Raw genomic sequence first — 71,447 nt, 5'->3', positions numbered from 1 at the left:
AAAGTGTTGAAACTAGAAGCACTGAAGAAACCTTCTTCTGTACCACGTATAAAGGGTTGTATAAAGGACTACAGCCCTTTGCTTAGTTAATATGGGAGCTATGAATAACACTGAGCTCTTAGCCTTGACATGTCTCCTGTTTATGCTTTATTTGATAGATGAATTTTTAGCGATTATGGCTCCCCTGTCCCAAAGTGCTCCACTGTGGTCAGCCATTGGATGTCTAATGGAGTGTGAACCTCATTTTAAAAGTTAGTGGCAAGTAGATCACATCGCTCATCTTTATGTTAGTGGTAAAGGTGCATTTTGCTTACCTTATCTGGGGCCATTTCCACTCAAGTAAGCAGAGTAATCCTTAAAATGAAGCTAAATCACTTGGAGAGTTGCTGAAAGTGGAAGATGCTTCAGTAAACTACAGCACAGTCACTGACATTTAAGTTTTAGGCTGTAGGTTCCAGTGTTATTCTATATGCACTGCTTTGTATATCCTTCGTGGTTTTATCTCCACTTTCTAGGCATTAATCAGTTACAGCTTAAGTTTAAGGACAATGCATTTTTTCCTCCTGAACCTGAACAAATGAAAGCTAAAATAATCTGACAGGCAGTGAGTGAGAAAATATGTCTTTGTGTAATTTAAAATATGACAGGTTTGAAGCAAAATAATTTAGTTTCATTATGGATCATTCAAGAAACAAATATATCTAAGGCTAGTTTTTAATGTACAGCTTGTAGATTCATTAAAAAATGCAAACCTGGCTGAGTTGATCAAGAAATCTTAAGGTAGGAGAACTGAAATGTCTTTTAAACAAACTTTATTTGCAAAGTTGTGCCAATGTACATTTTCTTACTTTTAGAATGATACTCTTAAATACTTTATTTATGTTTTTTGTGATCTTGAAAGTGTTATGCATGACACACTAGAAGAAGGAAGTGGTCTTTGCACACCTGTAGACTAACCAGACAAGTGTGTAGGGGATAGCCCCAAAAAATGACTCCCGCACACAGTCAGTACTTATGCTAAACTTACTGAATGGCTATGCTTCAGCCAAGCGACCTTCATCAGGCATTTTGCACGTATAATTCAATATTTGTGATATCTGTGAAAAAAGAGCCAAAATCCTGACATGTCCTTGTAGCCTCTACAAATTGACAAAAGAAAATAAAAATGCATACTCAATACTGAAATAACATCCACATATAAATACCAAAACCACCACCAAAAACTTAATTATTTAAGGTAGACACACCATCCAGACACAGCATTTACCCGAAAACTTTGACACTTGCTACTACTTCTGCCACCACTGCTGCTGCTTTTAATATGGTATTTCCACATTACCCTGGTTCATTTCATCACTCCCCACTCTCTCCTGTACCAAGCCTGGTGTTCCTTTGTGGAGAGTGACAAACACAAAGCCTAGGTCCCACACATATATTATAAATTCATATTATATATATTGTTTTTCTAACAGAAATCAGTTCATGGACGCCTTTTTGGAAACAAAGCATGGTTGTAGGAAGGACTATAAAGGCTTTACTCTAAAAGCTTCTCAGCGAGCCTAAGGCTGAACAGACGTTACAGTCAAGAGTTGAAAGAAGAAAATGACAATTAAACTGCAACTACACTACAGCAACTGCTTCCCCTTATCTCACACAAACTACTCATACACACACACACACACACACACACACACACACACACACACACACACACATGCGCCGTCACTATGACAGTTGCATTAGAATGAATGAGAATCCCCTAACCAATCACTTTATAGCTTTATGGATCATCTGTCAGCCCAGCCATTACACTGCCAACTTCTTGACATTTACCAACAAATTCATATTTCTCACACACAACCCCACTTGTACACACACACTCGGGAAAAGACGCATACACTCAGTCACCCTGTTGGTCCTCACTGTGGTAGAAGTACACCCAAAGACTCCCACACAGACACACACTGAACGCTTGTTGACATTTGCCAGCTCTACACATTTTTCTGCTAGGCATTTTCAAACGAAGGACATGAGATAGATCCCTGTGACTTAAGACAGATTGATCCGTTCCCGCCATAAAACTTGTTTCACAGCCTCCAAAGATGTGCTTCTCTAGCAGTGTGCGCGCACTTGACACAGACAGATCCAATTCAAGCGTAAAATTTACTCGCCGTCTCTTGTTAGTCTCTTCTCTGCAGTGTGTGTGTGTCAGTGTGAGTGTAAATTAGATTATGTGAGACTGATATAAGGGATTGAAGCTGAACAGACCAGAACTAGTGACAGTTAGTTTGAAAGATTAACAAGACATCACAATTTAGTTATGACGCATCTATAATTAGTCTGAAGAAAAGGGGAAAAACTTTGACCCAATTGTCAAACTGTGAAATCAGTCAGTGAACATCAGCTGCCGTGAAACACTGTGAAACCCGTCGGAAAATAACTTTTTTATACAACAAACCCTCAAGTTGGAAAATACCCTGAAGAGTGACAGAGTGTTTCTTCCACACATTAGTGAATATCAGGACTATATTTCACTGGAGAATCTGTTATGATATATACTGTATATTCACCATATATTAACACACATCTTTTCAATTCCAATGAAGCAACTTGCCGCCAGTACAAGACAATATACAGCTTCTTGCAGTAAACATATAGTAGAATATTACCAGGCACTATTGTTGTATATATCTAGAGTATTGCTCCTGTTTTTCAGTAAAGTAAATCATATCTTATTTGATCATATCCTTTTTGGACTAAAGGTGAAGATTTATTCTCTCACAACAAGGTTGGACAATAAACCATCTGCCATGTCGACAAAGGTGACTTTGAAGGCTGGACGAGAAGCTGTTCATCATCATCATCTTCTCTCTCCCATTTACTATATCTGCCTGCTCTGGCTCCGCTCTATTCAAGGGTCCCAGTAAGCTGTGACAGTATGACAGTGAACCTGTATGCACAATACCAGAACCTGAAACTGGAGCAGCTAATTGGAATTCAGCCATCATTAGTTTGATAACTTACACGTGATCTTTTCCCACTCTGAACCTGCAGTCAGACTGAAATCTGGCTGGTGAAATTTGGCCAAGAGCAGGGTACTCAAACAAGTAAAGCACCGTCTCTACTTCTCTGTTAGTGGTAATTTTGCCTTCTCCCTCTCTCTTAGTCTGCTGGACGATGGAAAGTATCAAAATTTCCACAAGTCAAAGTTCAGTCTGATGGAACTCTGTGCAAAACGAAGAAGGCAGGTCAATTCGCAACCAGAAGAAACTCTGTCGTGCCCTGTTCAAAACAGACAGATGTGACCGGACCATAAAATGTCAAAATGTCTATGTAAAAAAGGCTGTTCTGCTGTGTCCAGTAACTTGATCATCACCTGCCTGCATATCTGGCCCTCATTCCCCTATTTAGCCACTCAGTATAATATAATAATACCAGTCGACCAACAGTTCACATTTCTTTCTTTGTGGAGTATTGTTTTGCCCCCCCACCTGCTTGCTCCTGTGTTGGACTTGTTAGCAAACTGCTCACCCTGTTTTTTAATCAAGACTGCCTTTTAGGTTTTCCTGCTCTTCCTCTGTTTTCTACCTTTGTGTTCACACATGACCAAATCTGTCACAAATGGATCCTAAAGGGAGTATTTGTTGGTGCTAAGGGGCATTAAACAGGCCACCAAAAATGATAATGATTGGAATACAAAAATTAGCAAAATGCTGAGACTTTCACATTTATCCACCTGGTCAATCACTGTAAAAAGGTGGGCACAACAGTCAGATCGTCAGTTTTAGAAAGTTATAAATATTTTGTGACACAGAGCCCCATTATCAGACTTACTGAAAGGATCTCTTCTCTGCTTCAAGACTGTTCGAACAACCTGTCAAACCCCGCAAACCCAACTATCTCAGCCTCTTCAGAGAGATGTGACACACTGGGGCACTTTCTTTTTCCTCTGGTGTCCATGGAAACAGAGACGAGGTCGAGAGAGGTTGGGACCAACGGGAACCAGAGACCGAGAGGACGAGAGGTCATGTGTGAAAGGCACCAGAGGTCAGTCCCAAGTGTCTATACAGATGAACAGACAGGCACATACAGAGTAATGAGTATTAGGTATTAATAGAGCTGTATGGACCAGGTTTGGTTTAGTTAATGAGGCCCCAGGGTTATCAGAGATTCACAGTTATATGACATTTCCATTGCTGTGTTAGAGGGTGAAAGCAATATGACATGTTCAAGTTTCAAAGTTTTACACCTGCTGTAAAATTGCTCTAGATGCTTCCAATACCTTTAACTTTGGTCATACTTGTTAACTTTATCCATCATTTTAGCTTTCATGGCTCCATGGATGCCAATGCAGATGCTTCTGTCCTCCACTTTCTTCTAGACTGAATGATCTTTTGATCTGGTGCCATCTTGAGGTTGACATTTTGGGCTTTTAGTGAAATGTTGCAATAAATATTGGATGAATTACCATGGAATTTGGTATAGACTGGTACTAAGAGAATTAATCCTAACAGCTCATTCATCCAGTGAAATAAAAATCTACCAGATAGATTGGTATAAAATGTTGTATATATGAGTGACATATGTGACATATTTTATAGACATTCAGTAGTATTTGTTATTTGGTAATCCTCTGACTTTGATTGATGACCAAGTACCTACAGAACAAATAATGTTGTCAGCTGTATTTTGTGTTTTCGCAATAATACACTAAGAAAATATTGGTGTGCTAATACTACTAAAGTGAGAAGGTGAACATGCAACACATCACACCCTCTTGACATCAGCATTTTAGCATTGTCATTGTGAGCTTGTTAGCATGCTGGCGTTAGCATTTAGCGCAAAGCACTTTTGTGCTAGTACAGATGTAGACTCTTAGTCTTGAATCTCATCCCTAGTAAAGGTTAATTGTTGAGGTCATGTGGTGATGACACTAAAAAGAAGCCTGTTGTGGTAAGAAATAATCAGATAATCATCCAGGTTTTAAACTTTTTTATTGTAAATGAAGGATTATGTTTGACATTTCAGGTGTGTATATGTTCAGTTTTAGATAATATAACTAATATGTTCTTTTTTCAACCTGATTGTCTGTCTTCTTGTTTCTTTCTTGATTCTAGCTATACTGTATTCCGAGCACTTTGATGAAGTACGACATTATCATAACCAATAGAAATGAGGGCCAAATGTACAAAAGTAAGACAAAAGTTGTAATCAACATGAATTATGATTTAAGACAACTAATTTTATAGAATAACATCACAACATACTTTCATCTCCGACTGCTTATGTTAAATGATTTATGTATCACTTAACTCTCCACCTCATTTTTTTTACAGACCAATGGGCCAGATGCAAGAACCACTCGTACGCACAGATTCGTTCTTAAACCATGCGTACGAGTGATTTACGAGGATTTGCCGCATTCACCAATTTTCTCGTATTTTGGATTTTCTCTTAGGTACAAACAAAATTTACGAGTGATGCAGACCTGTCGTACCTGTCACGCACAACCAACCTGCAGTCCTCCAAAGCAATAAAACCTGACTGTTATATACTGTCTAATGGCAGTGTGCCAACGATGTCATGTCGTTTGGGGGAACTCAAATTTTTCCGGAGGGTCGGGGGGGTGATGCTGACATTATACTAGATAAGAAAGATATGATAATCACTTAATGAACGCATAACACCTCCACACGGGTATCAAGACCAAACAACACTGTATGATAGAATACAGCCAAGCACGATACGGTACTACAGAGTGATGTAAGCTACTGTAGTTTATCAGCACAAAAGACAGAGAGGTCGAGCTGTTGAACTGTTACCCTGTGTTGTCATCCCGGGTGTTAGCAGGTCTGTGCTGACAGCAGTCCAGCAGCAGGTGTAACATCAGCAGTTGAGCTTCAGTGTCAACTGACTTGGATTTTCTTTTTAACATCACTGTATGCTGACTACCACTTAACAGAGAAATGAATACTGTCAATCTGCAGGCTGAGCGTATATTGTCAGTATTTTAGAGACCCCTGAGCAGGGGTGGGCTGGCCATAGGGAGGTTCAGGAGGTTTCCCGAACGGCCGGTCTGTCAGACCTTTTCCGTGGCGGAGGGGCTGAGGTCAACGTGGCCACAGTCAGTGATGACACGGGACCGAGCAGCAGCAGCATGGCAGGTAACAAGCACTGTCTATATGGCCCTATCATCCCAGTCAGTCATAGGAATGAGGAGGAGGAAGAGACAGATGAGGAGGGACAGGAGAAGGAGATGGAAGAGGATGAGCAGAAGGAGGAGATGGAGGAAAGTGGAGCAGGAACCACGAGAAAAACAGTGCCAGGTACAGGAGCAGGACAATGTGCAGGACTGGGTTGGCAATAGGTTTCTGCATAGAATTACTTTAAGATGTCATATGTTGATGCTCCAACTCCAGTCAGAAACAGTAAGCCTATCCACTCCTGCAGTTATGTCAGTGGCTTTCTGAATTAGATATCCGTTTTCTTTAGCAATTTGCTAATCTTCGTTATTACTGATGTCAGTAAGTCAGTTGATGCCAGTAGTCAGTTGAAGTCAGTAAAGTCAGTTGAAGTCTTGTTTCTAAATATTTGCTTTGATTTTGATAAGCTACTTGTTTTTTTATTGCTTATATTATTACACACACACTCACACACACTCATATGTTTAAATTGTTTTTATACTGCCAATAAAAGTATTTGTGTTAAAATTACGGTTCCACTTGCGTCCTTCGTGCGTTCAGATAAAAGGCCTCTCCAAGTCAAGCTCCCGGCTGAATTTTAACCCTAGCCCACCCCTGCCCCTGAGTAATGGGTGTGAACTACAGGGGGTGTAATGAGCAAGTGTATACTATGTCCCATTCATTAAATTGCACTTCTGAATCCATAATCATGATGAAATTACTCTGTATGTAAACTTATTAGGTTATAGTATAAAGAAGTAGGCTATTTAACAATTTAGGTAGATATAAAAGTCATTTAAATTGACAATTGAAACTATGATATAATGCAAGCTTACAAAATATTTGCGCCTGAAACTACAAAGTGACTTGTCCACAGCTACTTTTCCACAGTTACAGTTACAATATAAACGGACTATTTATTAATACCTTTTATTCATTTAATTGAAATATTGCTTATCAAAGTAATAGTTTAACTCCCGGGCTGATGACATCCCATGGCATAATTCATGTTCAGTCATTTTTGTTTTTATTTCTGTGACCGTGCACGCAACAGCTGAGACAGCGTTCACAGTACGAGTCATTTTTACTCATTCTTTGTCTTTCTCATGACCTTTAATTCCACCACTTACACACTAAATAATAATATGTGTTTCTGTTGATCTATTTCTGAGAGTGGGACCTCAGTCTGAGAGCTCGTAAAGTTCTTATTCTTAGTCTTTAGTGCCATTTTCATGAATGGAGCTTCTCCACTACCTGCCAGTCGTCTGACCTTATATGGTAATTTGGGGGCGTCATTCATGTTAATTTACTATTCTCGGGACACGCATTCATTTAGAACAGGTGGGATTCATCATGTTTACGAAGGTCATTTACGACTGTTTCCTGGTGATACGAGTGTTTGGTGAATCCAGCATGGCACACTCGTAAATACCACCTTACGAAAAAAGTACGACAGATTTAAGAAGAAAAATACAAACTATTCTTGCATCTGGCCCATTGACTCTCTAAATGTAAAAGCATGTTGACATACATCTTATTCTCATGGTTGTTCAAGGTAACATGAGAAGCTGCTCCATATGAAACAGTCACGCATACTGTCAGAGCATGTAGGGCCACACATCTACCTTCACACAGTCACTGCTGGATGTTCACACATATGTTCTGTATAGTCCACAAGGTTGAAGCTGTAAAGCCACATCAGCATGCAGGGACATGCTGCACGTGTGTTGCCTGTAAAGCACTTTGGGACATGTTCTCTGATCCATGACAGAGTGAAAGGCTGAGTGGGAGGGAGGGAAGGATAGAGCAGGAAAAAAAGGGGCTGCAGACAAAGAGAGTTTATGTGCGTTGTATGCATGTCTCACTGTGGCTCCACACAGGTAAACTCCGCTTCATAAACCTTTGTGATTGATGTAGCTTCATTTGAAATTAAATGTGATGTGGGCAAAATGTTTAAGTGTATCAGTATCCTAGCTGTTTTTGACTTGCTGAACAGAGATGCAACAGTCTCTCAAGGTAGAAGTGGGACATTCAACATTCAAAATTCATAAGATCATTGATTTGTTTTAATACTTAAAGCAGCAATATTTTTCATTAACAATGGATCACTTCTTGTGTATGAAAGTGGTTGATTGTTGTAAAGAACCCACAGAAAAGTATAGTATCACTTCAACTCTACGGAGCATTATAGCGTCTTTTCAGCATTCAGCCCATAACTTTACTGTTTTGTTTCACTTCGGACTTAAGTTGGGTTTTTTTACGTACACCATTTGTGGTGTCCGTGTACATTTGTAACTGTTTACAAAAAGCTCACCACATCAACCTTTAAAGGTAACTACATGCCAGGGTTGTGTTTACAGCTTGTTTCTGTTGCCTCCAAATGGCCAAAAAACAATTAATATGTGTTTAACAACTCATTGAAAAAATTACAGTTACACCATAACTGCTGTTGTGCTATGGCACTACATACATAAAATTGACTTGACATGTATTCTGCAAGGATTTTTTAATAAATAGAGTATGCTTGCAACAGTCTGGATTCAAGTTCATATGGGGACATTTCATGAATAAAATACTTTTTTATCTGTACTCTGTACCTACTCAAGTTTTACTTTAGTACTCAGTTTTTTACTGAGCTTTTGACTATATATCAGAGCTTTCTTCTAAGACCAATCATGGAACCATTCTGAGGTGGTTTTTCATCTCCAGGAAAAACTAGTAGGCCTACAAGAAACTTTGAGGAAAGAATTTTCTCAAGAATATCTCTCCACACTCAAGCTTCTTTTCTTGTCCGCATCAGTGAAGCAGAAGCAATATTAATGTGATAAATTTCACTTAATCAGGATCTAGCTGGGTGAATACTGTCATCGCCCCAAATGTCACTTTTCTTGAGATAATTACCATTGATTTTAATGCATTTTTGAAACATTACCATGTAGCCTATTAATTAACGGTTTGGCACACTTCCAGGGTTACCGCAGGGGGAAAAGATCAACTCGATCAATTCAAGAAACATAAACAAAACAGGCAGCATTAAGAGCTTATTTTATTTGTATAAGTAAATCCCATGAATGAATCAAAGTCATACTGTTGCAGCTCAGCAGTGAAAGTCGAACTGCTGCTGCTGCTCCTGTTATTGGTGGCACCGAGGCTGTGTGAGTTTGTCTGTGTGTCACAGGGGAAAAAAGAAAACATCAGACAGACCCCTGGAGCAGCTGTTGTCCCCAGCCTGCCCAGTGTTTCACACACATACACGCACACACACGCACACACATAAATGCCGAATTTTATTCTGCTTGCACACACTCACACATAGTACCTACTTTCCTCACCAACCTCCACTCTGTTCCTTTGTGTGCTTCAATTGCGTGCTCCAAGTTAAAGTACACACAGTTCATGAATAGAAACACACACACACACACACACACACACACACACACACACACACACACACACACACACACACACACACACACACTGTTTTTGGAGCTTATGCAACCTCACAGAAAGCCAGGATCAAAGGTTTTATTTTCCAACAGAGGATCAGATGTAAAAATCTTCACTGCTGTTTAGGGTGAGCGCCTGGAAGCAACCAGAGAAAAGTGTGTGTGTGTGTGTGAGAGCGTTTGTGTGTGGTTGAGGTCATCAGTTAGTGTTTAAATTAAGGCCATAACACCTCGAGACAACTCTGTGCATAAATTCAAACCACATCTGCTCTCAACTCCTGATCAAACTCTCACCTACACTACAGCTCATTTAAAATCCTCAAGTGAATGCGCTTAAATGCACGTTCTTGCGGACCTCCACTACCTCTCCACTGCCACAAACACATCCAACAGATTCCTCTTTCTACAGTGTAGATATATATATATATATATATATATATATATATATATATATATATATATATATATATATATATATATATATATATATATATATATATATATATATATATATATATATATATATATATATATATATATATATATATATATATATATATATATATATATATATATATATATATATATATATATATATATATATATATATATATATATATATATATATATATATATATATCTTTCCCTCTCCTTATCACTGATCTCATCCCTCATTCCTCTTTAACCCCCGCCTTTCTGCCTCACCTCATGTGTCTGATTTGCCCCTGCGCTCTTTAAAGTCTCATCTCCCCTGGGGTCAGACGGACAGATGCGCAGCCTTGTCCTCTCCACACACACAAAGAAAAAACACATTTCTGACCTAATTTCTCCAAGGAGGCTAGTTTAACAGAGCTTATGAAAAGACAACAGCTGTACAGTAGAAACACACACACAACACACACACACAAAGAGAGAGGGGACTATCCTTCTTGTTTTCTTCAGAACTGCACAGATGTAAACACAGCAGTTGGATTCTTCAAATCACAGTCCTCACAAGTATAGTAAGCTATGAAAAATCCTCTGAAGTGAAAACATCGGGTCAGTCCAAGCGGCTGTTTTCTGAGAAGTTATGTTGAAAATTGCCACAACAAAAAAAACAGGTGAGAAGAGGTATTTTCTTCACTGTTTATTCACCGCTTTACTTTATAGACAAAATCTGTACGTGAAACACATCACAGTACTACAAGTGCAAGGTGCAAAGAACCTGATATGTTTAAGGATACAGTTTGTGCCAAATGATGAATAACCACCACCATAAACATGCATTAAAATGCCCATATGACTCATATACTGTATATGCACACAACTAAAGGCTTGCATATGTAAAAAAGCATTTGGTGTGATCAAGTCTTTTGGGAAAGCGTTGGACCTGAGGGGATAACAGAGGTGTCACGCGAGACTCAATGCAACCTCACTGGGAGTTCAACTTCCAGCTCTTCATCACACCACACTGAATTCATAATTTGGCATGAAAATTAGATATTTTGGTTTACAGAAAAAGATTTATTTGAATTAGATTCAATCAACAGCTGTCAAATTAGCTGGTTTGCAGAATTCTGTTTTAACAGCTGTATCACTTGTTTCATATTCATCATAAATACTGATCACATTTAGTCAAATTGATGCAACATTTTGTGTTTTTTGTTTGTGTCTTTGGCAAATACATTTTACTGAATAATTAGGAGGTGGGGTGCAAAATAGCCTTAAATACTTTGCAGATGTGAGCTGATATCAAGTGAAATGAAAAAGGCTGATAACATGAGATTAAAAAGCATTGAAAGCAGTGTTTACAAATGATTCAACTGTGAAATAGTTAATTTTCAATAAAGCTAATCAATAAAAGTAAATAATTGCACTGTAGTCAAATGACATAAAGCATCTTCTATTTCTTCTAGAACAAGTTTACATGGTGATTTTCATGAATTTCATGCCCCTGAAAACTTGGGAGTCAAATTTAGACTTGGGATCAACATCTCATGGATCGCTCTTCTTTCTGATACATTATTTATTTTCCTTCATACCAAGTATGTATTAGGCTTCGATCATTTTTCAGCTGAGGCATCTGCCAAACCAAAACCAGTGCAGGTGTTGGTGTAGGTGTTTTACTGTGAATGTGAAAAAAAGAAGACAGGAAATGGTGTCTTATAGCATGCCAAGAGCCAGGGGCAGGAATTAAATCCTCATTATGATCTGGCACCACTAGCACCCTCCCTGTAAGGCTGTATGGAATGTGTGTATGTGTATGTGTGTGTGTGTGTGTGTGTGTGTGTGTGTGTGTGTGTATGTGTATGTGTATGTGTATGTGTATGTGTGTGTGTGTATTACATGGCACGGATACAACTACTCAGCATCTTGGCTAATGTTTGAAGATCAGGTCAGGAGTTTCTCTCTGCATATTAATGTCTTAAGCAGCCAATCGAGTGCAAGCAAACAAGATGACATGTTCTTTTTCATTGATAAAAATAAGCATCATAGATGCACAGTTACAGTACATACAGTCACTTCAAATTTACAGCCAGTGGTGACAAAATTAACTTCACTGCAGCATAAACTGTTTTGTGATAAGTGCAACCATGCACACCATGACAGAACATGTTCCCTTTTTCTCAATCTATTATTTTCATTTGAAATGTAGTGAATAAGCACATGAGCCAAACCTTTAATTGCTGACCTGATCCATAAAACCTGACCAGATACAGTATTTCAACTGACAGATAACTAGATTACCTTAAAAGATATGAACATATTGTGACTGCCAAACAGTATTCAGCTATTTTAAATACATAATAATTTTCAATTCAATTAAATGGTTACCCCCTTAAATAAATAGCCAATCAGATTGTTGCTCCCAAAATAAATTATAAGACTCTTGACGTTTAATAGCCAAGCACTGAGAGCACCGAAACAAAAAATAAATAAAAAAGATGCCCAGAAAGTTACAAAAACAAAAGAAAGAAACGGACCTGTGACTAAAACTAATATGTTCCATCTCATACACACCTAACTGTATACACACACAAACACACACACACAATTAATGCATTTTAAAAACAATGACAGATGCACATATTGTTTCATGTGATGTATGACTTGCTGAACTGAAAAGCTGAAGTCATTCAAACAACCAGCACAGGTTACTAAGTGACTGGATGTCTGAACCGCTCACATATTGAGCTGCTAACTGGTCTGCAGACCAGTCGACTACCTGAGTTACAATCCACTGATCGATTTACTGATGGCCTAAAATATTGACTGACTGATTAGCGCATTTTCTGAAGAAAGTCTAAATCTAATTAATCAACTGACAGATTAATTGACTGATTTGTTAACTACTCAGCAATCCTGACTGCCCTGAAGCTAGAAATGTGATTTTTCTGGAGCTCTGGGTTCGTACAACACATTTACAGCCAAATTACCCTTTAAAACATCTTTGTTTGTCATTTATGTACCGTCGTTTTCCTCTGGTGCTTACTGTTGATGAACTGTACTCTTGAGTACTATAAGCAGACAACAGACTACGTACCAGTTGAATTCATATGCTCCAAAGCAACTGAATTCAAAAGCGCACATGCGCTACTGTACATGCAGCTGTATGAACATGTGACATATTCTACATAAATCTGATGATAGAGGAAGTGGAGGGAGGAGAGTGTTGTGACTCCGGTGAAGTTGTGTTAACAGATGCAGCTGGGCTACATGCTAGTAAAAGGTGATAAATATTTCAGAATATAAATCAACACACACAGCATACCGTTGCTGTTTGGAGAAACCCCTACGTTCTTTACATATGTATGTACCTCAGTTGGAAACAGCTTGTATTATTAATATACCTTTTTCAGCTTATGAAACTCTGTGATTAAGTTTCTGGTCAAACAAACACTTTGGTCCAGCAATATCTATGTCAGGTACTGCCAGAGGAGATGCAGGTAGTTTTCTTCTTCAAATTATAATAGATAATTAAAAAACAAAACACAATTTAATTGTGAAATTTACATTAAAAATACTCAGCCCCGAATGTAGCAGTAAAATTATTTTGAAGCTGTAAATGCTGAAGAGGAACATGATGTTGAGGAGAATGGAGTACAAGTACTGCAGCTCTGCTGACGGCTGTTCAGGGTGGATGTTGGCGCAAACCTGGTAAATATTTTAAGAATGTAAAAGTACTGGTGTCTTCCCCATACTTATTCAGCAGTGGTGGGCCACAACATCTAGAAAACTGCTACAGAAAATATAAAAATAACGTATTAAAAAAATATGAGTTTCAATACCTCCTGCAAAATGTATCTGCAACAGGCCCGTTGCTTGCATGAGGGCTGCTTTTCTGCAGACTAACTGTGTGTAATGTTCACTTTTGGGGCAGCAGCAGCTCCTCTACTGTAATTGTAACTCACTGAAACCTGGAGTAAAACAATTAATACCAGTGGCTCACAGGTAAAATCTCCCTCCATACCTCCCTCCCTCTTTCTCACATTTTCTCTCCTGCTCTCCTTCTTCGCTCATAACTGGAAGCTTTCAGCAGAAAACACCGCTCTTTAATAATTTGTATTCATGTGTCGCTGTGCTGGCTAGGGGCACTTTTGGCTCTTAGATATGGCTGCTGATCCAACAGGCGCACTAAAAACACTATCAACAGAAATGCAGCGTAATGAGCATGACAGCTTAAAAACGAGTATTAGAAAAATAATCAGCAAACAGGAAACATACAGAGATGCGCATGTAAAACAAGTGGTTACATGTTCGCAACAGCCTGAAAAAGCAAGATGTGTTAGTGTCATACATGTGGTAGGAGGTCTGGCATGCACATCCAGGAACATACAACACACACTCACACACATCCTGAGGCTCTACGAGTCAACATATGTTCATCGTGGTTGAGTAGCAACAACCTGTTTGGCACCAAGATAACTGACCTCCTGCTTTTCCCCTCTCAACAAGAGGAACAAGTTTCAAGTCTTCAAAGTCTGTGATGGTGTATTTGTGTTTTTTTATATGTTGTTTATCCATCTGAAGAACAGATAATGTGTGCTGTCACCATGTGTCAAATGTGTGTATCTAACAGTCTAAATCCCCACCGCCACCATCAGAACAGTTGTAGTAACACTTCAGGTCCCCAGTCCATGGCCGTCTGGGCCACGGCGAACACGGCCGCCCCAAGAGTGGCGGACAGCCCCCACACTGCCATTTTCACCATCTTGTTCCCCTTCCCCCACAGCTGGCCTCTGTCCTGGGGCAAAGCAGCTTCCAGGCCAGAGTGTCGAGAGGCTGCGAGGACAGAACAAGGAGGAGGAGGGGGTCAGACTGTGAGGGCCAGAGATATTAAGGGTCAAGAGGCTGCACAGAGCTCAAATTTGAACCGTAGGAGGATCAAGCTGCATTTTGCTACTGGGACAAAAACTAAAAAAGGGTTCAAAGAATATCAAAACACTAGGAGCAAGGGGCAGAAGCATCGAAATACATTGAGAATTATCCTGCTCCATGATTTCTGCTAACATCAATACTCTCACTTATATTAACAAGAGGTCAAAATGGTAAAGGAAAACCTTTACCTCCTAATGTAATACCCTGCAATAAATTCTACCTTTACGATTGTTTTACTGTTAACTTTTTTGTTGAAACTGCTTTAGAGAGCTGTCCAACTTTCTGTGGTGCTTTTGATCTTCACTGTATTATTCTGAGAGGTATTTCAAATATTTGGCTCACTCTATTTATATCAATGAGGGTACACATTGATATAAATATAAATATTGGACACAACTCCACCCTGAAGTTGGATCAACATCTCTCAATAAAAACATAATTATGGCTTTCATGAAGGTTGGATTTCTTGCACTGGTTTAGTTTTAGCTACCTGTAAGTAAACCTAGTGGAAAATGCACTTTAATATTCATACAAATAATAATAATAATAATAATTATACTAAAAATAATAATAATAATAATAATAATAATGATAATACAGGATTCAAAGTTCCAGTTGAAATTACGGATGTATAGCCTATCAGGAGCAGCAAACACAACTGGCTACTCCGTTTGAGAAGGAACAGAAGAGCAGCAACTGTGAATATGTTTATGATACACCAAACAAACCGTGGGCTGAGAGGATTCATTGGGTTATAATGTTACACTGCCCTCTCTGGTTGAGAGTTTTAAGTCTGCTGCACCTCAGACTACATCCAGCGTTATTGACTGGTGTGGTTTGGGTGCTGTCAGAAGAGGAGAGGCTGTGATGTCCCAGTATACTGACACACTCTGAAGTATACTTCTACATCACAGCAAGGTAAGAATTTAGCAAAAACATTTTTAAGATTTATCTTAGAGCTTTTTTGCCTTTATTTATATAGTAACTGGCATAGAAGCCAACAGGAAAGAGGGAGAGAGAGAGGGATATGACCTGCAGCAAAGGTCCCTGGCCGTATTCGAACCAGGGACACTGCGATTACATGGGATGCCCTCTGACCACTCGGCCACCAGGGTGCGCCTAACTGTATCTCATATCTTTAGTATGCAACTGGAGAATGTATATAGATTGAATGACTATAGCTTTAAAAATTCCATCCATAAATAGTATCAGACAATTAATACAATAAAAGTCTTTAAAGTTCAGTAGTCAGCCAATATACATCATAGGTTTAACATTGTGATTCCAACTTGTTTGCCAGGCTTACTGACTCACATTCATTCTCTGCCACAGTAAAGTCAGGAGGTGCTAAGGATCAGCTCTTTGTCCGTTATGCACTCCATCTTGGATGCTGTTAATTTAATTTTGATGGAACTGCAGGGAATAGCTTGCATCAGTTTTAATATTACACTGTTCAGTCTGAGGGGAACGCTACAACATTTTTTTTGATTTGCTGTACATCACAGACAATATATCAGACATGGCTGATCAGATTCCCACAAAACCTGCGGGAATAATGCATCTCTTTGTTTTGTTCTGGCATATTTAAATGTGGACTTGATTGGTCTGATGGGGGTGCTACTACATTTGTTTACTTGTTATTGATTGGCCCAAAGGGGGGCCATGTTAGGGGGGGATGACATATTTATTGTTGCCTTGTTTTGAACAACAGTGTTCTTGTGTAAAGCACCAAAAAACACGCAATCAAAGGATTTTGATGGGTAGAAATAGCTGTTCCTATGGTCTCACAGTCAATATAAAATTTCACCCCCACTTCTAAGAGTTTCTAACAAGAATTCAATTGTTGTCTTTTTTACCGTGTCTGGAGGTGGTGGAGTCCTGGGCCTTGGTGAGGCGTTGAAGCACTGAGTCTGGCCTCTGGTGGAGGGTGGAGAGCTGAAACGCCTTAAAGGTACTGATGGACAGACTGGAGAAGAAACAGAGGAGGAGAATGGAGTGGAGGTGTTAGCCAGTGATGGAGCACAGAGTCAGGTCGTGGGTGAAACATGGACAGCTGGAATGACATGAAGAGATGGACTGAACGATAAGCTGATGGATGAAGGCAGGTGAAGGAAAATGTGTGAGAGATAATTTTGAAAAAAACTGCTAACTCAGTTGCTCATGTGTATAGGAAGCCAAGGGTGTAATGCATTATTGGACATCAGTATCTTTCAGTATCAGTCAGTCAAGGCCTTGTGTCAGTGATGTCACTTCCTCTCCTGAACAATGACTGTAACACTGAAGGACACTTGCTGAGAGAGAAAAAGAGATGGATACACAGAGTGAGAGAATAGTTGAGTCTAATGTTTCTCCTCAATAAAAAAATGTGGAAAAAGGATCACACACACACACACACACACACACACACACACACACACAGATCTGTGCATGTCAGCAGCATCACTCAGTCTAGATGTGTTTTACAGCATCCCCTCTTGGATACTGAGGAAATTACATCACATTATCCACAGTCAATACACACCACCTCCAAACGTTTTTAACATCATTAACCATTTTCGGTTGCAACTGCCTCACCTCTTGCGAGACTGCAGTGCTGCCCGTTTGGCCAGTAACGAGGGAGGATACTGGTCGAACAGCTCCTGGGACTGGCCAATGAGAAGTTCATATGGAAGGTCCTGGGGGATGCGGGAGAGGAGGTGGTGGACCATGGCCATGTCACATTCAGTCTTCTTCACCTCCTTCTCTCTGTGTAGCACAATCTGATGAGGAGAGGAGGAGTGAAAAGTGTTAACCCTGAAGCTGTTCACTGTGGTCAAACATGTTGTTTATTGGCTGGTTTCATTGCTGCTAGTGAGGCAGAACGAGAGCTGAGTGGTGAAATAGGCAGATGAAGAGTTAACCCCCCATGCTGTGCGCTGAACGCAGCCTTGGAGGAAACATGAACTACATTCTGCTTTGTTGTTTCACACACACTTCAAACAGAAGTCTCCTTTTGCCCAACCCCTACAAATACACACACACACACACACACACACACAGAAACTGATACTACAAACAAGAGAAATGTGCCCAATTGCACACACTAATCAACGTGCACAAAACCCTTCAAATCCCCCCACCCCCCACACACACAAACACACACAAGTAAACATCTAGACAACAAAAAGATACACACATACATGTTCCAGCAGTAAACATACATGCCAAGGTTGTCGGATAAAAGCAGCCAAAAGATATGAGGCTGTTCCAGAGTGAAGCAACTGAAAAAAAGTCTCAAATGTAAGGATGTTTTTCCTTTGTAAGCTGTCTCTCTTTCCTTTTCCCTAAAACATCAGTCAGGTCTCCTCGTCACCCTTTCCCCTCGCTTTCCCCTTTTTATCTCTTCCTCTGTCCCTCCTTTCCTGTGTTCCCCTCTTTCGTACTCTCTCTCTCTCTCATCTGTTCATTAGGAGGTAAAGGTATCTAATTAACTAGTCCAGTGACTCCACAGTGCTCCGCCTTACTGTGTGTATGAGTTTGTGTGCATGTGTGAGCGTCCTGGATTACTGACAAGAAAACAATCTCATTGGCTCTCACTCATTTTCCCTGGCTTTGCATCCCTCTTACCGCAGCAGCGAGGTAGATGGGCATCAGTGGGTGGGAGGCCAGGAAGAAGTCATAGAGTCTCAGGGTGTGTCTGGACTCTGGCAGGACGTGGCCGTACCATGTGATGAGCCAGGACAGCGCAAAGATGGTTCCCACCTCCGATCTGAGAGAAAATGCAAACACACAAAGAAAGGCCAATAATGTTAAAAGAAAGTCCGACATACCTATTTTTCCATTTTTCCTATATTCTTTAGTATTTTTAAAAAATATATCTATATGTATTTTTTTAATATTGCCTTGTGTTTTATATCTTGCCTTTGTCTTATGAAAAGCACATTGAATTGTCTTGTTGCTGAAAGGTGCTATACAAATAATATTGCATTGCCTTATTTATCTAAACTTCATTTAACTGAAAGATCAGTTAACTACATAATCCTAAAAAATCCATCATATGAAGAAAGACTCTGCAAGATGAAATTCTCACACTGTATGAAATTAATGAAAACTAATGGCACATGCAAGGTAGGATATCACACTACAAACTAATGGTATACTTTGAAAAGTGGTGTGCAGAAATATATATATGAATATACATCATTTATAGTAAGTTGGATGAAATGTGATACACAGCTATGATCAAATCTTAATTAAATACCAAAAAATGCACATGTATATTCTACCAAAGTTCCACACACAGGTCATTTGTCGACGACCTGAGCCAGTCCTGTTTGCTGATTGTGATTTGCAGTTCAAAGCTTAGAAAAGGCTCATATGAGAACCTCAGAGATGAGATTTCTTTGTTATACGTAATATACCAAGATCCAGAAGGAACTTTCCCGCTCATCCCCTTAAACAGGGTCATTAAACCCCAGTTTCTTAAGATTGGCCCCCACAGATGTCAAAGCAGAACACATTTCTGTACCTCCATAAACAGTTTATAACCCTCCCACGCTCTCCCTTGGTATCTTTGTCTGTTGTAGTTATTTTTGACAGAGTCTCAAGTAAATTGGAAACTCTGAGAGGTTGTTGATAAATATTGGATAGGAACATTTGGGGAGGGAGAAGGATGAGTACAAGGAGGAGGGAGTGACAAGTGAAAGGAAGCCAGCGATGATGGTGATGGAGAGGGGGAGGGGTGCAAAGAAGGAGCAAAGGGCAGGAAGCGTGTGTAATGGGATGGATGGAGAAAAAGAATGAAGTGAAAAAGGGAAAATAAAAGGAGCTAAAAAGAAGTGAGAGCATGAGATAGGGCAGAGATAAGAAGGCAGGAGAGGGGAAGAGGAAGCACACACTAGAAAGAGCTTTCCAAACTTTGAAGTGGGGTGTTGTTTATCCTGCCGTTTTTCTCCGCGTGCCATGTCTTGTTTTTTTGTGCTTTTTGTTATTGTGTGAGCGTGTATGTGAGTTGACAGTAGTCTGCAAATCTGGAGGTTGCCAGCACAGCATCAATTATGAACAGGCAACGAGACAGCAGAGGTACTGTAGACGCAGACACACGCACACACACACACACACACACACCGAAATACCTTAGAGGGCAAATCATTAACTGGCAAACACTAAATCCCAATCTTCACCACACACACCAACATTGATCAAGCTGATTGCAATCTTAACATGCATTCTTCTGTTGATGCTGTTTCAATAAACTAAAAATGGAATTTATACATATCATTGCTTGATTAATTGCACTATAAAATTACTCACAAAAGGTTAACATTGTGCAAATCTGGCTGGAGAGAAAAGACTCTGAAGCAGCTGGTGGACCATCTGACATCAGGATTCTCCACTGAGAATGAATTTTGAATTCAGGTCCAATTCAACAATACACTGGCCTCTTTGTTTCACTGTGAACCTCACAGGTGAAAGTCAACACTTTAATGCCCTCTAGTGGTTGTTGCTTACATTACATTACCTTCATTTGGCAGGTGGTTTTGTTCAAAGAAACTTACAGTAAATTAATTCAAATTGAATACAAACAAAAGCTACATGGAACCGAAAAGTGGAGCTGCATTACCTTAAAAAAACCCTTTCTGTGTGACCGTTTACATGCTTTGGGTTTTTTTGTTTGTTTGTTTAATAAAATGAGACACAAGTTAATGCAAGCATCAACAGAACATATTTCAAACTGTGTTTGTGTGTGTGAATATGTACCTGATCATGAAGTCGTGTAGTTCTGTATCTACTTGTTCCAATATTGGCATTAAATAGTTTAAAATGTGTTTAGTGCTGTCCATAGTAGGATCCATGAAATCCCTAGAGAGAGACACAAAATATAAAAGTATTAGTGAAGGACTAATCAGAACTTGGCTGCTTAATGGTATCTGTTAAAAAGTTTTGAGTTTAAGCTGCTTACAATTAACGTATTCAGTTGACATAAAATTGTTTGTTCAACAGGAAAACATAAAATACACTACCTGAGGTGATATTTGGACAGAGTGTGCAGCATGGCAATGGCCATCCGCTCCCCGACTACCAGCAACAGAGTGACAGCCACATCGTGGTAGCCCTGATAGTAGTGGAGCTGAGGGTTACATTTCAAAACCACCAGGATGATGTCAATGAGCTGCTCCTGAAGTACGGCTCTCTCTGCGGCTGGCATACCTGAGAGAAGCCGAGGAACTGATTCATTATCACATCTAAGAAGCAACCTGGGAGCTTGCCTGTGTCTGTCATTGATATGAAGAGTGCAACACATTATCATAATTCCTGGGTTTTATTACAGGCCAGACATATGAGTTCATAAGCACACAAAAAACTAAGCTGTTTCTAACGTTTTTTGTAAGACCTGTCAAATTCTACAACTTCATATTTATGGAGTAGCTTAACATTACAAACATAGATTATTGAAACTAAGGACCTAATGTTGTTAGTCCAGCTTTCCCTCATTCACTGCTGCTTTAAACGTTTAAAATAGATGACACCACAATTAATTGAGACTGAACCATGAACAGCCTCCCAGACAGAAAAGGTGGGATGGTTTTATCTGTTCCATCACCCAGCTTGTGATTTCGGCTGACAAAACAGGCGTCTCATGACAATAAAAAATTCCGGTGCAGCTTTTACTCAGTTAATTAATTATGGCCAGATATCTGCATGTTGCAAAAGATACAGGGGTAAAATTTGATAAAAGTCAGCCTCAGCTATACAGCTATCTTTAGAGATAGCACACGCACAGACCTTTAGGAAAACGCTTCATAGATCTCCTGACATCCAGGACTACTTGGTTGTAGTCCTTGTGGTTGTCCCTCACATCTCGACCTGCAACAGAAAAAAAATATGCAATCATTACTGTTAGTGTTATTAGTATTATGTAGTATTCATCAAACCAGTCAATATTAATAACAGTCAACCACTAACCAGGTTTGTGTGGTAGATCATACACATTGATGCTCAGCAGTTTGGGCCAGACTTTCCTCCTCAGTTCATCAGTGAGCAGTCCTCCCTTACTGGCTGCTGCGCTCCTCAGGGTCTCAATGTCCACTGGATCACTGTCCATTCAATAGGCAGAAGTGAGCATTATTCATTGTGATTAACTACTTTTTATGTCTTCTCATAAAGCAAAAAACTCCCACTGTGACTATTCTTTGGATGCACTTTTATCTTTTTTAAGTTTAACAAGGATTCATGAACATCCTTAGACTAAAGACAGTCAAATTCCATGACTAACATCCTGAAATCTGCCCCGTGCTGATGACAATAGGATGTGTATCCACATGTCTTGTTGGGTGAACTGAGACAACTATTGTTTTGTGCAATTCGTCTGGCTGCTGTTGGTGCAACACTTGGACAATTCAGCACAAGCATCCATGCACTATTTATCAACTAGTCTCACATGCCTTGCAACACTCAAGTCTTCATGACCCATGTGACACTATTCCTCTGTGAAAATGTGAGTAATCTTCATGTGTGAAATCAGCTAAGGAGGGAGTGATGAAGGTCACTGTCTGTGGACAAATGCTTGTCATCTAATTGTGGAACAGCGTGTTGGACGAGCAGAGGGAGACATTTCCACTGGGGAAAACACACTCTGTGGCCTTTTGCTCTAGTGCTAATGGAGGCATTTTGTAGAATGGAAATTGTCAAAGCTTTGAAGGACTCTACAAATATGAGCATTTCGAGAAAGTTTGCTAATTTTTAGCCAATTCAAATAAATGTTTCACTAATCCAGAAGTTGCTTTGACTAAATGTGTCAAATTCAGGGAAATAATATAAAATTAGCATTTCAGCAGCTCCACTTATACTGCGAATACTGGTCAGCTTAGAAGAAAGCCAACTTAACAGGCAAACTGTAATTGATTATATCAATATAAACCTGTTCAAAGCCTGATGGATCTCAGCCAACTTCTGTTTCCTGCCACAATCTGGTTCTGTAAAAGAGAAAGAGATGTGAGGATGAGAGATAAGTAATACAGAGTGAGAGAAGGAGGATGAGAGGAGAAAAGGAAGAAAAAAGAGATATTGGAGGAATGAAAGACAGACAGAGCCGTGACAAAGCAGATGTTAAAAAGAGACAAAGACTGGGAAGAACACACAGAGGGAAAAGAAAAAGACAACAAGCAAAGCATAAGGGTGGGGTAGAGGGACAGAAAGATGTGGGGAGATGAAAGATGAAGTAATCAAGGAAGGAATGTGATCATGTTGAGGTTATAAATAGAGGCTAGCAATCATCTTCAAGAAACACACACGATCAAAAATATAACGTTCTGGGATAAATAATCAATATATCATGATATATTAGTTAGTACATTAACTGACACAAGCTTTCCTGCTTATATTAAAAACTATAAATATGACTTTGTGATTTGGCACTATACAAATAAAGATTGATCTATTGTCTTTAATGCAAACAATTTAATTACAATATACCATTACACACACTAAATGTGTTTTGCATGTAACCACTTGGCGCATGTAACTTTGGGGTGCATTTCTTGTATGAAAGGTGATATACAAATAAAGTTATTATTATTATTACAAACTATAGGTTAAACAGAAATCAAGTGTTGAATGATGAAGTGGGTGGCACAGTGAGTAGAATATGTTATCTCCTGCTGTCCTCTACCTGTCTGGGAGTTTTCTAGCTGTCTAAGTTGGCCAACAAGCTGCCACGCAAGCAGCACTTGTAGCTATAAAGCTAAAGTTTATTATGATTAAAGGCTAAAAAGAGACACAGAGGGTGATTAAAGGTTGCAGGTCATGAAAACAGCGGACAACTTGTGCTCAGTGTCTTGTATTATAAGCCTTTTACACAGTCTATGATTATAAGTCAAGAGGCTGCTGTAATAGTATTAAAGTAAATTATGTTAAGCCAAGTAGGCTGGACTGTCGAACTTTGAGTCTGTGGCGTACACGTACTGTTTATCGATATGAGGTGATTTACCGGTGTGTTTTCATTAAATAAATAGCTTTGTGTGACTATTGTGTTGCCAATACCTTAATCGTTACCTAGCTAGCTAACAGTTGGTCGTCTCACCTCTTGTGACAGATCGTTCCCCATTCACCTCAACTCCGACGTTATGTTTCTTCCTCTTGAGTCTTTTCATCCCCCTTTAAAAACTGAGCACTAAATGACGAGGTTTCTGTTGTGCCATAGGCAAACGCCAAAATAAAAAGTTGGACCTTTAAATAGGTTTAAAATAATAATATATTGATTTTGTCTGCCATAACGACGTCTCTCTCAACAGCTGTGTGGCTGTCTGAAAAGCTCAACCTAACTGACGGCACTCTGCTGCGCTGTGATTGGTTAGAAATGCAACGTGACAAAATTCTCGAACGTGATTGGCTTTCCCACCGACGCACGCCGCAATCTCACCTGACTGTAGTTTTGTAGTTCTGACATTTGAGCGATAGTGGGCAATGTTTTTTATTTTAGTGTTAATAGTGGATTAGCTCTTTTGCAATGTGTAAAGTGACGTATCTACCCTTTCCACTAGGTGACAGAAAAGTGCTATATAACAAGTTGGGTGTTTTAAAAAAACTACTAAACAATTGTAAAATCACAGTAGGCTAATAACACAAAAGCGCAGAGAATATCCTAGACGTGAAATACAACCACCATAACAAATATCAGTATGTGCATCTAGTGTAGTTCGTTTATAAATTACTTTATTTATACTCTGTAAAGCCCTTTGAGTTGCCTTTGTGTACGAAATGTGCTATACAAATACGTTTCCTTAGATTTGCTTTGCCTATTTGTAGGCTACATTAATGCATATGTCTGTGTCTGTATGCACGTCCTTGTTTTGAATGCCATGATATGCTTCGTTTAATGACAGCCGGGTTACGGTTCATTTTAGGACACGCGAGTGTGTCGGTTTTCTTGCCCAGAGTTTTGCCTACAGGTACCTGCATACAGGAAAAAAAACCTAGCTCTGTTGCTCACAGTGTTAATACCTTGCATTGACTATCCCTGACATTAATAAATCTTTTTTTTCTCCAGGCATAGTGAGACTATGCATGAGTATCGACATGGTTTGAGGTTTGGCAGGGGTTTTCTGATTTGGCACAAGGTCCACAGTTGTCTCCCATTTCACATAATGCCCTCCACGGTCAATCCGTGTAGTACTATTAAAAACACAACCACAGATTTATTCATTGATTTTTGAAGCTTGTTGGAGGTGAAACATAGCTTAACAAAAAAATTGCTTACCTTACCTTAGGGCAATTTACAACAAAAAAGACTTAATGTTAAATCTGCTGTTTAAAAGCAGTACGCAGTAGGCCTACTGTATGTAATAATAAGAGGTGTTCAATGTTAAACAGATAAATAAAACACACTTAAAACTATATAAATTGCAAAGGATTTCTTTTTCTTGTTAGCCAACATCCACAAAAGCACTGTCAATAAAGTCTCAAGGGACCAGTTAGTGGGCCCACGGGCAAGGTCCTCCACTGTCCACAACTTTACTTGGTTATAGTTGATTAAAGCAAATTAATTTAGGAGTATTCTTCATAAAATCGTGATATCAACAGGAATACATAAAGTATAAAAACAGGATTTTTACAAAGGGCTCCCTTAAAAGTCAAGGTCTCAAAGATTTCCATTTCAGTTTATATTAACCATAAATGCACACATTGAACATGGGGCCTTTGGGGCTCCTGAGGGCCTGAACAGTTGCCCAGTTTGCCAGGTTGGTAATCCCCTTGCATGAACTATAGTTGTTGTAATAATCTGCCCCCTTATCCATTGTTATGACTTCACTTCACTTTCATATATGGCACTTTTTATTAGATAGTAAACTGAATATCTTTGAGTAGAGGACTGTTGTTAAGGACAAAACAAGACATTTGAGGCTCTGAGAAATGGTGATAGACATTTTTGATAATTAGTCGAGAAAATAATCCACAAATATTTATATATTTAATATATAGGCCTATATATAAAGTCTATGAGAGGAACAGATAGCAACCAGGATGTGGGTTGGGACTCCGGCTCGATAGGGGGATGTCAACTAAAAAAACAGACCTGGCAACCCGACTGACAATTGCACCTTGAGCTGAAGTGGTGATGAAACGGCGTCCACACACTATCAGCTGTGATACGGCGCGCCACTATTCACAAAGCTCTTGTCTCTAAAGCTGGTGGGACAAATAGGGAGCCGGTGACAGCAGTCTGACCAGTGATGTCAGGCAGGTAAAAGCTGCGTGACTGAACCCCGCAGAAATGAGCGACAGAGCCGAGATGAGAGGGCCCACAAGCCGCAAGAGGAGGACGACAATCTCAGGCGGCGGCGTGAAGCAAGCGAACGGGAGCAAGTGGCACGAAGCTGCGGAGAAACCTCCACAGTGTCCCGGTAAAGCGAAACCAGACGAGGTGTCCAAACATGCAAGCAACAACGGGAAGGTGAGCAGAGAGACGGGGATGTTAGGGCAGCAGCAACAGCAGCAGCAACAACAGCAGCTCCCACACAGTCCGAAGAAACAGAGGACTGCTGTGGAAGATCTTAAGGAGAGACTCAGGTAATTAACCGATTCACTTTAACATGTGCAATTCATTACAAGATTAACAGTTCAATAAAAAAATCTCTGTTTTCATTTGGCTTTTTTGTTTTAGCTAATTGCCTCTTTCATCAAGGGTTAGCCAATAAAAAAAAAATAAAATAAAAAAAACTGTCTTTAACCTTGATGAAATGAGCCCCCAAAAAAGGTAACCTACAGCTTTACAGAAAACCACGATTTGGGGCATGCTTTACTAAATATCGGTTGGAAATGATAGATTGAATGCCATATAACATTTGGAAAGGATGTCTGATCAATTTTGCATGGTTGTTTGGCTCAAGTTTTGGGGGGAAACCCAACAGAACTGTCACTGTTAATGGTAAACACTGTGTAATAATGTATAAATATCTGTGTTTCATTTGGATCTGTATAGCTGCAATGTAGTTTCCCATACCCCAGACCCAAAGGTCACATCTTTTAAATGTCTTATTTTGTCCAAATAACAGTACAAAACCCCCATAGTATTGAGTTTACTGCAATGTTTGACCAAGGAAAGTACTACCATCCTCATGTATCTGATTATCAGATCAGCAGATGATTTGTTTGTCTATCAATGGATTGCCTCAATGTAAGGATTTGCTGTTTGTCTTTGTTTTTATATCATTGTAAATGGAAATGTTTGTGATTTGGACCATTTCTTGAACAACACAAGCAATTTAAAGATGTCACCTTGAGCTCTAGGAGTGTGCTTGCCATTTTTTCAGTATTTTCTGACTTTTTGAAGTCCAAACAATAAATCAATTATTGAGAAAATTATCAGCAGATGTATCAATAATGAAAGTTGCATCCCTACCTAATCTAGACTCTAGAGGTGCTAATGGATACTGGGCATTTTGAAAGAAAGGGTGCAGCAGTGAGAATAGACATAGTGAGAGGGAGAGGACACAATAACATGACCCTCACCCTAAACACAACTATTTATGGTATGGAGATATGCTCACTACTTTAGATATGTCCACATCTTTGAAAACACGCCCTGAATATGTCATGTCATGGGTTTAGCTGAGTTTTCAAGGCGGTTGGACGTAAACTAAATGATGCTGAATGTAGTTACAGTATTATTCTTATTGGAGACTTGTCAAATAGATGAGTGTGTGAGAGATGTGTACGTGTGTGTAGAACAGATTTTCTTGTATGACAGTGATTGTGAAACGGATGTGGCATCTACTTTTGCAATACTTTGGCTGCTGTCTACATGTTCGGCTGCTTGTCCCTCTCCTGGTCTGGTCTTGCCATCTGTTTGTCCCCACACATGAACCCCTTACTCTTTACTCTACTTACATCATTCACTTCTTCTCCTCCTAACTTTTCACTTTACTTTACATTACTTATCCTCATTATTATTCACCCTTCTCTCTTTACTACAGTCTCTCCGTCCAATATCTTCTTCTCAACCTCCTTTTCATTTTCTCTTTATTCTCGCTTTACTGCTCCCCATCCTCCTCTGCTTTTTCTCTAATCTCCTCTCTGATTTATCTGATTGAGCAAAAAAACATTCCTCTCCGATGAAGACACCATTTTCACAACACTCATCGGACATTTAGGTCATTACCTTTAACCTAAAATTTCCCAACTTTCCTCAGTTGGCACAGCTGTAGGAACAAAGTTAACCACAGGACATGATTCATCCATTTAAAAGCCAAATATTCTTTTAAAAGTGAAAAATAATCTATCCCAAATTTGGGATTCAGATTTTCTCAAACATCATCAAAATGCAAAATAAGTCCTTCTTAATGACATTTCCTCTTGTCATTCAGTTGAAATAAACAGTTCAATGTGTCTTCCCCTGAAGTTTTACTGTGGTTAAGAGATGCCTAATAATTTTATTTCCTGAGTTCATGATTATACAAAATGCAGGAAGGATGGTCAACAGCTTCAACTAGACCAAATATTGATTTTATACTTTAATTATTGACTGTGTATTTTCTTGTAGCTGTCACGTCCTCCAGGAGTCTCTTCTGAGTTCAGCCAGTGGGTACAGTAACTACAGAGGAATCCTCAACTGGTGTGTTGTCATGCTGGTGAGTAAAGCTACACTAACACTGAGTGCAGAATATCTACTGGGCTGTTATATCCAAAACTATTGACTTCGATTACCACTGTAGGCTGTGAGAAAGCTAATTATCACTTCTCATGGCATTTGATTGTTTGGTAGCTCTATTGTCTGTGCCCTGCAAATTGTTTCACCCTGTTGCTCTCTCTCTCTCTCTCACTCACTCACTCACTCACTCACTCACTCACTCACTCACTCACTCACTCACTCACTCACTCACTCACTCTCACACTGTTGCTCTCTCTCTCTCACACACACACACACGCACAGTGGGTAGTTGCTTAAACAATTAAAGCAGAAGTGCAGGCCCACAACTGTATTATCCACATCCAGTTTTTGGTCCTGTTAACAGAGACTTTCTATCACGCAAAAAAACCTGTTGTGTGTGCCTGTGAGAAGTCAGATAAGTTGTTTTTTTACGTTATCTCTCTTTACACTAGTAGATCAACCACACATGCATGCACAGTTACTTGTGGTTTTGCAACAGCCGGGCTATTGCTTTGGCTCAGTCTGCCATTTGCTGTACTTTATGATTTCTAGAAATGTGTTTGAGTTGATAGGGGTCGATTTGTTACACCTGAACATCAGCAAGTTTGCCTTAGTTAGACTTCTTCTCTGTTTGTACTTGTATGGAGGGTTTCTGTACCTGCAGAAAACATCCAGAGGAGTGCAATTTAGAAGTGACAGACAATGATAATGAGTTAAAAATATGACTGGGGTGGATGAACTTTGCATTGTACATCAGTTGCAAGGCCTTTTTATTATAGAAGGCAGGGCATGAAGCCTCAGAGGATACAATGCAAACATAAAACATGTTGCATGTTTGTGTATGGTTTGTATGTTTTGACCCATGTCAGTCAGTATATATTTCTTTTTAAAGAAAGCACAAAATTAGTTGCAGCTCTGAAATTAAAGCTGTTGAATGCTCAGCACTTAATACTCACAAATTCCAACTATGCAAATAGGAGAGCAGCATTGGAAGCAGCTTGCCAAGACATTTCATCTTTCCATGTGACAGGAAAATCAACTGACAGGAAGCTCCTGTCAGGCCAGCCGAAAGGCAATGATACAGTGTATGCACATACTGTACAGTAGTAGATACTGTAATGGATTGTATGTTAAATGCAGTGGAAAATATGTTAGTTTCTGAATGTACTGTGGTTGTCGTGATGAGTGAGTTATGTGACATTCATATCGTGGTGTTCACTGTTGCCATGACAGTAAAGGTTGCATATCATTAAGGAATTTGAAAACTTGTCTCTAGTGATCATTTTAACCCAAACCATGATCAAGTAAATTAGACATTAACCACAGCGTCACACCTTAAAATTTCATTATTTTCACTCCCTAAAGATACTCATGTATGAGGGCAGCAGTGTAAAATACAAAACAAAAAAAACTGTGAAAATACATAATTGTTCATCAAGGGTGGAGATAATCGTTCATTAATCGTAATCGAGGTTAAAAGTTCAATTATTCGTGATTTAGATTTTTACCATAATCGCACAGCCCTAATCTTGATCATAACATATAAAATCCACAGCCTGCCCTGAAAATCATCTCTTAAAAGTAAATATTAAATGAATAAATGAGTAAATGTTTGATACAGGCAGAATCCTACAGATGCGTCACAGCTAAATATCCCCCTGGGCTTAGGTCACTTGAGGACAAGAGAAAGAGAGTGTGTGTGTGTGTGTGTGTGTGTGTGTGTGTGTGTGTGTGTGTGTGTGTGTGTGTGTGTGTGTGTGTGTGTGTGTGTGTGTGTGTGTGTGTGTGTGTGTGTGTGTGTGTGTGTGTGTGTGTGTGTGTGTTCAAGGGCACCCCACTGTGCCCCAGCACATCCAATCACACTGTATGCAGGCATGGAGTATACAAATATCCAGTTAGCCATAATCCTAATAAAATTGAAATGGTCCATGTCTATAAATAGGACACTATATGTGCAATTATTTATGTCTGGATTTGCAAACAAAAACACACTTTTCACTCATGGATGGTTTGTATACTAGCATAGTTGCATGAAGTAAGGATTACGCACTTGTCCCTGCATATGTATAAAAAATGTAATACCAGAGCTGTTTTGTGTGTGTGTGTGTGTGTGTGTGTGTGTGTGTGTTTCCAAATCAAGTCTAATTTTGCAGTTCTGTAACAGGATTAATCACATCTCTGAGAGTTTATATTGCCGTGACGACCACGTCCTCCACTTTTTGTGGTCACCAGGGACAGTCAACACTGCTCGGTTCAGACCATTTTGAGGAAGCCTTTAGGATTAAGCTGTAAGAGTGTGAAGTGGAACCACAAAGACGTGTGTATGTGTGTGTGTGTGTGTGTGTGTGTACGTGTACGTGTGTACGTGTGTGTGTGCATGTGCGTTTAAAAGCTTAGTTGTATCATTTGTCCTCGATAACCAGGAGCATCTTAAAATTCCTAAAATGTTAGCTGCTGGATGGAGCACATGTTTCTAGTGATCACAGATTAGATTACCTTCTGAATGCTGAAGCCAACTGTTAACGGATATTATACATTTTTATGATTAGGTTAGATGGTGAACAGAATAGCAGAAAATCCACCAACTGCCTATACAACGACTCTAGTTCTTCTAATTCTCTGTAAGAGGTTATGTATTGTGTATGTGATATTGTCTCTGGTTGTTTGGAGGATGAAGAAATTTGAGCCAGGCTGAAATGAACTATTATTTCCTTTTATTGATGAATCCTCCTGTTATTCTCTTCATTTAATCAAGAAATCATTTTGACTATGAAGCACGCAACTTCTTATAGCCCAAAGATGACACTATCATATGTCTGCTTTTGTCCGACCAACAGTCCAATACCCAAAATGATTGCATTTACATTAATGTAAAATTTTGAGATCCTGGAATGTAATTAATATCACGTAAACAATACAGGTGAGCAATTTAAACATTTTAAATTATCCACACATATATTTTAAGTGCGATGAATTAAACTATTAACTTCTTACTTACTGTAAATACAAACGTCAACATTTTAATTTGTACATACTGTAAATAGCCCTTTTTTATCAGCATAAACATAAATCACCATTTAACATATGAACTTAAATTGTTATCCAAATATTAACTCATATTACCATAAGGCTCATACAATAACTTTAACAATGATCAGATTATAGAAATAGTTTCATTTTTATTTTCTATGATTTGTCTAATTGATCATTGATTAACGGTCTAGCTCTAAAATTGGCATCTGCTCGCAAAGCTTCACTGATAGTTTCATCTGTTGGGTCCATGGATGGTGCTGATCCTTTTGGTGATGAAAGCACTCATGAAGCTCTGGCCTGAATTTTCTGGTTGCTACACAAGTAATTCTCATCCTACATTATGACTCCCAGTAGATGACTCCGGTCTTTTGAGTCCAGGTCCATTAGCTTGGTAAACAGCTGGCTGTAGACACGGCAGTTCAAGTTGTCCTGTACAGACGATGTGCAGGTGGCCTTAATTAGTGTGGTCTGTGGTCCTGGATGACAGAAGGACATCAACAGATATTGGAGATACTGACGAACAACACAATATTAAACCTCAATGAGCAAAAATCATCACAGGATGTTGTTTAAACAGTTGATGCTTCAGCTGGATCTCTTGTGATGATTTTTGACTGATATTGCAATTGCAATATGATTTGTGATATTAAAGGGAATGATAACTTTTACATCATTATTGTCATTTTCACTGCAAAACATATTAAATGATTATGGTTTTCTTAAGTCTGTTGAATATGATTTGTAGACCAGGACATCTCTGCAGTACAACAATATTTAATTAAAAATAGTATTTTGACACACATTTGGCGGTTGGATTTGGTTTGAAAATTGCAACAGGTCATATTGTGATTTTGATAGAAATACCAATTCATTTTTCAGCTGTAGTTCATGTTTCCTCTGATGTCAGTTTGTTTTGTCATTTAAGCTGTTCAAATGGGCTTCTTGGCTGCACAAGACCAGTGCAAAGCAGAAGTGTATAGTGCCAGTTGCAATTATCAGACATACTGTCAATTTGTTATGAGGCTTTTCAAGAGACCATTGTGTTAACAGTAAAAAATGATATGCAGGATTCTTTAGTCTGTCACAAATACTATTTATTTCCTCTTATGCAGGTGCAGAGCATATATTCACGTTGCCTTCTCTGCATTCAAGTGTATCTTTGAACTTAAATATATCTTTCAGCCCTGGTTGGCACTGTTTCTTTGAAGTTGGCTCAGCCTGGTGTGTCAGGATCCTGAGAGTCAGCCAACCGCAGTAGCTTGTCCTATTTTTAAAACCCTGCTGTCCACCTAATCTGAGCCATCTTTCCTGTCCACAGCAAGGGCAAAAGGTTACAATTCAATTAAACATCTTAATTACTGAAACTTTATAAAACCAGGCAGATGGTGCTTAAAACTGTTACATAGTATTACTAGACCCCTGGAATAAATTAATCAGTTGTTTGCACTTATCATCATTCTTGTTTAATTGCTGACAAAACTGTAAACTGTACTGATAATTATTCCTAATATAGATAGATAAGAAAATGTGCTCAATCAAATTAAAGTATAAATGTTCCAATGAATGGGTGCCAGTAAATGTGACTCAACAAAAGAAAAACCTGCATTCTCGGAACAAATCTAAAATTTCTTTCTTTCTTTTTTTTTTTTTTAATTTTTGCTTTTGCGCAAGACATTGAATCTTGCTCAAAAGCTCTATATCCTACTTTCATGCTTGACTTCTTAGAGGACAAGAGAGAAAACGGCCCCCTTTATTGTGTCATTCGTGATGGTCCTCTGGTCCATGCTGAAGGTTACTAAAGCAAAGGTTACTGGTTTGGACAAAAGACATAGTTGAATCAGAACCACATTGCTGCAGGTTCTTGGCAGGCCAGCTTGCTGAGGTGCAACATGCCAAATAATCACAGCAGCACGACCTTATCATGTGTCATACCCTCACTGTCCTCATTTTCTTAACTCATGAACGGAAAATGACTGCCATAAAAATGAGTAAAAAAATGTTTATATTCTCTACATTGCCCTCTGTATTAAGTGGGTGGTGAAATTATCTCAGGGAAGCTTAGATAACTGATGACGGTTATGAAGCTGGACTCGAACCTTGAGCTTTAATACATAATATAACAATTAACTTACTTTTATTTGACACTTCTCAAGAGGGTTAGCAGGACATCAGGGTGTGTGTGTGTGTGTGTGTGTGTGTGTGTGTGTGTGTGATAGGTGAAAGCAGGAACAGGTTGCCAGATCTAGGTATGAAACTGATCTGATCTTTGCAAGAGGTATGACTCAGAGCATATGTGTTACTTTGTCATGTTGTAATCTCTCTAGAAGTTTCTCTCAGGACAGGTTTGTATGCCTTTGTGTGTATGTATTTTTTAGGCAGTGACACAGTTGAAAGGAAGAGGTGTGTTCCTGTTCTTGTTTTTAGAGTAACTCACTCCACATGGCAAACACAATACATTTAAATCTGCCAATTGATCATGAGCAGAGCTGTGCGCAATGAAAATGAGTTTGTGCTTGTAGGAAAAACATGCATCAGAGTTCAATTATTTTTTACTGTTAAACAAAGGCCAAATCTAAAGAGCTATTAAATATTTCTTTTCTGTGATTTTTGGTGGTGACACCATGCTCACTGTCTCCTGTTTCTGTCCTTTCTTTCAGGTGCTTAGTAATGCACGCCTCTTCTTAGAGAACATTATAAAGTAAGTATGCACCTACACACAGAAAGTTACACTTGCAATGCAATGTATGTATGCAATGTATGTAAGCAAGCAATTTATTTATGTTACATTACATTCATTTAGCTGACAAGTTGTGATGCGTGCATTCAAACTAGATAGAATCAAGAGCTTCTTCCTGTTCGCTTGGTTTTTTTTTAAAGAAATTTGGTGCTAAAACTGATGTTAGATATTAAACAGTATGCACATCATTTCAATGTGAGTTGCCAATCCTAGAGATCTGCAGTACACCTTTTAAAAAATGAACCCATTTTTTATGGCTCATACTGTAGTTATGAGCAAGTGAAGTCATGCCAACATCCTTACATCAACCTTAACCCAAATAAACTTAACATTTTTAAAATCAGGTGAGATCAATGGCTTATCTTCTCTTTTCTCTAGGTATGGCATCCTGGTAGATCCTATCCAAGTAGTGTCTCTCTTCTTGAAGGACCCCTATAGCTGGCCAGCTGCATGCCTCATCATCGGTATGAAACCTTTATTTTACTGCCTCAGTGTCTTCTAAACAGATGTTGAATGTCCTTCTTTGACCTAAGGCTTAATGTTTGAGTTGAATTGAGCAAACAAGTTGTTGTACATTCAGCGCTTGAATTTGGCGACATTTGTTTCTATCACAAGCCTCACTGTGTTGACAGGTTTACAGCTTACTCTTGTACAATATGACTAATGTGCATAATTTGCATTTAATGGGCCAGATGCTCAAACATACAATATCTCATAGAAACAGAGTGTCATTATATGTGTACACAATACTTTAGCACAGCTGTTACTGGTTATTCACCTTTTATTTACCCAAAGAAGATCGACTCCAGACAGCCGGCTTTATCCATGCACTCACATTTTGATATGTGCATAAAAACAAATCAATACTAAGGTGAAAGAGCAGTCAAAATGGTGTTTCACAAGGTAATAAACTGAAGTAAGCCTGCCAAGGTTCACAAGTATGATGTGTTGCTGTACTTGATGAATCTGTTGTTTGTCTTTTCTGCTTTTTCAGTGTCTAATATGTTCATCTTAGCAGCCTTATACATAGAGAGACGTCTGGCTGTGGTGAGTCTTTACAGTGTTACATACGTTTTCTTTAGCAAAACACATTTTTATTTACTGTCTATTTACCAAAATCAAACTATTGTGGACAATTGTGCACATTTTACCAAATTCTTCAATTAACTTAGTTACTGACTCTGTGATACAGTTTTCTAACATTGCAAGCATTGCTAATAAATTACCAATACTTTGACCATATCTTTGTTTGAATCCCAAAGATCTACATTTTTACAAAGATTTTCTCATATATCCTACTAAAATGTTTGAGCTATAAAGAAAGAAAATGTAAGTTTGTTTTCAATGTAACACCTACAGGATCTCCATTCAAGGATATTGCTTGAAACATTCCATAACACTTCCTGGAGTTTACACAAAAGATTCAGTGTCACAGCACCACCCTTGTTTATACCTACTGTTAACACTGATAAGAACTGCACTTCTGATCCGGATTAGATTATATGTAATCCCAACACTCATGATGAATGCAAAGTTTTAAATGTGAAATGCACAATGTGAAACAGAATAATAATGATTCTATTTCTATATAATGACAAGAAACACTTTGTCCCTTTTTTTCATTATTTCTAGGGTACCATCTCAGAAACTGTAGGACTGATGCTTCACATTTTTAACCTGACAGCCTTGTTGATTTTTCCCTCATTCGTTGTACTCACTGTGACCTCGATGACCCCAGGTAGTTAAATATTTACACAATACATTTATGTCAAAAATGAGCATGCTGCATCAGAAATGGCATTAAAATGACCACCGATGTCAAGAATTATAATATGAAAGTGATTAAACCGGTTTGCTCCCGGCACGGCTCATTTCATCTGTCATTTATTGCTCTTACTCAATGGCTTTTTGTGTGTGTATGTGTGTCAGTGGGTGGTGTCCTCTCCTTAGGAGTCTACACAGTGCTGTTACTCAAGCTGTACTCATACCAAGACACCAACAGGTGGTGTAGAGAAATCAGACAAGCCAAAGCCAAGAGACTTACACGATCATACTCATGTAAGTATATCCATGCTAACTGTTGAATAAAGGTCATTGAGTTTGGGGTATATAAGACTGTACCAGGCAGCTTTGTGGTGTGAGTGTGAAGCAGCTATTTCTGGAAAAGACCAATCCTGCCTGTTACATCTATCCTGGGGAAATAAAGTCTAATAAAAACAGTCACAAATGTCTATGGAAACTGTAACAAGATTGTGTTGGTTTTATCTGTCACTGTGATACTACTACCATCTAGTGGTGATTAGGCAAACTGATTTTTTTTTTTTTCAACTAACAGACATAAGTTGTGTATCTACCAACTGTATCTTCATATTACACAGATTATACGCAAGAAACTCACTGAATAATGCTTGAAATTGAAAATGTTGAATATCTCTATGTTTGCGTGTGTTTATGTGTTTTTCAGGTCCATCTGTGGCGCAGTCCAATGGTTCAGCCGTTCATGCTCATGTCTCCTACCCAGGCAACCTCACCCACAGAGGTAAAAACAATGCCTGATTTATTTATTTATATTTTAAGCAATGTGGATGGAGGTAGTTATTAGGGAAAATGTATTGTATTATAAACCATACTGTTTGCAAAATCCTTAAATAACAGGCTTGCTTTTATTCCTTTGTTTGTCTATAGACATATACTACTTTGTCTTTGCCCCAACTCTCTGCTACCAGCTCAACTTCCCACGGTCATCTCGAATACGCAAAAGTTTCCTGATTAGAAGACTTTTTGAAATGGTGAGAGCAAGCATTCACACACAGATGCATGCATAATGGGCCACAATTTGAGCCTGACACATAGAGACATGCATTGTTGTCATGAATCGTAACTGTCTCTTTCTTGCAGCTTTTCTTCATGCAGCTGTTGGTGGGATTAATACAGCAGGTATGTTGAACATTTACACACACTGTACAATTACAAAGACAACACAGACAACAAACTAAAGTAATTCTTATTTCTTTCTTTCAGTGGATGGTTCCCACCATACAAAACTCAATGAAACCATTTCAGGTGTGTGCATATTTCTTACATATTTATACATGCAATGCTTAGTGTAAATAAACATTAATGGCACTCAGTGGAGCTACATGCACAAGTATATAGACTGTAACTTGTGTTATCTTTTATCTGGATAAAAGATTGATCGTAAAAAAAAATGATAATTTGTGTCGACTTTGTGTTCACAGGAAATGGACTTTTCTAGGATGGTGGAGCGTCTGCTGAAGCTAGCTGTAAGTATCATAATTGTCCTAACCTGAAAAACGGTTTCACCACTTCACCTTGCGTCGTACCTTCCTTTTTTCTTCATGTCCTCTCCTCTCCTCTCCCAGGTACCCAACCATCTGATATGGTTAATATTCTTCTATTGGTTTTTTCACTCTTCTATGAACTTTATGGCAGAGCTAATGCAGTTTGGAGACAGAGAGTTCTACAAAGACTGGTGGTGAGTAGAGACAACATTTACATTTACACACACACACACACACACACACACACACACACACACACACACACACACACACACACACACACACACACACAGTTTGGCCCAGTTAATCTGCAGCGTAATTTGGTACATTGTTCGTCTTGCTAAGATGGTTTATTGGCAGACTGCTGTCTTGCAGATTTGAGGTTAGTGGGCTAAGTCCACATTGTACAGCTGTGATCCACTTGTTCAGTAATACCAATAATTGAGGTATTGTCTAAACAAAAACAAAACATTTAAGTAACCTGAATTCCTGAATGGGAATATTTGTTCATTAAAGCCTGTTGGAATTTTCCAAATGCATCCAATCCTGTTTAATAAAAGATGTCACCATTATTTAGAAACCCAAATGGTTTCAAGATCAAACTCCCAACTTTATCATTGTTTTTTTCATTTCAGGAACTCTGAGAGTGTCACTTATTTTTGGGCCAACTGGAACATCCCAGTTCACAAGTGGTGCCTCAGGTGAGAACCGAACTTTTACTGTAATGAAGTATTGTCAAACATGAAATAAAATAGAAACTGAAATTCAACAAGTGCCATTGATTTATATTGTGAACTAGATTAAGTGAAGAGTGTGTAATTTGACTGTCTATGTGCTTTATCATGTATCTGTTTATGTAACAGACACTTCTATAAGCCAATGTTGAAGAAGGGTGTGAACAAGTTATTTGCTCAAACTGCCGTCTTCATTGTGTCTGCCTTCTTCCATGAGGTAAACTAACAACATTGAGTCTTCTTGAGTGTGTTTTACATTAAATGGCCTGTTTATTTACTCATGACTACAACAAATTGTTATTTTTTGTCTGAAAAATTGTTATAACATAAGGGAATGCATACCTATAACTGTAGTGAGATGCTGGCATGCAGGTAGACATCAAAGTTAATGAAAATGTTGACTTTGTTGTTTGATTTCATTAATGTTTCTCTTTCTCAGTACTTAGTGAGTGTTCCCCTGAAGATGTTCAGACTCTGGGCCTTTATGGGTATGATGGCTCAGGTGAGACAAATAAAACCTTCCATCTTTCACTCTTTTTCTCCTCTGCTGCTCCACTCCATCTCCCTCTCTCTCAGTTTCACTCAACACAAACCTGTAGAAAAACACACTTTGACCTCTGAACGTTAATCTCCCCAGGTCCCTCTGGCTTGGTTTGTGGGTCGCTTTCTGACTGGAAACTATGGCAACGCCGCTGTGTGGATCTCAATCATCATTGGCCAGCCTATCGCTGTGTTGATGTATGTCCATGACTACTATGTCATTCATTATGGGAGCACCACATAATGCTGGACAAACACACATGCCAAACATAAACATGCCATGTCATGTTGTACACACACATAGACGAACACACACCAGCCTGCAGGACAACTCAATGAGTGAATGTAGAGCAAGTTAAGGTGACGATGATGGAAAGTGCTGCTAACTTGTCAGAAAACCACAACAACAGCAGGAAAATTGTTTGCAACGTCTCGATGTTTGCACTTAAGAGAACTGGACCACAATATGTCAGGAAATGATCTTGGATATTTGAACACCAGGAGAAGTGTTTGTTTTAAAGTTGTATTCCACTGGATCTGACTCTCAAGCAATATTTGCTCACCTCCAGTCACTTCTAGTTCTCATTATCCAGTATTCAACTTAAAACATGCAATCCTGGACCCTAAGTGAAATACTACTTGGACCTCTGTTATAATTAGTGATGTCTCACTGATAGATTTGTTAGAAATATGACTTTATTTCATACTGAGCCTGTTATGCACTTAAATGCATTTAAGAGTGACAACACAGCTGAAAACCAAGCACTCCTCCTGAGTTATGAATTTTTGAAAAGGCACACGCTATCATGTGCAACAAATGTGAAACACTGCCTAGTGAGCACTAGCCGGAACAGGTCTGTGTCTCCACAGAGCCAATGTCAAAATGATGTTTCTATATCAGAAGTCACTCTTTGCTTGTATTGAGCCAGATAAAAAGTTAAAGTTTTGGCTTAAAATTTACTCTTGCACATTTCAGATGTCTGCAGGTCTTCAAAATTACTATAATGACACATTTTTGCGTGTCATTTGTCAAATATTACAGAGATTTATATAAAAATAATTTGTAAAAAACGGAAGGAATAAAGGTGGGAGAAATATAAAAACTAAAGGATTATGGGTAAAAATACGTTTTTGGGACTGCATTTGTACAGATATGGGACCTACAGGCAGCCTGTCCTCCTCCTCTCCTGTTTCTACTACAAACATCAATGCAAGCAAATAGTGTAACAATACATGCTACGGGTGTGTTATTTGCCTTGGCTTTAATGTCTTTACTGTGTTGCATTTGAGCTGGTTTATTTTATACTTTATATACTTTTTATTTTTCAGTATGACGGTCTGCAGTTATATTGTGCCAGCTTGAAATGAATATTTAGGTTGTATTTTATTCTAAATCAATGATTTAATGCACTAGGTGATTTATTGATTTGAACCAGTGCAATCTTTTTGCACTTTAAGGAGATGCATGCTGTTGACTGAAGCAATAGATTTCTATGAATGTATTCTTTATGTTCTATCAATTGTGATAGGAAAATGTGCTGTATTGAAATAATTTGTATGTTCTATAATTTGCTTGTTAATGTTTCGTTATTGTATGCAGTCGACTTAATTTCAGTTTATTTAGAAGTAAAACAGCAGCTGCAGTAGTAAAAATAAGAACAGCCTTTTTTACAAAAGGATTCACAGCATTCAAATCTGAGTTTTTCTGGGTTGGTCTGAAATTTGTTTGAACCTGACACTGTTGCCAATATGAAAATTGCCTATAAAGTACTTAATATAGGAAGATGTTTTGTTGTTTGACTTTTTAATTTGTTTTTCAAATATGCATTGACAGCTAAGTGAACATGTTAAATTGGAGCCTTTTCTTTTTTTTCTTCTTTCCTCATTGATCAAATTTCAGGGAAAACTGTTGTTAAAGGTGTAACACCAGTTGTGAGAAAGACCATGAAAATAACACCACCACCTTGAAAATAACAAGTGCCTGCTGTAAAAAAAATATGCTTAAAGAAAAGACTGACGCCAAATATTTCTAACAGGAAATACCTTAACCTTATTTTTTTGTAGCCAAATAACTCAGCGTTAACATGGTGATGAGATATTTGAAAACACACAGCAAGACCTACTGCCCTGATTCAAACCCATGTCCAAATACAGTTTAACCCACAAGTGTAAAACGGTTTTCAAATGTTAATTTTAAAACCATAAGCAAAATGCTATTTTGAGCCTTATGTAAGAGTCATGAATATACAGCATCTCATTACTTTATTGGTGGCTTTAATATCTGAATTAATTTGATCCACTTTTATCTAGAAACATGGGCCAATGTAGGGTTTTATAAACAAGACATTTGTTCTTTTCTTCTTTTTTTTTTTTTGTTTAAGCCCTGTGACAGGAACCACAGAGTGAACATATGGGGATGACTCTGAGGTAGCAGATGTAGCAAAGATTTCCTCAGTACTGTAATGACAGCTGGTGTATCTGTGCCAGGAACTGCTGTGGTTCATTACGTTCTTTTTAGTTGGATAGTACGACTAAAACACTAAGCAACTGGTGTGAGTGTGTGTGTGTGTGTGGTCAGGAAAGCTTGTACATGAGAGCTTCATGTAACTTGGAAATGCAATCAGTTTCAATAAGGTGATATTCACTGGTAAAAAGTGTGAAAAGAAATGTGGCTAGCTGTTGTCTAGGAAAAATGTATTTAAATTGAGTTGTTTACTTTTAATACAGCCTTGTTTTTTGTTTTGTTTTTGTGGTGAGATTTCTGAATATGAAGTGACAGCTATGCTTGAGTGTCAACGTATCTTCACCTGAAGCCAAACACTTCCTGTCTCTATCTCATTACTGTGTTGAATCTGTGAACATGAGTTTAAGCTGAAGCTTTAAGTTGAACCATCTTTTAAGAGTTGATTTTTTTTTAGATTGAATGATTATGTAATGCAACACGTTAAATGAATGTATGACATTTGTTCACAATGAATAAAGAAATTGTGAAGGGAAACAAAGACTATATGTTTTGGGAATGCAAATAATTTTCATAGCCTTTCACTTGAAATTATTTGTGTTGTTTGATAAAGATTGTTTATATTCTACGAACTGATTTGTCTGTCTTTCTTTGTATTTTTAAAAACAGTCTATTCAAAGTATTGTTTCTTTTTGCTTTAGTCTTGCATGAGCCAATACATAAATTTAGTCTCTGTAGAAGAAAAAGGCTTTCATCAATGCAGACCCCTCAGCTACTAACAAGACCATCATCTCACTGCATCTTTTAACTTTTTTGTTTTAAGATGAACAAAATTTGGAAGCCTTTGAGATATTAAACTGAAAATAAATCCTAATAAGAAAATAAATCCTACAGAAAGATCAGTACATAAAAAACTTTATTGTGCAGAAAGCAATGCAAGACGGCACTCAAAAACTCATAGTTCCAAAATGACAATATTACAAAGTTTTATAGTTCACCATATGTCTACACAGAGGAAATCTTACAGCTAAATGTCACATCTGGTCTGGGGGAACAGTGCAGGTTTGGAAGCTCTATTGCTGCAAGACACAAGCACACACACAGGCAAGTGTTAAACTTTGGAATTTCCATCCAAATTTCATCACAAAGATAAAATATTACAATTTCTAACATTACTGTGACAATTACTGAGGTTATATAAGTTGCAAGTGTGTGCCTCACCTTGGCCTTCTGGTTCTGGACAGGCAGGTAGAGTTTAAATTCTGCTGGGAGCTCATCCTCTGAGTAAAGTCTGTCTGAGAAATACACCCTCCTTATACGACAGTTCGCATGAATCTGAGGGGAAAACAGATGGGACATGAGAAAGACAAACAGGACACAATCTTACAGTCATATTAGTAAAAGTAGCTTCTGAACAGCAGTTTCCACAACTGTCGCTGCGCACCGACCTGTACACGCAGCGTCTCGATATAATTGGTTCCGTAAGCCCTCCTGGTGAAGTCTGACAGGTTGAACTGAATCTGGTTCCAGCCGTCGTCGAGCCTCATAGGCATGGTGCAGATGAACGGCTTCACTCGCGTCGTGCTTTGATAGTTGCTCGCCCGAAACCGCCGGCGGACATTTTTATCGTCTAACACCTGAGAGTTGTGAAAACAGGAGGAGAGGGAGAGAACAGTGAGTCATCATGACTCAAAGCATTCATGTCCCCTAGGACTTGGAAAATGTCTTCATCTGTACCTGGACTTCAAAGGTGAAATATTTCTTGAGGTTTTTGATGATCATGACGAGGAAAGGAAGCCTGATGCCCAGTGTCTTCTTGGGGTCTGCAGGACATGTTATATAGGTGGTACTGCAGGGATGACAGAGCAGAAGTTGACAGAAGGGAAAGATGAGGGTGACTAATCCTTAAATGAGTTAACCTGAGCAGAAGGATCAGTTAAACAGACATAAACTCACCTGACGTTTGACCCCTCGACCTCCAATACCAGTGAGTGTATGTCATTGTCTGTTACTCTTTTGATATGACCGTTCCTCACCTGTAAACCCACAAAAATAAAATAAATGTATAAGTTTCATGTGAAAAATAAAATCAAGATGTTTCTCACATAAACTCCATCACTATCCATGTTAGCTCTGCAACAAATGATGATATTCATTATAGATTAACCTGACAGTTATTCTTTAAACTATCGATAACTTGTTTAGTCCACAAAATGTCAGAAAATGGGAAAAAAAGCAACATAAATAATAACATAAAAAAGAAAAACATTATTCACACGTTCGAGAATATGGCATCAAAGAAGTTATTCATTTTTTCTTACAAAAAAAAGACAAGATTAACTGATAGACATAACAGACTTTTCAGATGATCGAATAATCGTTGCAGCTCAAATCCATGTTGCAGGTGCTTCTGGGCAACTGTGGCTATTTACGCAGGTCAGATCATCCAGAAAAGAGCAACATTGATAAAATGGCTGGGCTGATATATGGGCCTGTTTTAGCTCATTGCAGATTGATCAGTGGTGCATGTTACCTGATCAGTACCAGGGCGCTGCACAATGGCTGCCCACTGCTCCTTGTACTTAAGATGGGTGAAATGCATAGACTGAATTTCACTGTACAACTGTATTTGTGACAAATAAAGTACCCTTCCCTTATATTGCAGTACAAAAATGTCATTGCATTGGCTGTCTTTAACATAGTGTAAGCAACTGCATCTTTCTGTAAGACTCAGACTCAAAACTCTAAGGCTGATGTGTGAACCGTCAGTCCAGATGATTAAGTTATTACTTTTGAATATTACTTTTTCACATCTGTAACCAATGTAGCTTTGTTGATTTAAGCTGAAGACTAAAGTGACCAACTTAAATCCTCCACTGTTATTGTTCCTAACTGTTGCTTAGCAACAGCGCCTTCAGGATCATGTATATATATATTAACTAGTTGAACATTAACTAAAAGCATTAAATTAGGACAAATCTTGACTCAATTATAAACTGCCTGCATTTTTAAAAATATGGTTTTAAAAAAAAGAAATTAGGAGCTCTATTGCGTATTAACGTAATAGCCCAATTCTCTTTATCTTTATTTGAGCTTAGTTACCTTAGTTACCTATAAGGTATACCACAAATTCCCAAACTATAACACTATCAGAGTTAGTTAGCTTTAGCACGACGGAAGCTAATGTCAGGTTAGGTTCATAGCTTTCATTCTGAATGCAGCTTACCTTTTTATCCCATATCTGTAGAGGCTTGCTGCCGATGCTATATAGGATAGACAAGAATCCACTTTGGAACGTGTTTTTAAACATAGTCTCAGCGTTTAGCCCACCGTCTTTCTGCACATGTGTTAAGATGTAACTGGTTAAAATTGTTGCGACGTTTGTTTACAGATTCGGTTTCCGTTCCCAACGCTACCGCTTCCGTGTGGCACTAAATACTCCGTTCCGCCGTCGAAAATGAAAACCTCCCAGCGAAGTAAATAACAAAACATATAGTTAAAATCAATTAGATTTGTCGTGTGTTGTGATACATGTCTGTCCTGGGAGGCGTGAAATCTAGGAAGAGCAGCGGTCACCTCATCATTATTTTGCTGTTGCTAGGGAACTGAGTCTGCTGGCGTTGTTTTCCCCGGTTCTTAAATGCTGACGTAACTTGGTCGGCATGGCAACAACAAGCTGGAGGTGCCCACACAATGTCATGTTTAGTTTAACTGAATATGACGGCAATAGTGGTGTCCAGGGGCATCTCTAGAAATGTATGGATAGGGGGGCTACGCCTTTACTAGAACCGTCTTTTTTAATGGCCCAAAAATGTCTGTTTGTCATGAATTATCAGAGTAGTAATAGGTGTAAAATCAATCCAAAGATATGGCTACTTGGTCAAGTTGGCACACAGCAGATCTTTCTCTTCAGAGTTTGTATTAGATAAGGGTCTAATATAAAATTCAAATGATCCAAAGAGGATATCCAGGATTGATACAGGTGCTTTCTAGATCTAAAGTATATGTGTGTATATATTTGTATCTGCCTGAGTACTTTTCCGTCTTCTTTCTCCTCTTTAGGGGAAACGTCCCATCCAAATTTGAGATTCCAGTCAAAAGTACCTTGGTCCAGGAAGGTGAGGACCTGTCCTCACACAGCCTGCACCCCCAACAGTCTGGCTTTGATTAAGCCTTTAACTCCCAGCACATATCCCCATTGTTGGCAGTTTAAATGGACACTTAAAGAGGCTCTTCATGTCCTCACAGCAATGCACTTTATGAATGCACTTTATAGGTAATGGGCACTCTTGCACTTTATGAACATGAATATCCTTTTAATTACGACTATTTCAAATCATGGCTTTTATCCAGGCCCATTCATTTTAGATAGCTATATTTTGCACTATTTTTTTATTGTCTTTTAAGGGAGACAGTATTTTTTTTCTTGTATATGGAAGTGCATAATGAAAATGAAAATAAAGGAAATCTTGATCCAAGCCAGTCTTCAAGTGAGCTAGTAAATTATGGGAGGGAGAACTCCCATAGAGAGTTAGTTATTATAGCTTTAGCATAAAAGCTGTTATCATGCCTATAAATTATTCTGCATCAATTAGGCATGGTACTAAAGATTAGATCATTTACCCTTGAAAGGCATCCACTGAGTAAAAATGTCAGTGTTTTTATTATATTGTTAGCACTGGAAATAGTGTGTTTTATTGTACTTAAATACACATTTAAAATACTTGTATTTACTTAAGTATAGGCAGGATTCATGCCTATACATATTCATTTCAATCAAGTAATTCCTTACATGCCACTTTATACTTATACTGCTCCACTATAATTTAGAGGGACATAATGTTTGCTTTTAGTATATTGTGCTTTATACTCCACTGCATATACAGTATCTGACAGCTATCGTCATAAGTTACTTTTATAAATTAAAATTACACACATTACAGTGTTAGAGATTCAACAGCCTAACAGTCTATAAAATAGATAAGGCTAGCTATAGCTCAACCAACTACAATAAAAATGCATAAAATATATATATAATTAATTATACTTGTCACAGAGCATGATTGGATGTTAATTGTATATTTGTACCATGCATTGCACTTGTGAAGAATCTGCATTTATTATGTATTTCCACTCATTTATTCAGATGGTAATCCTTCAGTTTGTGACCTGTCTCTATCTGATAGTGATTTCAAATATTTGAACAAGCCAAAAACCATTCAATCAAATATTAGCAAGGCACATCACCAGCAACGCAACATAAATTAAATGTCCATCCACTAAGTGAATAGATTTAGGAGAGGCCTCCGCTACCTCAATGTGTTTGACATGTTGACATGTAGTACATATAATGAAACATACACACACTCTCCAGTTATTTATGTCAGCATGGTTTATGAGGTGCTGCTTCACTTCAAACAGTATATCTGTGTTTAAATAAATGTAAAAGACTTGGCATTTCCCTTTACTCCACTTCTGTCTTTCTATTTCTACAAGCACTGTTCCTGTCTTTCTTTTCCTAGAAGTGTGCATGTAAATCTTCATGTAACATGTTCACAGACTGGCAGCTTTGTCAAAACATCTACAGAAAATGTTTATATTTCTTTGTCTGTTTCTCACTTTATTTCTACTCTGTCTCCCCTTCCTCTCTCTCCTTTAATTGAGTCAGGTATTTACACAGAGACAAACAAGAGGTGTAACATAATATATGTTTTGTTTTTCCTGCTCAGACTCTTTCAGTGTTAGACCACCCCAGAGAGAGCTTTAAATAAACTTTATTGAAAACCCTCTTGAATGAAAAAGTCTGTTCCGCTCTCGCTTTTCTCTTTTTTTTTCAGAAAGGCCCCTTACTTAAGTGTATATTTCCTATTTTAGTATCTATATCAGCTACTTTTTTCTATCCAAATTTAGCTATTAGAACAGTCAGCCCTTTGTTCAAGCTCAAAGTTCACATCAAAAACATACCATGAATTACAGCAGTGAAATGCTTTCTGTAGTGGCCCACAATATTGTCTAATAATATGAAAAGGACAGAATTAATAAAAGCAGAAATAGAAAAAAGGACACACAAATAAGAAAAAAGTGAAAATTTAAGTGTCAATTTGAGGTAATAAGGCATGTTTTAAAGTGTTTAAAGTAGATACTGTACAGATCAAGGTGCATGAATTTGTGCACCTTGATCACAAATCATTACAAAGAGTTTATGCAGTTGTTCAGATGTCTATTCATCCTGTTTTGATTCTGTTTATCCTTTATGTTATCTCACTTTGGAGTTGCTTGTTTGCTCATTTCTTTTCCTTAAGTGAGTCATCCTTTGAGGTCCAAACCTTTTTTCACTGAGTTTTCCATTTCCTTACTCCCATCGTTTTCAAATCAAAAATTCAAATATTCACAGAGATCGAAAACGAGGAAGAGGGAGAGAAGGAATAGGAGGTCAAAATACGAGGATGAGAGTGAGGTGGAAGATGGTAAAAATAGAAGGGGAAAAAAAGAAGACGCATTCAGTCAATTTTACTCTAATTTGTGTTCATTCCTACATTGCACCTAAAGGCGGGTAACGTAAGAAAGAGATGATGAGGAGGAGGAGGACCAGCTTGTTGAGTACTCGTTCCGCCCATATGGATTCACATCCCAACTCGCTTTTACCCTCTTCTGTCCTCTGACCAACTACAGAAACATAGAAGGAGATATTTACATCAACTCTGTAACTTCAGATAACATTAAATACCTCCAAGAAGTTGTGTGTGAATCTACTGTGGGAGGACACTCTTTCTCTCTTCACCAGGTAAGTTTCAGGAACGTGCTGAACTTTTTTGGTGATTATTGTTTGATCTTAATTTTTTCAAGCCAGAGCAGATCACAAAATTATACCTTTTAGCTCATTTTCCACTATAAACTGAAAAAAAACTATTGTATTATTTATTTTATTTGATATGATGCTGATCTAGTGCTCAAAAGTCTCAGTATTTATTCCACGATTCCTGTCACAGTCAAAGGAAGCTAGAGGTTTTTGTTGCCTTTTTTTCATCCTAGCCCTCTGATGGAAATCCAGGCGCCTAGCTATGTTTTATCCAACTGTCTGTATGATGATGAAGAGTGGAAAGACCTTCCTCGGCAGGACATGTTAACAGATAGGAGCTCATCCGTCTCTGGTATTTATAAGGAAAGAAAGACATTTCTTTGGCCAAAACAAGTGGATCTGTCTATCTAGTAATATTTTTAACAATAAGCTGCAGGAAATCCAGTCGGTGTTCTGCCTTAGTTTTCTGTGAGAAAAGGGTTTGCCCAAATATGCTTAGAAATGAAAAAAAAGTTTCACTGAGATGTCAATGTCATGAATATTCAAATCCACCAAGTGTTGTTTCTCATTTCTACAAAATAGCTTTACATAATGAAAAATAGTAATCTCATTATGGTTAGAAAACTTTTGAGATTTCTCTTTTCATAATAGAAACAAAAGTCAAACATTTTCATTAACGTAAAGGTTAACTCAGCATCAAAGTTGAACTTCTTCAGATAAATTTAAGTTAAGCTCTAGAAAAAGCTATTAAGTAGACCTTGAGTTGGCATTGCTTTGTCCAACTATCAGTGGTGTACATAAGGGAGAGGGCAGGGCAGTCCCCCTTCGTGGCCCAATTGTTGAAAAACGTGCACCAAAAACGTGTGCTAAAGTGCCCTCTTGGGAGCCAAAATGCGTGCTAAAATGCCCTCTTGGGCACTAAAATGCATGCTAAGGTGCCCTCTTGGTTGGCAAAACACACTAAACTGCCTTCTTGGGTGGCAAAAACGTGTGCTAAGGTGCCCTCTTGGTTGGCAAAACACACTAACCTGCCGCGTGCTAAGGTGCCCTCTTGGTTGGCAAAACACACTAAACTGCCCTCTTGGGTGGCAAAAACACGTGCTTAAGTGCCCTCCTGGTTGGCAAAACATACAAAACTGCCCTCTTGGGTGGCAAAAATGCGCGCTAAAGTGCCCTCCTCAGTGGCGAGAACGCACTGTATGTGCCCTTTTTTTCCTTTCGCCCCTGCCCTTCAGAAAGTCTGTGCACGCCACAGCCAACTATTGTATAACTTCTTAGGACATTACATCTGGAAAGTTACTGCTCTCATCAGAACATTTAACCCAAATCAGAGTGTTTTAAAAATAGAAAGAAAAAAAGGTCTTTTTTATTGTTACATTTACCTGAAACCTTGTGTAAGTGAACATCTCTGCATGTTGAGGGTTTTAAGGCCTCAGCTCCTTTAAACAGGATGTGTCACATTCATCAAATTTATGTGGCTCCTTCGAGGCACTGTATGTCCCGTGTTCAACACAACATGTGCCAACAGCGTGTTTAATAGCAGCGCACTGTGACATTCATATTAATACACTGTGTTTAAAGTAACGTGCAAGGTCACGTACTTAACTTTGTTGAAAGTGTCACATCCTTCTAGAGCGCATATGAAGATGGATTCAGCAAGCTTCACTGTACAAGTATTTTGTTTATAAGACAAGGATTTCTAAAGTCTCTCTATGCCTGGGCTAACTCCTGCTGATGGTGACCACTTTTCATCCTAAGGGCTCCCTATAGGGTCATTACTTTTTCTTTTAGTTGGAGTTAGTTGAAGCATACACCATCACTTTAGATTTTTGCTGTTTGTGTCTATTTATCTGAAGACGACTCCAGGGTAAAAAGGTTTAGACATCTGTCTCCAACACACTTTATGGGTGTTATTGTTATTCTGCCCTGCTGGAGTGTGTTTAACAGAAACCTGAATATTACAGCATAAACCATTTAATACACCTTTTAAGCATAAATCCCCCTCCACTTAAAAACATTATTCCAGTTGAATGGATGAACTGCTGACTAAAATCTTCTTTTGGTTTTGTCACTTCTTCACTTCTCCTACCACTTAGAGGCAGACCTGACCGTCATTCATCTTTCTCAACCAATGGAGAGCCTCCACACCAACATCACCATCACCTCTGCTGCCACTGAGCCTGAGACCCCTGACCCCACAAACTGCAGCACTTGGGACCAGCAGTGGGGGGCGCCATATCTGCACAGGTTAGCCCACCTGGATGTGCAGCTGTACCAAGACTTCTACGCTGTCTGGGTCTCTCTCATGGTGAGATAAAATACAAAATCATTTTTTCCACCTTTCAAAATAATATAAGATTATTTCTTGTTAAGGTTGTTGAACTACATTGTAAATCAAAACTAATTTCTCTGTATGTCCAATAAACCAAAGAAAAACGGTGATTCCTCCCCTTCTGCAGGTGTGTAACTGTCTGATGCTGGTGGTCGGTGTTGTCCTCAATAGTCTGGCTCTCTACGTCTTCTGTGGGGCCTCCACCCACTCATCAGCCTCTGTGGTTTACACCATAAACCTGGCTGTAGCCGACCTGCTGGTGGCGCTGTCGCTGCCTGCCCGCATCGCCTTATACCACAGTGGAGGCAGCTGTGTGGCCTGCTCCTATGTTCACACCTTCAGCTACTTTGTCAATATGTATTGTAGCATTCTGTTTCTGACTAGGTGGGTGGGTCACTCCTGCTTCTTTTAACATTGTAGAAGATTATGACATGATCAGCATTTATTTTCCATCTCTACTTTCATCCCACCCAACACATCCTCCCCTTCTCTCAGTATCTGTATAGATCGGTACATGGCTGTCGTCCACGCAGCCAGTACCCTCCACAGATGGAGGACTGCGGAGGCAGCCAGATATATCAGCGCAATGGTGTGGCTAATTGCAGTTGTGGTCACCTACTCTTTCCAGGTAAAGACACATGTACTACAAACACAACACATACAAATACATCATTAAAGCTTGGTAGAAAACATTAGAAATGTTCTGAAACCAACTGTATGCTCCAGATCTCGTCTCTTTGTCATTTTGCATGTTTGAGCCCACAAGGATTCCCACGATTACATACATATATATGTTACTCAGAATAATGTTTATTTTCGTGACATTTGTCTTTAATTTCTTGACTTTATTTCTTTTGAAAAAGAGGCTAACTTTCAGGCCACTAAAGATCCCTCCCTGAATGTCAGAACTAGACATTGCTTAATTTTAAAGGATCACAAAAGGGAAAAGTAGGGATGTAAGATGTGAAATAGACTTGATGCTGACTATGATGCTTTAGTACATTTGGACTTTATTTTCTGGACTCTCTCTCCAGACCACAGCGTTGGAGTTCAGCTCTAGCTGTGTCCTCCTCCCTGCCCTCTTTTACCTCACCATCCTGGAGTTCCTGCTCCCTCTGCTTGCCGTGGTGGGTTTCACCCTGCGTGTCGCCTGCTTTCTCTCCTCCAGTCATGGCCTGATGCCCCAGCAGAGCAGGGCGAGGAGGGCTCGTGCCATCAGACTGCTGGCCACCGTCTTGGTGGTCTTCACTATCTGTTTCACACCATTCCACATCCGGCAGGTGCTGGTTTACTTCCGGGTCAAATTTGGAGAGGAGGGGGTAGGGCAGGGTGCAGGGCATGTGCTAGCCTATCACATCACAGTGACCTTGAGTAGCTTGAATAGCTGCCTGGATCCAGTGGTTTACTGCTTCGTGACAGACAGCTTCAAGAGGGTGTGGAGGACGAGGAGGAGGGGAGTGAGGGAGGGGGACGGGGAGGTGGGGCAAACAAGTGGCATGGAGGTGGAGAAGAATTCAATGAACAAATGTTCAGGTACATCACTGGCGATAGCTCACAGCTTGGCTACACTTACCCTCACCAGCACGTTCACCTCTGCAGCCAACATGGAGCAGTCTGCTTAGACAGGTGACCCCACCCTGGGACAAGTGGATGAAACAGAGCAGAAAGAAGGACAGAAAGACTCACCCAGAGTGATGGACAGGCAGAGACTGGCCAAAAACATGATTAAATATCAAATGAAAAAACAGAAACGCATCACATCACACTGCAGTTTTCGCTTCAAAATTAACACAACAAACTACTTAAAAGGATTGAAAATTAAGTGGCTGCCTCCCTCCACCCAACCTTCATCTCTCAGCATCCTTGACTTAGTTTGGATGTTGTCCAGATACTAGTGAGAACAAACACTGGATCACCAAAGGGATGGTTTTGCTGTGAAACTGATGAAGCTGTACTGTTTGGGATATGATGTGTTTTATGATGAAAAAAGTCTTGAAGACATGCAGCACTCAAAATTGTTGAAAGATCTTTGAATTACATAGAGTGGTTAAGTCAGTCAGTTCCCCTTTGAATTGATATTATTATTGATATATTTGAATGTTAAATATACCATTTGCAGCATTGATATTTAATGTAATTTAGTGTAGTGGAAAGAGTGAGGAGTGATGATAATAACTTAGCCACCATCATGAAAAGGATGCATTGGCTATACAATACATTGTGGTGAGAAGAGTATGAAGACAGTGACGGACTACTATTGACTGTCTGAACCAGCCTGTAGGCTTTTTTTTCTCTATTTGATATATTTTAAAACATATGTTTAGTAAAAGAATTTCACTTAATTTTCAGTGAAAATCTTTGAGATTTAACAATATATGGTGGTCAAATTATGACATGGTCAATCTATGTTTGTCCATTACTGCTGTGCAAGTGGAAGTTAGAAAATTCAGAGATTATTTTCAGCAGAATGACGAAACGAGAGGTTTGGAGTCTTAAGTCAACACACTAAATGAGCTAGGAGCAAACCTCTTTTCACAAGTATAAACACTCGTAACAGTTAGTCTTATAAGTATATAGTGCAGCTCTATTTTAATGGCTTTGTTTATCATTTTACAAGTGTCTAAATGGAAAGGGTGTCGTGCAGGGTCATACAGAAACATTACGTCTCCAAAACACCAACTTAAAAGGAAATAAAGAAAAGAGTAAAATCACGTCTTTATTTCCAGCACATGCTTATTTTGATTTGATTGATTTTACATAATCAGTGGTGTAAGTCAGGAGAGATTTATGCTCCGTATACAAAACTTAGCTGCTTAATTTAGACTTCCGTGTGTGTGTGTGTGTGTGTGTTTGTGTGTGTGTGTGTGTGTGTGTGTTACTTTTTTCTAAAGTTAACGGTAACTGTGCTCTTTTTGTTATTTTTCCATTTTCTTAACTTTGGACAGGAGAAGAGGTGCTTGGTTTAAGAAAAATCTGACTACACACACACTGGTTCATGTGCAGTATATGAGGTTTTACACTCATTTGATCTCTTTCACATATGGGTTTGTCTGTTTGTCTGTCAACTACTGCATAGCCTCAACCATGCTTGTTCTTAGCTTGACATTTCCTCTTGTTTTCTCTTGAATTTATTATGTTAACATTTTCTATGATATGTGATGTTTTTATTGAGTACAGACATCTCTATGAGGATGATCCTGAAACTTAGTGTGATGTTATCTCTGTAGCAGCTGATGTAGAGCTTTAACAGAGCTCTTACCTCACTTTTATATATTAGTAGTTTCTTGTCATCATGGGATTTATAGACGCAAACCTTTGCTGCTTTTGAATTGAATAGTTAAGTCCCTGTCCACTCAAAGGTTTAGCTGTGCAGAATGTTTAAAGAACCGTGCAGATATTTAAGGAGCAGACTTATTAAATCACAACTAGTTAGGAAGCTAATTGTGGTCCTTAATGCAACTTACACAAGTGTGACGTGGGGACGTGTAGGAAGTATCCCTCAACTTTTGAAAGGAACAATATTTTAAGTTAAGTTAATTAATAAGTTTTCAATAAGGGAGTAGGAGGAGATGCAATTTGAAGGATTTTAATTCGATAATTAAACTTTTTTTTTTGATGAGATAATTTAACTATGCATGACAGTGTATGAACGGCTAAATAAAAATCAGATCTACAGAGTCAATCTGAATCTGAGGACAGTGTCTGACCACAGTGACAGTGTTTTTTGGAACAGATTGGATCGTACAACAATAAATGTATAAAAAAAACAGGCTGTGTTAACAAACCATATATATACCTACAGTAATAATAGTATGATCATTTGCCTGTCCATGCACTTAGCTGTGGCTATTATCCAGTTATAATCTCTTTGGGTGTGTGTGTGTCATTATCTGTGTCAATCTACAGCAGCATGTAAACAAGTCTCAGTCTGGGAACTGTGAATACACCAGCAATGGTTTCTAAATGGTCCCACTATAAACAGTTAACTAATACGTACTGGACCATGTTTGAATATAAGAAAACCTCCTTCCACTTTTCAGAGAATAAATCATATTTCTACTTTATGTGGCAACATTTATTGAGGATTACTGTCTTTTTTCATGTTTTTAATGGCGAACTCCAAATAATATAAAAAATGTATCTCAGAAAGGAATAGCAATTGTTTTCTGTCCCTTAAAACCTCAACAGGGGACATTTCCAACTGAAACATTTCCTTAAAAATTTCCATCTAATGTATTACAGTGGTAAGATGTGAAAAGGGCCGCCTCTTAAAATGTTTTCTTTTTTATGAATTACTAACTACAAAATAAAGAAAAGCAGTTCAGATTTGACAATATTAAGTGTGAAGTCATGGCAGGATTGTGAGTTATTATATTGAGTGGTATTTCCCTTTAATCCCTCCACAGCAGGACACTATAGTTCACTTAACGACCTCTGCATAAGTACATCACACGCGTACACACTTGCCATCAGCTGGTCCTGCAGTCACATGATGACTCTAGGTTATAAACACACACACACACATACACACAGACACAGGGTCATTGCCCCCTTCTATTTTTCCATAAAGAGAAACCAGAGAGGGAACTTGAAACTCTGTGTGTGTTAGTGTGTGTGCGTGTATGTGTGTGTGTGTGAAATATCTGATTCTGCAGGATACAGCAGACAGTTTCCTGATCGTCCTCTCCTCTCTCTGCCGTCTGACCACATGGCATCATGACTAAAGACGTTTTGTCTAGAAAAAAATGCTGAAATGGTCCCAAAAGCTGCAGACCAGCAAGTTACTTCACCAGAAGTCATAAGCATGACCACAGTCAGCACAAATTGTCCTTACATATGAACTTTTAAAAAACTAAAAAGAAACTTAAACCCTGCAGTATAGAACAACAGGAGCCTACTATTTAAATATCATATCTTCTTTTATATGTTATTAAAATCTGCAACTGGGGATATTACTGATTCACAGGAAGATGCAAAAAATGTTCCCCAAACAAAAGTACTGTAAAGCCTTCTAAACTTCTCAATCTTCTCCTACTGTATGTAAATTAAATTAAATGTCTATTCTATTCAAATAAATCTTGTACAGTAACAATCAGCCAGAGATATATTTTAAATGTTTTATACTTTTCTAAACTAGACACAATATCCACAGTTGCTCTGGTGACACCTTTCAATGAGCAATCCAATGTTTTTTAAGCAATTTTTGTACTTAGGATTACACATAGACAGACATGTATCAGATCTATTTTTGAAGTTTCTGGATAGCATGATGATTTATTACAGTTTTCAATTAACCAGAAAACCAGAATGTGTATTAAAGGTCCAGAGTAGTATTTAACTTCCACATCATGACGTTTTTCTGAGCAAAATGAAATAAGACCAGCAGAACACAATGTTAGGATGAATTTGATTTGAACGTTGAAATAATGAATTTTAGTTCTGTGCCACTAAAAGCTAAGGATTGACTGATGGATAATGATTGGTTCAAGCCAACATGAGCACACGCCATATTTTGTACAGGAAGAAAACATAATTGGATTTTTATATAGCATTTTTGGCATATATTATTAAATAATGTGATCTGAAAGGATTAGAAAGAGGGAGAGAAAAGAGAGTTTTTCATGTCATCTGGACTTTAAAGTTTTTTTCATGACACAATAAGCTTAATTGAACATGATACGAGTCTCTACATCACACCTTCAATTTGTTCTCCTAATTAACGAACGAGCCTGATGACGCAAACACGAAAATGTTTCAGTAAATACAGTTTAAAATTTGAGTTTTAAATTTTTATTTTAGGTGTCTACTAAGCACCTTCTTCATTTTTAATCGTTTCATATTGCTTCCCATTGCACACATTCACCTTTTGAGAAAAAAAAAAAAAGTTGAACAAATAAGAAGCGGAGTCAGTTGGTTTGCCTCTGAACAGTTTTTAAAGGTGCGATCCATACAGTGTTCATCCAGAGTCCTACATATGAAGGCTCAAGCATATTTACAGAACATAAAGATATATACAGTCTTTATATAGAAAACAAAACTACTAACAAAAATAATCATCTTTTTTTATAGCAGCAAAAAAGAGGAAACTAAAAGAGAAATATGTATATTTACATCTTTTTTTTCAAATAACAAGGCATATTATATAGTACACTGCACATACTTGCTTTCCCATTCTTTAAGTATACTTCTTGATTTAATCTCTTAAGATCAAAGTATATAGGCATCTTTCTCCTCCATCATTAACACACAGTTTACTAGAGGCAGAGCCACACACACACAGACGGGAGTTCGGCCACCACGCTGCTGCCACTGACAGCTGCTGGCTGGAAATATTAAACAGCATCACCACATCGCCACATTCATTCAATGCTCAGCTGGCACGGGGAGCACCAGGTAGGACGGTGGAGCCAACATGGCTGCCACTGAAAAGTGCAAAGACCAACTCTTATGTGTGGCTCTGCCTAAAATTCAGAACTAAACAGATACAAAAAAAAAGAGAAAAAAAAATACATTTTCTAGTTGAATTAAAACATCTGAACAGAGACGATAAAGACTCGTAAATAACCTCCGGGTATTGCAGCCATCGATTCCAGAGTAAAGTGTAAACCAGGTGATTGCAAAGAGCAGAGAACATGAACCAAAAACAAACACTGAGATGACAGTTTTAAACACACTTTTGCCTTTTGCTTTCACATGTGAGCAGCTGTGAAGGTACACACACATTAAACAGGACTGCTCACACACACACATTCCAGTCCGTCTCCTCTCTAACAGCAAATAGAATTATTTTCTCTTTTGGAAACTAAGTGAAAAGTGTCCTTTATAAACAAGAAAGCTAAAAAAAATAAATATCCACAGTTATTTTTTATCCTTTTGTGTGACAGTTCTATTGTTTATGGTTTTTCTTGACTTATTATGTGCAAGATTTGTGCAATGTCAGACCCCCCCTTCCCCCCCTCCCTCCTTTCCCTCCCTCCCTCCCTCCCTCTGGCTTGTCGAAAATCAAAACAAAAAGGATTTCTGGTGAAATCGCTTCACATTCATGGACTTTTAATGTTAAGTCACCAGATGGAATCAAAAGTAAGAACTCAATCTCCCAGCAGGCCGACGGGTGCCACGCTGTCTGAACATTCCAGAGTCTATGGTAAAAGGCTTGGGACATAAAGAATGAAACCTCCAAAAATCTAAGATTTCCCCACTGCATTGGAACAGAAAACACTCAAGTTGCACTTCAAGTATTCACGGCCTGGAGTTTCTCACCTACACTTTTAACAAGGAGTGTCGCTCGGGATGATACGCACATCTCGTCTTTTAACATTTCAACACCTCCCATCCTAGTGTGTGTTGTGTTGAAAAGCAGCAAGACGCGCATTGTCCGAAACTTCACTCATAAATGTGCAAAAAAGTTTAAAAAGTCACATGCTTGTTAAGAGTGTACTGACCCAGACTGAGCACAATGCTTCAGCTTAAAGAGTACATGTTGGGTTTTTTTTTTTGTTTGTTTGTTGTTGTTTTTTTTTTACACATTTAAGTTCACACAAAAAGACACAAACACCCAGCCATGCATTAGAAAATACATCCCTGACCTATTAGGACAATAAAGAAAAGAGCTCGAGTGATTTGTACAGAGTCATACTTTGGTGTTTCACACATGCATATGGCTGTTGTTGCATGCACCTCCCAAACCCAAAGCCGATATATATTTCTTTTTAAATTGTCGTGTTTGTCCTTAAACTGAAGTTGTGTCCGTTTTGTATCCAGAAAATGTTTATTGCCCAAGTGGTTACAGAAGCCGTTCAAAACTCTTCATCAGAGCAGTGCAGGCATCTGTGTGATCCTGTTTTGTCACCATCCCTGCTTCTCTTTTTTTGTCCTATCACCACAGTTAGAGTAGGGTCAACCCAGGAAGGAAAATAATGCTCTCTGCTCTGAGACTGAATGTACCTGAAATTATGGAAGGAATCTAATTTGTTTAAAAAAAAGGGTTCAACTCTGCACCGACCCCTCACCCAAGTGAAAAATAAAAACAACCACATCATCAGCGAACCCAAAACATTTCAAATAAACTTTTCCTCTAAAAGTGTTAACACACACTCAAATAAAATGCTCTTTCATAAGGAAATGAACCCCACTGCAATTTACATTTCGATTCCTTTTAATTTGCATGTTTCAGCAGACTGAGCTGAGAGGAAACTGACCCTAATCGACAGCCTTCACTCTGCAGAAACCCCCCCCCACACACACACACCTCAAACAAAACCCTGCTCTGCCCACTCAAACCTCTCACAGTCCTCTCCCCAGCTGATTAACAGAGGCCGATATTGCAACGACTGACCTGATTTGTCAGAAAACAAACAACCACACTAAAATCTTTCATTTTGTCTTTTGTATCTTCAAGTTTGTTTTTACACATCCAAAAGGAAACATTTGGAAGATTAAGATTATTGAACCTTTATCGGCTACATAATAAAAGTAATTCATAAGAGATTAGTTTTTAATTTGTACAACTTGCATGTATCCCATCTGTGTTTATAATCAAATATATTTGTACTAGACTTATTAGCCTCGTCACTGGCACACAACACTGTGTATGGATGTTAACAGGATCGAAGTAAAGCTGAAGTCAACACTTTTGCTTCCTCATGCTGCTACAAGAAGTCATTTTTCCTCTATCTTTTGTAAATCTGAAGTGAGAGCTGCATGAGAAGCATCTCCCTCGTACAATTTCCTGCAATTAACTGATGCTTTTAATTTCAAGATATAATGTCAAGATATATATATATATATGAAAGTCTTTAAACCTGCCTCATTTGTCTTATTCTGGATGAAACTTAAGTTAAGACGTGCATTTCCCAATTTGTAACAATTCAAATCTTTCTTAACAGTTTTTGGAACAGTTGAGCATTTTGGGAAATATGCTACTTCTTGCGTAGTGTTAAATGAGAATTTTCTCATCTAGAAACATACTTCCAAAAATGTCAAACTATCTATTTAAGGTAAACACATTTCTCCAGTCCTTTAATCTCATGCCACACACTTTAGTAATTAACATCTAAAATACTCTACTGATTGTATTTGGCCCAGATCAGTGGAACCAACACACCTACACCAGGAGCACAAATCCTCAATTGAGGCTCAAACAACAAACCTAACCCTGTTACTACAGGCTACTACTTCTCCAAACTAGCAGGATTTACTTGATCTCTCTTAAATTATGTGCATTTTTTTCAAAATATCTGGGATAAGCTCTAATACTCTTATTTCCCTTTCCGGACTCAGTTGAACAGACAGAGTGTCAGGAATCTCCGTCCCACTGGTGTCCTATGACGGCCGAATCAAACACCCCAAGAGTCTCAGAGAGGATTTCAAACAACACTTTTTAAAACTGAAGACAATTTAACACTTCTCTCAAAAAGGGCTCAGCTAATGTGCAGTTAGTGACAAAAACAATTGTGTTAGCATTTTCTAAGAACAAAAAAAAAGCAACAAAAAGAAGAGAAGGAGAACAACTCCACATCTATCTTCTCTTCTCCTCTACTGTTTGGTTTGTCTCTTCTATGCTCCTCTAACATGCAGCATGTAGGTTAGTATGATTATTCAAAACAATCAGAAACATCAGCCTCTTTTAAAACTCTGGGTCCTCAATAAATCATGAAAATAATATTTGGGATAGTAATGCCCTGTATACTGCACATATTGCATTTATGCTCTATCTGTCCTGGAATTTCACTCCATACACATCTGGATTGTTGTTTCTATAGTTTTTACTGTCAATATACAGGGAACTTTATGCTCATGCTCTACATTTTGGAGCAGAGCCTCTTAAATGTGGTTGTCTTTGCTGTGAAATGAAGGCTAAATTTAAGATTTGAGCACTCACAATCAATTTGGGGGCTCAAACTCAATACATTTTCTCCAGGAGCCAGGCTTCGGGCTCTTGGTTTCAGAAATGTCACTTCTGAAAGAGTCTTAAAGCTACTGTCGCAGAGTGCTGTAAAAGAGTATTGGGTTCATTTTGGTGAGCGCGGTGAGCGCGGTGAGCGCGGTGCCTCCGCTGGAGTCGCCAAGTCAGCAGACACACACTCTGTCGTCAATCAGCTTCCACATCAGGAAGCGGAAAGTCAATCCACAGCGAGGAAGAACCATTTTCAGCATTTTCTTTTTAAATGACTGCAGCTTCGAGGATTAATGTTCATTTACAACGTTCATTTGTTTGTGTCGACCCCGGATGAAGAGGTGTGTGCGCATGTGAGGGTTTGTATGAATGTACAGCATGTGTGTGAAAGTGAGTCCCCTGAAGTTTCCTGTCCAGGCAGCTGCTCGGTGGCACCTCCTAGAGCCCCTGAGAGACAGAGACAACCTCTCCTTTAAACAATGACCTGTGAATTTCTCACTTCTAGACAACCATGACGGATCAATCAATTGTCCATGAGGGCTTAGTGGAAGGAATTTTGGTGAAGGCTGAGACGGCACGAGGACCAGAATGCTTTTTTTCTTGAGTAAGTTGGTCCCATGGCAGATTGAGTTTTCTTCAGCAAATTACAGCACACCAAATTAGAGAAAAGCCCACACAGACACCAAGCCACCCTCCTCTCTCTTCTTCAGCATGGTGAGGACATCCTGAAGTCTTTTCCGACAGCGATGAATATAAAAGTGACTTAATTTGTTTTCTGCTATAACCTCTGACTTCCTCCTGTCTGTCGACTCTGACCAACCGATCACAGAGTAGACTCATTCTCTGTGTGACAGGAAGTGGTCGTGGTGGTAGCCTTGCCCTCCTTGTTGAGTTTCAGGAAGCTGGGTTTCTCCTTCACTACGGTAACAGCCACTTCATTACCACTGGGATTTTCCAGCGTTGTCAAAGCCCGTTTGACCGAAGCTTTGGTTTCCCTGTGGATCACAATTGAAACCACAACTATTAGGACAACTTTTTTGGCTCGGTGATGGCAAAATATTTAAAACAGGTGGTTTTCATACCCGTTGTTGGGAGTGGGATAAATGACCAAGAAGCAGGCGGTGAAGAATCCAAGGAGGGAGCCCCCAGAGGCCACCATGGGAATGACACAGACACTGCCAACCGCTTCCACCACAGCACCCAGAGCTGAGGCCACCAAGATCTGACTGATGTACACCTTAAATTATATAAAAATACAAATTTCTTAGTATACTATAGCATATATACTGTATATTAGACTCTGTTACATATTTTTGGTATTGTAAAGACAGTGTCAACACGTACTTGGCAGGATAAGATGGCACAGTCGATGCCAAAGCCTCGTCGGGAGTTACCAGGACTGTGCTGGATGTACTGCAGGAGGCAAAGAAAGTTACAGTTATTGTTAGTAGTCCTAAATAAATAAATAAAGTGATTTGTGTGCATTCAGTTCATGAGTGCCACTGACAACTGAAATATTTTAAAAAATGTTTCTGATAAACAATATGACAGAATTTGCATACATTTTTATCAATTGTAGATATTCCTGAAGTCACTTTTTAATCACCAATATGATACAAAATGTGCCCACAGGGAAATTTTCATCTTCATTCTCGGAGCCATTTTATGTTTATTTGAATATTTCTGTACCTCTTTCATTTCGTGATATTGTCCCAGCAGAGCATAAGGACAGTAGGAGATACTCATGGAGATGATGCCCATACTGCTAATCATCACCATGGCAACGTAAACGTTAGGGAACAGCGCCATGACAGCAGTTCCTATAGAGGTGAAAAAGAAAGAGAAAGATCAATTAATTTCAATTCATCAATTATTCTGCTGTTGTCTGTTGGTGTTTTGGTTTCATACCGATGGAGAATCCAAGTGTTCCCAGGATGTAGATGACCTTGATGCTCAGGTCGAAGTTATCCAGGTATTTCTGAAGGATAGCTGTATGAAGTAATGATGAGAAAAGAGGAGACACAGAGAGAGGGAGAGTAGTTGATCGTTTAGTGGAGAATTTAATGTCAAGATATGTTATTCTTGCGATCTGAAGCTGAAAAACAGCCACATTTGAGTGATCTGGTGAGTTTAAATTTCTGAGTGTGTTGTCACCTGAGCATGTAGCAGCCGTCATGGCATATATAACCAGTCCCCAACATCCCATCTGAACTCCTCTGTGATAATTTTCCAGCGCAGTAGAGTTAATAGGAGCCTGTGAGAAGAGGTACAGGTTTAGTTTTTATTTGATTTGACGTGTTGTCAGGTCCAATAATTAATCATCTCAGTATGTTTTTCAATTGTTCTTTGGCTTTTGCTGAAATTTCAGATTTTCATAAGTTTACTCAAAGTCCGTGTAAAGTAAGAATAAATGTGTGTTCTGAGTTTGACATACCACAGAAAAGTGTGTTGTTAACCACCCTGCCAAATTTGAATGATTAAAGCAATTGCCAAATATATGAAATTAGGCTTCAAAGTTGTGTAAAATTCAGCCTCTTTCTCTGCTCCCAAACGCTGTGGGCGTGCCGAGTTCGCTGAAACCCCGCCCCCTACCAAGTACCTGTCAATCAACCTCTACCCGAAACATGGACGCCCACGTCTGAGAGCTTTCTGCTGCTAGCTCAGCTGCTAGCTCGGCGGCTAACTCAGCTAACTGGCTAACTGTAGTAGCAGTAGTAGTGTTAGATGTAGTAACAATAACTCGCCACTAGGCAGGTTAACCACTGAGGAGAACGGACTCTCGGTCATATGGCGCTTTTCCACTACACAGTTCCAGCACGACTTGACTCAGTTCCAGGAATGACCTTTTCCATTACAAAAAGGTACCTACTCAATGTGGGCAGGGTCGTCATAGCACGGCTCCGCAAAACTGCCGTGACTTAATTTTATACGCGACACAAACACATAAACAATGGAGGACATGGAGGCAATGGTGTACTTGCTGCTGTACGTGGCTTTCTGTCACACACAAAGCAACAAAATTGAGCCGTATGGCTGTAACACTGTTGCCAATATTTCAAAATGCCAGGTTTGATTCTTGTGGGGGTTGGCTCATGACTCATGATTCCAGAGACAACTCTTCTGACCAATCAGTGGCGGCAGTCTGTTGACGTCACATTTAGTATCGGCTCGGCTCGCTTGGAACCTCAGCAGAGCAGGTACTAAAAAAGTACCATGTACCAGGTACTATCCCTAGTGGAAATGCGAAAAAAACCGAGTTGAGTCGAGTCATGCTGGAACTGTGTAGTAGAAAAGCACCATTATATAGTAGGGGCCAAGGTCACGCGGACACGCCACTACATCACAGAGTAGCCCTTTTTTGCAGGCTCAGAAAATCAGGAAAAATGAGAGGGTGGGAAACAGTTTAAGGCTCTATCTGCACAATTCAGTACTGCATAGTTATCAGCCTTTTCACGTTTTCTGTAACCATTTTCCAACATGTATAATATGTTTAGAGGTAAATCAATGAATTGACTTTACACAGACTTTAAGTAATCCAGTTTCAGGGTAATGTAGGGCTATATCTAAATGTATGTTGCTCGTACAGTAGGATCTCCGTTGTAGATAACTTGTCCCATGAAGTCTGTGAAGAAGACAGCCTCTGCGATGATGGAGAACCAGGTTAGCAGGTGACAGACACACAGCCGTAGCAGCTCCGGAGGCATTTTCAGCATGGAGAGCCACAGCAGCCGCACGGTGGTCTCCACCTGACGAGAGGAAGAGGAGGAGAATTAACAAAACCTCACACAATACATGTATACAAGATACTATGGACAAGATGTCCTTCATAGTGGAGAGAAATAATAGTGTTGCTTGTTGCCATGGTTACAGGTGCAAGCACAAAAACCTCGATTTTCCTGACAAAACTATTATTGCTTGGGTTCCTAAAATTGCGCCCATTTATTTTGTCAACATGTGAAAAAGAAATGTTTCAGCTTTGTTGAACCTGAATAAAACTGCCGTCTAATGTCCATTATGTTCTGTACAATGTGGTAGTTAGTACTGATTCTATTATTGATTAGTAATAATATATGTATAGTAATAAATTCATCGCTCTACTCCCCACCTCGCCCTCTTCGCTCTCTGCGTCTCCGCTGGAAGAGTTTGTGTTTCCACTGCAGTTTCTGTTCCTCCGTTTGTGCCTCCTGCGGTGTCTGGTCTCCACTTCGTACAGGTCGTTCATGCTGCGAGACGGCTTGATGAGAAAAGCGGCGTTGGCTCGGCGATAGCGATAGCGATGGCTCCCCACTCGGCCATAGTAGGAGAAGGTGCAGGACGGCTGGCGGTAGAAGGTGTGATGGTGACGTGACTGCCGTGTGGGAGCTCCAGTGCTGGCAGCTGATATAAGAGATAGTTTATTATTATTCTTTATTATTTTACAAAGATACTAAGAGATGGATAAGATATCTCATGGGTTTATCTTCTCATACAAATTGTACATTTTGTTCATCTGACAGGAAGTTGTTCAGGCAAATTGAGATCCACTTCATCTCTTTATTTACTCCTTAGAGTTTCTCCTCCAGGAAAAGGCACTTAAGATATTGCTACTTGGTACACGGCCAGGAAGCTTATCACTTAAACTGGATATCTCTACAGACTGTGACAGTAAAACACTGGCTCAGCTGCCTACTGGACATTATGTTTAATGAACTATCAGGATAAATGCAGTTTGTTTTTGTCTTTTTCACCACTGTTGGTTAGAAGATGAAATAGCTGTGAAAGACTTCTTCCAAATAAGAGTTCACATTCCCGTCATTTTCTTTAATGACCCATTAAGGATGAGTGGACTGGACATTCCTAGACAATGTACATTTCTTATTTGGTTGACTGCTCGATAGCTCAACACAATCAATAAAAATAAAAATATATAAATAGGATAAAAAAGTTGTAATGACGTTTATCTGACACCAACAAGTTCAGAGCATAAAATATAACTACAAAGTTCAAAGGAATAGTTAAATATTTTAGGAAATCGTTTATTAGCTTTCTGGGCTGAGAGTTAAATGAGAAGCTCAATACCGCTCTCATGTCTGTAGTGTACAACCTGTTAGCTTAGCTTAGCACAAAGACAGAAAATATGGAGAAAGTGAATTAACCCAAATTGTGGAACTATTCCTTTACATATTTTTTAATGACATTTCTATAATCGTTCAGATTTAGGACTTTTAAATACAGAAACGTAAATACAAACATCTACAATAATAGCATTTAAATAACAATATTGATTTCATCATGTTTTATTTAATATACAATTGATATTACATACATTATAACATAAAAACACTGACCTTTGACCATCCCAGCACGATGAGCCTGTCCTTTAGCACTCATCCTGTTAGCACTGGCATCTCTGTCAGCATTAACACCGGCCATCAGCCGCCCATTCAGTGTCCGCTGCTCATTGAGCTGGTTGTTCAGCAACGCCTCCTGTCCCTCGTCATTCTCCATTTCCTGTAAGAATGCCGAGAGGCGGCAAATTTTGGGGGTGGGAGCATGTGTTTGGTGGTTGCTGTTTTGGGGGCGGAGCAGATCCTGACTTCCTGCACTGCTGCTGCGTCTGATGCTGGCGACCTGGGGAGGAGGGGTGGTGCGATTGGCGTTGAAGAAGGAAGAGGTCGTAGGAGGCGAGTGGTGATAGGGTGAGAGGCGGTCAGTGAAGATGGACGGCTCTATGTGGCACAGGAACAACGCGTCATGGTCAAGGTGGTCAAGGGTGGCGTCTGCCATGGCAAGAACACTGTCACTTTTACCTGGAGAGAGGAGAAGCGGGATCATAAGATTTGATTTGAAGAATACAAAGACGCAACAAAGACAGAAATGTAATCTCATGAATTAACTAAAAAAAGAACTGTCTGAATACTAAGGAAAGGAATATCTTGCTAGCTTTGGAAACACAGGTCTTCTAGATACAGTATGTTCATCATACATTCAAAATTTCTGTCTGAAAAAACAGAAAAAAGAGACAAAACTCTTGAACTTACTTCTCACAAGCTCCACTTCTAGGAAGTCCATGTCCCCACGCTCTGACTGGTCATCTCCATAGGGGTCGTACAGGTCATAGCTGTCCATCGTTTCATCCTCTCCAATCATTTCCAGCTTGGGAGCGAGAAGTCCAGCCCTGCCATTGGCAGAAGGTTGAGGGTGGGTGGGATCTGGAGTCTCCTAAAAAGAACAGACCAAGAGGGACATGTTTTGTCACAAAAGTCATGTTGTGATTAAATTTTTTTCAAATTAGAATTTTACAGTACACACACACACACACACACACACACACACACACACACACACACACACACACAGTACCTGGTCCAGCCTGTCGTGATGTGGCGAGTATTGCTGCTCCTCAATGCTGAGCAGATGCAACACCACAGACACAGTGAAGAGGATGGCGGCAAAGAAGAACAGAATCTGTTCCTGAGACTTAAAGATTACTCCCAAGAAGGTGTGTGTCCAGTCTAGACCCCCAAGAGCGTAGCCCACTGCACCCCCGAGACCTGAACACACAGACACATGGAAAAGTTTAAACAGGTAGTAGGGACACAAGTGGAATGAGGGATTTTTTCTCTTTTAGTGTGTTTCTATGAGTCACATACATGTCAGTCCAGCCTACTACTACTCTTTATTTGTATGGCATATTTACATCCAAATTTGTAATAACACACTTTTATATACATATGCTCAGCTACACATGAATTAAAGTGAACAAACACTTGCGTATGAGAGGTACGAAAGCTTATGCAAAAACCTCTCAAAACGAACAGAATTTTAATATTGTACCTGCTGAGGCTGCGTGAATGTTGAGCGCCATGTCTTGGTCCTCTGTGTCTGCCACGTCTAACAGGTAAGCTCTTATTGGTCCCTCTGTTGCATCTGCGCAGAAGTCCAACACCACCACCCCCAGCACAGTAAGAACAATCCCTATTGGCTGTCTCCCCTGCTCGTCACCTAGCGACAGACCTGACAGAGAAAGACAGAGATAGTGCTTGTTGTTATAAGTTTACAAAACCAACAGCATATAATATAACAAGATATTTGTGTTTCTGTTTTATATCTTATAATAATAGACAGATATGGGTTTTCTACATATTTAGAAAAGGGTAAAAGCTCACTCAAGTTACAAAAACAAATATTCACAAAAACAATACTCTCAAATTTACTTACAGTGGTATCTATAAATAATATCAGAGAAAATGTTGTTTTTGTTATCAGGGTGAAATATCTCTTTAAAATTAATATATACACCAATTTAAGCCATTTTTAATACACAAACATTTTTAAACATGTTTGACATAATGATGGTAAAAAAGTCAATAAATATAGAAGATAAGTAAAATAAGACAAATTAACATTAAAATAGAGAATATCTGGACATATGCTGATGTAACACAGGTCAGAGCGACACATGTGATCATAGCTGATTAGTGAGTTAGACACACCCAAAACTGGGTCATTGAACATTTCCCATACTGCTTTGCATGATGTGTGTGACCTTGTGTGTCTCATTACGTACAATATGTCAACATTCATCGTCCCCTCAAGCTGTACAACATCTGTGTGTTTCTGAGAGAGACTGAATGAATATGTGAGAACAAGACAGGGTGACATGGGAAAGCTTTATTACCCTATGCATATATGTGTGTGTGTGTGTGTCTGTGTGTGTGTGTGTGATATCATAGGCAGTCTGACGCAGCATGACTTTACAAACTGAAATCCATTAATGTCGAGGAAACAAATGTTCATAGAAGGAGCGAGTGTGTGTGTGTGTGTGTGTGTGTGTGTGTGTGTGTGTGTGTGGGACAATGGACCGGCACTACTCACTAGCCAGGCAGACAGGAAGTTAAATGTGATTGGTGGAAATGGGGAAGCAAACAGGAAGCATTTCCCTGTGAACTGCCTGCTCCTGTGTTCCCATGTCAACACACACACACACACATACATACACATATACACACATACACAGGTTGCAGCACAATTCCCATGTCACCCTGTGTTGTTCACACACATTCATATACATATATCCATGGAAATATCCACTACTTTTCTCTCTCTTCCCTTTCTTTTTTTGCACCTCTCTCACAGATACAGGTCACTGGTCTTTTCCCACGTCAACCCTGCTGACAAGGTGCTCACACACACGCACACATACACACACGTCCTCTGTGCCCCTAAATGACCCGAATGCCAACGTCTCGGCAGAAGAATAGAAGGTGGAACAGAACAGAATAGAATTGAACTGAATAGAAATGAAGAGAAACTGCTGAAAGAAAAGAGTTCACACAGCACTTGTTCTTGTTATTTATAACTCCTTTGGCGATTCATTTCACTTTGTTCTATTCAGAGATGTTTAAGGCCCCAGCTTGTATTGTGACTGTGATTCCATTTTTCTTTACTGCATTGACACACAGGACATAATAATAGTTAAAAGGAGGATCAGATTTGTTTTCATTGTTACAAAAAATACACCATCAGGGATTCAGTTCAAACTGATTTGATTCTGATTTGACATAGCGTATAGATTGTCAGATAAATCAGTTGAAATGTTGTATTTCAAAGGTGAATTAAATGGCTTGAAACTGAGTTTGTGTATTTGAGTTTCAAAGTCAGTATCTTTTAAAAACTAATTTAGATTCACATGATTAAAATCTGACTGCAAACTTTCAGTCTATTCATGTTAAAAGCACCATGGTGTCACTCAGGGTGCAGTGTTGACCTGTGCCTCATTAACAATGCTGAAATAATGAATTTATTTCTCTATAATTAACATGGACAATTATTTTAATAATTGATTAATTAAGCCATTTATCATCCAAAAATGCCAAAACATTTTTGATTTTGTGGATTTTCTGTTCTCCTTTGTAAATAAATAAAATAATAGATTAATAGAGATTAAACACAGGCCTCTTTATTCATGTTTCAAATTACTGTAATAAAATAAAAATCGCTATAAATGGCTTAACCCAGACTTCACGTCAGCTCAGCACTAATCTATTTTCCTATCTTCTCTGTTGCGTCATGGTGCATTTAGTCCTTAAAACCCCCGGGGATGTTTGCAATTATTTTTAGTGCTTATTTAATTTGAACAACATACAGCTTATTTAATTTCCAGTGCATCAATTTGACCAATATGCCCTTTAGTAATAATCGAGATTGATAACTGATACAGTATATATATATATATTTTACAACTGGAACTACACTGATTTAGATAGCCCAGATATCAATATCTCTGTGGCACGATCAGCAGCTGATCAATACGTTTGATTGGATGCATATGACCTTGGAATGACATGTTAGTGATGTAATAAGCAGAGGGCTTGACTGTGAGCAACATCAGTTGCTGCACAAGGACACAACCATCGGTGTGGGTGGAGCTTTTGGAAACTGACGCTGTGCTGCTTCCAGTGAAAAAGTTCATGCTGGGTGAAACTTGGCTCTCACATCCCGCTGGGGCCGTGATACTCCCAAGTGGTTTAGTGAACAACACTGAGCAGATGGCACAAAGTCAAAATCATATTTTAGTGCCAGATAATGAATTTCTTTTTGATATTTTTAGTTTTAAGTTTTAAGCAGCTGAGATTCCATGAGGCTACTTGGCAGTTTTTGTTTCTGTTTACTGTTGAGCTTTTGAGTCCTTCAAGTCATTTTGTGCAAATCAGGTATAGATTTTTGGGGTGTAATTTATAAAAAAAATAAGTGAAAAGTCCTATACCGTGAACATCTACAGTATGAGTAATCTTTCACAATTTGGCAGCAATTTAAATCTCTGACTTCTTCCTGTATCACTTACTGTTGTGATGTAGATGTGCACTGCGTATTTCAATATATGTATAAATAGTGCATCTGTATGTTATCTATGCACACATTAAGTGTGTCTATAGCAGAATTAGATCCTAACAACTCAACCAACAAAGTGTTCTGAAAACTGGCATCATTAGGTGACTTGACTATGAGCTTAACTCAGAGTCACAAGGCCTCATAGGGTTTACAGAATTGTATTGTCCTTAAAAGCAGTTGTTATGAAGTACAGCTCACCTTCATGCTTTTAGATTTAACACTTTACATGTGACTAGAAATCATGCCACAATTTGAAAAAGAAGCAACAGTTTGAAACAGCAGGAAGAGGAATCACCTAAAAGCTAGGCTAAAAAGGAAAAGAACCTCCTGCTTGTGATCAGCAATAAACAGTCAAAGTGCTTGATGATTCTTAAAAGAAAAGATATCAAAGTTCATCCTCTTTCAGTCAAGTTAAAAAAAGGAAAGTGCCAAATAAAAACATTTATTCTCTTTCACACACACTTTAACAAAACATACTTAATAAGAATACTAAATGGCAAGTATCTGCTCACCTATCAGTGATCCATTCAGAAACAACGCCACTCCGATCAGTGTTCCTATACAGAGAGCCAGGATGAACGGTCTCCGTCTGCCCCATTTCAGAGTACAGCGGTCACTGGCCGAGCCGATCAGAGGGGTGAATATGAGGCCGAGGACTGGACTGAGGAACCACGTCAAACTGTAGTACTGCTCTGGAAGACCTGGACACACAGACAGATGGATATAAGTTATAGACAGGTATGTAGACAGGTGGAGTGAGTTTTCACTACCAGTGTGGGTAGTTTAAGGATTTTCGGGGCCCATTTTAAGAGATGCTGAGAGATGAAGAAGTAACAAGACAGATTTGACCATCTTCCAGCAGGGGGTGCAAGTAACAGCCTATTTGTCAGAGCAAGAGTCACTGTTTCTATGTAATTATTTTGAAATAAATTGAATATCTAATCTATCTAATTGTAATCAAGTCAAAAATCAAATTACATTACATACGATTTCAACATAATGTGAAAGACAACTGGCGTCATTGTGAAGTGAAAGATATAACCATGAAATGTAACTTTATTTATATGTTCCAGCAAAGTCAAAGTAAAAAATACACAATGGAAAATCATAGTAATGACTGTGTGGTTA

At 38.9% G+C, this 71,447-nt stretch overlaps 5 protein-coding genes across 5 annotated transcripts in view; 2 read left to right on the top strand and 3 right to left on the bottom strand.

The window, feature by feature from the left end:
- Nucleotides 1-13,154: 13,154 nt before the first annotated feature.
- On the bottom strand, nucleotides 13,155-24,248 carry zgc:63863 (uncharacterized protein LOC393372 homolog). Its single transcript, XM_053334617.1, has 10 exons — nucleotides 24,048-24,248; nucleotides 22,887-22,941; nucleotides 21,932-22,062; nucleotides 21,752-21,832; nucleotides 20,989-21,175; nucleotides 20,726-20,827; nucleotides 18,593-18,734; nucleotides 17,561-17,745; nucleotides 16,843-16,952; nucleotides 13,155-14,890 (listed from the first exon to the last, which is right to left on the bottom strand). Exons 1-10 carry the CDS (start codon nucleotides 24,115-24,117, stop codon nucleotides 14,709-14,711), a joined length of 1,245 nt encoding a protein of 414 aa, XP_053190592.1. The 5' UTR covers nucleotides 24,118-24,248; the 3' UTR covers nucleotides 13,155-14,708.
- A 1,899-nt stretch (nucleotides 24,249-26,147) lies between these two features.
- On the top strand, nucleotides 26,148-39,211 carry dgat1a (diacylglycerol O-acyltransferase 1a). The gene is made up of 17 exons (XM_053334276.1): nucleotides 26,148-26,533; nucleotides 28,506-28,593; nucleotides 34,304-34,344; nucleotides 34,762-34,847; nucleotides 35,378-35,430; nucleotides 36,016-36,121; nucleotides 36,313-36,441; nucleotides 36,848-36,922; nucleotides 37,069-37,172; nucleotides 37,282-37,320; nucleotides 37,405-37,446; nucleotides 37,623-37,667; nucleotides 37,767-37,879; nucleotides 38,321-38,386; nucleotides 38,549-38,636; nucleotides 38,859-38,921; nucleotides 39,057-39,211. The coding sequence occupies exons 1-17, from the start codon at nucleotides 26,238-26,240 to the stop codon at nucleotides 39,201-39,203; spliced, it is 1,581 nt and encodes a 526-aa protein (XP_053190251.1). The 5' UTR covers nucleotides 26,148-26,237; the 3' UTR covers nucleotides 39,204-39,211.
- A 3,113-nt stretch (nucleotides 39,212-42,324) lies between these two features.
- Nucleotides 42,325-44,816, bottom strand: cfap20 (cilia and flagella associated protein 20). The gene is made up of 6 exons (XM_053334488.1): nucleotides 44,647-44,816; nucleotides 43,377-43,456; nucleotides 43,158-43,269; nucleotides 42,869-43,057; nucleotides 42,642-42,755; nucleotides 42,325-42,499 (listed from the first exon to the last, which is right to left on the bottom strand). The coding sequence occupies exons 1-6, from the start codon at nucleotides 44,728-44,730 to the stop codon at nucleotides 42,494-42,496; spliced, it is 585 nt and encodes a 194-aa protein (XP_053190463.1). The 5' UTR covers nucleotides 44,731-44,816; the 3' UTR covers nucleotides 42,325-42,493.
- A 5,534-nt stretch (nucleotides 44,817-50,350) lies between these two features.
- Nucleotides 50,351-52,173, top strand: LOC128373894 (G-protein coupled receptor 20). Its single transcript, XM_053334088.1, has 4 exons — nucleotides 50,351-50,527; nucleotides 50,679-50,935; nucleotides 51,047-51,179; nucleotides 51,586-52,173. Exons 1-4 carry the CDS (start codon nucleotides 50,351-50,353, stop codon nucleotides 52,171-52,173), a joined length of 1,155 nt encoding a protein of 384 aa, XP_053190063.1.
- An 8,918-nt stretch (nucleotides 52,174-61,091) lies between these two features.
- LOC128374131 (solute carrier family 45 member 4) overlaps nucleotides 61,092-71,447 on the bottom strand; it is a 31,529-nt gene continuing 21,173 nt past the window's right edge. The window contains exons 2-14 of the mRNA XM_053334395.1: nucleotides 70,832-71,020; nucleotides 67,263-67,442; nucleotides 66,789-66,979; nucleotides 66,467-66,647; nucleotides 65,774-66,235; nucleotides 64,552-64,823; nucleotides 64,031-64,192; nucleotides 62,601-62,700; nucleotides 62,355-62,435; nucleotides 62,136-62,266; nucleotides 61,791-61,859; nucleotides 61,529-61,683; nucleotides 61,092-61,441 (exon numbers count right to left, since the gene is read on the bottom strand). Coding sequence (XP_053190370.1) covers nucleotides 61,270-61,441; nucleotides 61,529-61,683; nucleotides 61,791-61,859; nucleotides 62,136-62,266; nucleotides 62,355-62,435; nucleotides 62,601-62,700; nucleotides 64,031-64,192; nucleotides 64,552-64,823; nucleotides 65,774-66,235; nucleotides 66,467-66,647; nucleotides 66,789-66,979; nucleotides 67,263-67,442; nucleotides 70,832-71,020 — 2,345 coding nt within the window. The 3' untranslated portion in view covers nucleotides 61,092-61,269. The remainder of the gene's footprint in view (nucleotides 61,442-61,528; nucleotides 61,684-61,790; nucleotides 61,860-62,135; nucleotides 62,267-62,354; nucleotides 62,436-62,600; nucleotides 62,701-64,030; nucleotides 64,193-64,551; nucleotides 64,824-65,773; nucleotides 66,236-66,466; nucleotides 66,648-66,788; nucleotides 66,980-67,262; nucleotides 67,443-70,831; nucleotides 71,021-71,447) is intronic.

The sequence above is a fragment of the Scomber japonicus genome, chromosome 15 (genome assembly GCF_027409825.1).
Source record: "Scomber japonicus isolate fScoJap1 chromosome 15, fScoJap1.pri, whole genome shotgun sequence".
Lineage (NCBI taxonomy): Eukaryota > Metazoa > Chordata > Actinopteri > Scombriformes > Scombridae > Scomber > Scomber japonicus.
The sequence above is the reverse complement of the archived record's forward strand: the minus strand, read 5'-3'. Positions and strand labels throughout refer to the sequence as shown.

Excerpts from the sequence above, each read along its gene's own strand:
- zgc:63863 (XM_053334617.1), bottom strand. The coding sequence starts at position 24,117 with ATGAAAAGACTCAAGAGGAAGAAACATAACGTCGGAGTTGAGGTGAAT. Across the intron at positions 22,063-22,886 it reads ATCCATCAGGCTTTGAACAG|TGATCCAGTGGACATTGAGA; the intron begins GTTTATATTGAT and ends TTGAATGGACAG. Across the intron at positions 21,176-21,751 it reads TATGAAGCGTTTTCCTAAAG|GTATGCCAGCCGCAGAGAGA; the intron begins GTCTGTGCGTGT and ends GGCTTCTCTCAG.
- LOC128373894 (XM_053334088.1), top strand. The coding sequence starts at position 50,351 with ATGGAGAGCCTCCACACCAACATCACCATCACCTCTGCTGCCACTGAG. Across the intron at positions 50,528-50,678 it reads CTGTCTGGGTCTCTCTCATG|GTGTGTAACTGTCTGATGCT; the intron begins GTGAGATAAAAT and ends CCCCTTCTGCAG. Across the intron at positions 50,936-51,046 it reads AGCATTCTGTTTCTGACTAG|TATCTGTATAGATCGGTACA; the intron begins GTGGGTGGGTCA and ends CCCTTCTCTCAG.
- cfap20 (XM_053334488.1), bottom strand. The coding sequence starts at position 44,730 with ATGTTTAAAAACACGTTCCAAAGTGGATTCTTGTCTATCCTATATAGC. Across the intron at positions 43,457-44,646 it reads TACAGATATGGGATAAAAAG|GTGAGGAACGGTCATATCAA; the intron begins GTAAGCTGCATT and ends GTGGGTTTACAG. Across the intron at positions 43,058-43,157 it reads ATTTCACCTTTGAAGTCCAG|GTGTTAGACGATAAAAATGT; the intron begins GTACAGATGAAG and ends CACAACTCTCAG.
- dgat1a (XM_053334276.1), top strand. The coding sequence starts at position 26,238 with ATGAGCGACAGAGCCGAGATGAGAGGGCCCACAAGCCGCAAGAGGAGG. Across the intron at positions 34,848-35,377 it reads AGCTGCATGCCTCATCATCG|TGTCTAATATGTTCATCTTA; the intron begins GTATGAAACCTT and ends CTGCTTTTTCAG. Across the intron at positions 37,880-38,320 it reads GAGTTCTACAAAGACTGGTG|GAACTCTGAGAGTGTCACTT; the intron begins GTGAGTAGAGAC and ends TTTTCATTTCAG.